General features: G+C 41.1%; 1 protein-coding gene and 2 long non-coding RNA genes across 3 annotated transcripts; 2 read left to right on the forward strand and 1 right to left on the reverse strand.

Annotated features, from left to right (window-relative positions):
- The first annotated feature begins 22,398 nt into the window (after nt 1–22,398).
- On the forward strand, nt 22,399–25,678 carry LOC307135352. The gene is made up of 7 exons (XR_013817666.1): nt 22,399–22,891; nt 23,482–23,555; nt 23,800–23,847; nt 23,931–24,014; nt 24,165–24,370; nt 24,538–24,697; nt 24,796–25,678. It is a non-coding gene; the product is annotated as an uncharacterized lncRNA (long non-coding RNA).
- Nucleotides 25,679–25,995: 317 nt separating this feature from the next.
- LOC307119604 (uncharacterized protein) lies at nt 25,996–28,237 on the reverse strand (the record flags this gene model as incomplete). Its single annotated transcript, XM_079805964.1, has 2 exons — nt 25,996–26,070; nt 27,317–28,237. 2 exons carry the CDS (start codon nt 28,235–28,237, stop codon nt 25,996–25,998), a joined length of 996 nt encoding a protein of 331 aa, XP_079662090.1.
- Nucleotides 28,238–36,888: 8,651 nt separating this feature from the next.
- LOC307135359 lies at nt 36,889–39,903 on the forward strand. Its single transcript, XR_013817668.1, has 7 exons — nt 36,889–37,091; nt 37,689–37,762; nt 38,027–38,074; nt 38,158–38,241; nt 38,392–38,597; nt 38,765–38,924; nt 39,023–39,903. It is a non-coding gene; the product is annotated as an uncharacterized lncRNA (long non-coding RNA).
- Nucleotides 39,904–72,089: the final 32,186 nt, after the last annotated feature.

Consider the following 72,089-nt stretch of genomic DNA (forward strand, 5'->3'; position numbering starts at 1 on the left):
CTTTCTTTATGTGGGAATTATTTGTTAGTGAGAGCTATTGTTCCCAGGCGAGTGTTTGGGTTTATTAGTCATTTATTGTGTATATTACTCTGATTTATTCTGGAATTATTTCTTTATTGTGTTTGAGTGTGTGTGTGTGTGTGTGTTAGAGTGTGTTTCTTTTGCTAGATGCTGGGGGCTCCAGTCAGGAATCCTCCTTTTCCTTTCCTGTGGATTGGTGATGGTTTGAACACAGGGTGTGGTGTGCAGTGAGACGCACGGATTTTGTGTGCAGTGAGACGCACGGATTTTGTGTGCAGTGGTGTGAGTTGCCCAGAGTGTGTGTGTGAAGCCAGGTATTACCTATTCTGGAGTCCTCAGCCAAAGCTCCTGAATGTACTGTTATTGTAGGTCATTGTGAGTATTTGTTGTTAAAACGACCATGTTTCCTGCCCTGAGTATATAAATGAGTAAATGAATCAGTTGTTGTGGCATGTCCTGTCTGGCACGCCAGTTGATTTTAAATTCGATTTTTATTGTTAATAAAGAATTATTGTGCATGATATTCACGTCTCTGCTCCTTCCTAATGCAACCAACTTGCGTGCCTTTAAGATAAAGGTATTAATTATTCTCTGTGTATGTCAGAGTGGCGTAGTCGGTTCTCTTAAAGCTGCCTGTTATTCGATTCCATAAGAAGTGCAGGTTTCCTCATGCCACACTACCATTTATGGTGTATTTTCGGTGCACAGAGGTTCTTGTCATATTTTTCTGATTTGTTGTCTAAACGTATATATACAGTATATGTATATATTAGAAAGGTAATATTTTTTATATATATATATATATAGTCACAGGTGAGAAATCACACAACAAGGTCGCTCGGTGAAAGTGAGCCCCTGAGGGTGGGTTTATTGACAATACTTTGGGGAATAGGTGAAAACGGTGAAACAAAGGTGAGTGCTGTCTTCGTGGCTGGTGCTCCAGTGAAGTCCTCGTGAAGGTGGGGGTCCAGGCGTGCTCAGTCGGGCTGTCGGTCACTCACTGCCTTCTGTGAGGTAAGAGACAAAGGATTAGTGCCAGCACGTTCAGCATGAGACGGGTGTGTGTTGAAGTGTGAGCGGTAGCGGCTTTTACAGCCTCTTGATGACGGGCTGCAGCTGTGACGATCAGCCCGTGATGAGGACGTGCAGGTGCCGTGCGTTGGTTGCCAGGGCGACGCTGATATGCCCAGAGAGACTCGTCACATTATATATATATATATACACTTTTTTCAGGTGTTGCAGTATACACAAAGGAATGTCCTCCCAGATAGCACACGTACATCGCGGAGACGTCTGTGAAACGTTACCGGAGTTACCGGAGTCAGATAAATCCCAGCACATAGAGACTCTTTCACCTAGATATTATCATATAGAGACTGTGTCTGTTCCCCGAATTAGTAAATACAAAAAAACATCAAAACCATTCAACAGTAAAAATTTAATTGACGTCCAACAAATAAACAAAATATATAATACAGATGAACAATTGATAAAGCTTGGGTTGCAGAATATTAGATCCCTTTCCCCAAAAGCGCTTATTGTTAATGATATTATTACAGATAATAATCTAGATGTGCTCTGTTTGACAGAAACCTGGCTAAAACCTGACGACTACATTACCTTAAATGAGTCCACCCCCCAAGATTATTGTTATAAACATGAGCCGCGTCTGAAAGGTAAAGGGGGAGGGGTTGCTGTAATTTATAATAATATCTTCAGTATTACTCAGAAGTCTAGTTTCAAATATAATTCCTTCGAAGTTTTGGTGCTTTATGTAACGCTATGTAGTGTACATGATAAAACCCGTTCAACATTTGTGTTAGCTACTGTATACAGGCCACCTGGGCATAATACAGACTTTATCAAAGAATTTGCTGATTTTCTATCAGAGTTAGTACTGGCCGTAGATAAAGTACTAATTGTTGGTGATTTTAATATCCATGTTGACAACGGAAAAGACGTATTGGGATTAGCATTTAAAGACACACTAAACTCTATTGGAGTTAGGCAACACGTGTCAGGAGCCACTCATCGCCATAATCATACTTTAGACCTAATATTGTCACATGGAATAAATGTTGATACCGTTGAAATTCTGCAGCAGAGCGATGACATCTCAGATCATTACTTAGTATCATGTATACTTAATTTAGCTAAGGTTGCAAAGCCGCCCCCTCGCTTTAAAAATGGCAGGACAATCACTGCCGCTACTAAAGATTGCTTTTTAAATAATCTCCCTCATCAGTATCATCTGCTCAGCATCCCAGATAGTATAGAAGAACTCGATGTTGCAACAGAAACTATTGACTCTCTCTTTTGCAGTACTTTAGACACAGTTGCTCCTCTGCGCTTAAAGAAGATTAAAGAAAATAGTCCAACGCCGTGGTACAACGAGCACACCCGGGCCCTTAAAACAGCAGCCAGAAAAATGGAGCGCAGCTGGAAGAAAACAAAATTAGAGGTATTTCGTAATTCGTGGAAAGAGCACATGATCACATACAGAAAGGCTGTAAAAACTGCTAGATCTGCTTATTTCTCAACTCTCTTGGAAGAAAACAAACACAACCCAAGGTATTTATTCGATACAGTGGCTAAATTAACCAAAAATAAAGCTTCAACTTCTGATGATTGTAAACAGCACAGCAGTAATGACTTTATGAACTTCTTCACATGTAAGATTGATAATATTAGGAAAAAAATTTTAACCATGCAGCCGTCTAATACAGCATCACATCAGACAGAGCATTGTAGTGTCACTGAGGAAAAATTACACTCATTCACTGCTATAGGAGAAGAAGAATTGGCTAAACTCGTTAAATCATCAAAATCGACAACATGTATGCTCGACCCTATACCAACTAGGCTATTAAAAGAGATGCTACCAGAGGTCATAGATCCTCTTCTTAATATCATTAATTCATCTTTGTCATTAGGATATGTACCGAAAACTTTTAAGTTGGCAATTATTAAACCACTTATTAAAAAACCGCAACTTGATCCTACAGATTTAGTCAATTATAGACCAATCTCAAATCTACCCTTTCTGTCAAAAATACTTGAAAAGGCAGTGTCTTCACAATTATGTTCCTTTTTAGAAAGAAATGGTATCTGTGAGGATTTCCAGTCAGGATTTAGACCGTATCATAGCACTGAGACTGCTCTCGTCAGAGTTACAAATGATTTGCTCTTATCATCCGATCGTGGCTGTATCTCTCTATTAGTGTTACTCGATCTTAGCGCTGCATTTGATACTATCGACCACAACATTCTTTTGAATAGACTCGAAAATTATGTAGGTATTAGTGGAATTGCATTATCATGGTTTAAATCATACCTATGCGACCGTTATCAGTTTGTAGTAGTAAATGAAGATATGTCACACCGATCGCAAGTTCAGTATGGAGTACCGCAAGGCTCCACCCTGTACATGCTACCACTGGGAGATATCATTAGGAAGCATGGCGTTAGTTTTCATTGTTATGCTGACGATACTCAGCTCTATATTTCTTCACGCCCTAAAGAAACTTACCAATTCACAAGATTAACGGAATGCATAGCTGATATAAAACATTGGATGACTGGTAATTTCCTGCAACTCAATTCAGAAAAAACTGAATTTTTAATTATTGGACAAAAAAGCTCCACAAGTAGTAACCTAGAATACTGTCTAACACTTGATGGCTGTTCTGTCAAGTCCTCGTCGTCAGTGAGGAACCTGGGTGTGCTCTTTGATACCAATCTTTCGTTTGAAAGCCACGTTTCTAGCATCTGTAAAACTGCTTTCTACCATCTTAAAAATATATCTAAATTACGGCACATGCTCTCAATGCAAAATGCTGAACAGTTAGTTCATGCGTTCATGACCTCAAGGCTAGATTATTGTAATGCTCTACTGGGTGGTTGCCCTGCTCGCTTAATAAATAAACTCCAGCTGGTCCAAAACGCAGCAGCTCGAGTTCTTACTAGAACCAGGAAGTATGACCATATTAGCCCAGTTCTGTCAACACTGCACTGGCTGCCTATTAAACATCGCATAAATTTTAAAATCTTACTTATTACTTACAAAGCACTAAATGGTTTAGCTCCCCAATACTTGAGCGAGCTCTTAACATATTATACTCCATCACGTCTACTGCGGTCTCAAAATTCTGGCCAGTTGATCATACCGAGAATATCCAAATCAACTGCAGGCGGTCGATCGTTTTCCTATTTAGCACCTAAACTCTGGAACAGTCTTCCTAACCTTGTTCGGGAAGCAGACACACTCTGTCAGTTTAAATCTAGACTAAAAACACATCTCTTTACTGTGGCATACACATAAAACACTTTTTCAATGAAATGATTGTTAGGCTGCATTAACTAGGTCAGCCGGAACCGGGAACACTTCCCATAACACCTGATGTACTCGTTACATCATCAGAAGAATGGCATCTACGCTAATGTTAGTCTCTCTGTTTTATCCCGAGGTTTACTGCAGTCAGCTGGATCCGGGCCGTATCCAGATCAGATGGTGGACCTGCGCCCAGAGAAGACCAACACAGGACCCCGAAGTGTCTGGGAGACCGTGATTAGACTCCCCCTGAAACTGCCTCATCGACACGGCATCTCAATAAACCCGTCTCCAGCGTGTTGCCTCCGATCATTCGAATATTGCACTTTAATAATTATTTAATCAACATCATCCTCAATAAACCCGTCTCCAGCATGTTGCCCCCGGTCCCTCGAATATTCTGATCTATTATGACCTCCGAGCTGTAAAACTGCCAGAATAATAATAATAATAATAATACGCTGTTTGTTAATTGGCCAGAGGAGAACTGGCACCCCGACTGAGCCTGGTTTCTCCCAAGGTTTATTTTTCTCCATTAGGTCACCTAATGGGGTTTTGGTTTCCTTGCCACTGTTGCCTCTGGCTTGGCGTGCTCAGTTGGGGACACTAAATTTTTCAACTAAACATCGAAATACATCTAAATAATAAACTAAATTAACCATTTAAACTAAATTACTGATCAAATTATTGATCTAAAGCCCACACTGTCACTGTATGATACTTGAAATTTTTCCAGAATGGCTATACAGCTGAATAAAATTATGCTGCATTATTTTCCTGTTTAACACTGTAAAGCTGCTTTGAAACAATCTACATTGTTAAAAGCGCTATATAAATAAAGTTGACTTGACTTGAAGTTGACTTGAAAGAGCGTAGCGTCTGATTAAGATCGCATTCCATTTTTATAGTTCGACTGTTTATCGTTTTTAAATGCGCCGTCTTCCTTACCTCTAAATGACGTCTATACGACTAACCTTAAACATTCGAAATCCAGTGCTGCTCACCGTGCGTCGATGGTGGAGAGCAAGCAAGCAGAGCTCCTAATACAAATTAAAAAATCATTTAGAAAGTGAAATAACCCAGATAGCACACGTACGTCGCGGAGACGTCTGTGAAAGATCGTAACATCTGGTAAACATCGCATTCGATCGACCGTTTTAAATGGTCAACGAGCCGTCGTCCTTACCTCTATATGACGTCTATACGATGAATTTTTAATATTTGAAATCCGCCTTCCATCTTCCGTTTTTAGTGGTTAATGAGCCGTCGTCCTTACCTCTATACGACGTCTATAGGATGAATCTTCAATATTTGAAATTACGTGCTGCCATGTAGCGCCGGATCGGCATGGACGTGACGAAGCGGTCGCGTCGCGCCGCACGCGTCCAGTGTAGACACGGAAATATAAACTAATTATATCTGCATACAATTTGACAAGCATCAAATTATGTTTGTGTTGCATTTTCCCCAACGAGTAGCCTGTGTGACGTGTAAAAACAATAACCACGAATGTGTGTATTATATATATATATATATATATATATATATATATATATATATATATATATATATATATATATATATGTGTGTATTATATATATATATATATATATATGTGTGTATTATATATATATATATATATGTGTGTATTATATATATATATATATATATATAAATAAATAATACACACACACACACACATATATATATATACATATATACATATATATATATATATATATAATACACACATATATACACATATATATATATATATATATATATATATATATAATACACACATATATATTAGGGATGCACCGAATATTCGGCCACCGAAAATTTTCGGCCGAAAATGCCCCAAAAGTGCATTTTCGGTTTTCGGCCGAAAGACTTTTATCACCGAAACAACATGGCCGAAATGTTGTGATGACGCAAACAGAAACCGCGACCTGCACGTGCTTGTCTGAAGCAACATGTCTGCGGTGTGGACGTGTTTCAGTATATCTGAGAAACACGTCTGCTCCATGCACAGGCACTGACAGCGAGAGCTCATGTTGAGAAGAGCTCATGATGAGAAAAGGACCAGACTTCACTGTGAAACCGAACGCAATCTTTAACAGTGGGCATGTTTTAAGCGCGGAACACACTTCAATCTGGCGGCGGCGCGCGCGTGTGAACGCGATCATCTGTGAGCGCGATCGATCATCTCTTCCTTAAGAATAAACATGAATGAACATCTAAGGTATGTTGAGGATACATTACAACTTACTGTCACGTATCATATGTGGTGTAATCGCTCAATCAGTGTTTCAACAGCGAAAAGACGTCAATAACTGCTGTAAACTAAACAGTCATGTAGCATCATTTACCTTAGGCACCTCAGTGTCCACAGCTGTTAGTTCACTTGAGAAATCAACTCTTTCACTAAATATATGACCTATATTAGCCGTTATATTCATTATATTCTACTTAACCTGTTAATGATGTCTTGATTATTTCATGTATGTTTAAATAAAATGACAGACACTGTGTATAAATGATTTTATTTCAACAACGAATAGGATAAAAAACTATTTTATAATTAGATTTAGAAGTTATTGCAAAAACCGCCTCATGTGAAGTTTACATGTTTGTGTACGATGTTATTTGAGTGTTGATTATTAGACCTAAAAATACATAGCAACTGAATTTAGGCAAATAGTTTGGGCTCTGTTTTTAACCTTTAATATTAATGTGCAAGTAAGGGCTCCCTATATAGTTTAGAGCAATATATTCAATAAACTTTTAGTTATAATTTAATTCATTTAAGGACAGACTTTTTTTTTTCAGTAAACCAATAAAAATAAATAAAAAGCCATTTTGTAAAACTGCTGTACCGAACCGTCAGTTTTGTGTACCGCTACACCCCTATTCTACAGTTAACATATGGGCTATGGCAGTCTTTGATTTGATACACTATTATGTTGAAGGCCTACAGAGAAAATAGTTGTATCTTTAAGCAGTTGCACTTGTTCTGAATGCACTTTCTTGTAGTAGTCCTACAGAGAAAATTTTTAAATGCACTAGACCTAAATGCACTTTGTTTTTATGAGAGAACATTTAATTTAAAAACCTTTCTGTAGGCCTGTACATTATTATTTAAAGGTCCTGTTCTTCGTGATCCCATTTTTCAAACTTTAGTTAGTGTGTAATGTTGCTGTTAGAGCATTTATAATACCTGTAAAATTATAAAGCTCAAAGTTCAATGCCAAGCGAGATATTTTATTTAACAGAAGTTCCCTTTCAAAGCCTACAGCGAACGGCTGGTTAGGACTACATCCTGGTATTTCCTGCTTTAATTACGTCAGTAGAGCAGTATGTCGACTAACCTCCGCCCACAAGAACGCGCGAAAAGGGGGCGTGGTCTTGTTGCTCCCGCGTGGAGAATAGGAAGTGTTGCGTTCGGTTGCGTTCGTATAGTTTGTTTGTTGCCATGTCGTCGAGACGCTGTTATTTTCATCCCGGAGTCAAGTCACCTTTGTTTGGCTTTCCCAGGGACGCTGTACTTAGAGATCATTGAGCGCATGCATCCCCGTTATGGTGAGAGGCGTGACCTTTCCGGTAACGTGCGCTCTGCGTGCCCTAAGCTGCTGTCGAATCACAACACGGGAACCGCTGGCACAATCAGAACTCGTTACGTATTTCTGAAGGAGGGACTTCATAGAACAGGGAAATCTTTCAAGCCGTTTTGAGGACAGTGAAAACAGCAGTATACAGATAAGTAAATTGTGTGAAAAATACTGTGTTTTTTTACACGCGAAACATGAACACGTTATATTGCACACTGTAAACACAATCAAAGCTTCAAAAAAACACGAAAAACGGGACCTTTAATGTACAAATGAGTGGGGTCAAGTTAAACATTTTAGTTTGAATTTTATTTTATACTGTGCATTGTTGCAATGTGCTAAATAAATATTGGCATAACTTGTAATTGATTTATTCTTTGAAACGTTAATATTAATGTATGCAATTGCAATGCCTTGATTTTAGTAAAGTTAGTACACAGTCATAGCCATAAATGCTATGGTACTAATATTTGGCATAATTTTTTTCGGTGTTTCGGTTTTCGGCCTTGGTTTCCTCTTTTTCGGTTTCGGCCAAGAATTTTCATTTCGGTGCATCCCTAATATATATGTATATGTATTATATATATATATATATATATATGTGTGTGTATTTTATATATATATATATATGTGTGTGTGTGTATTATATATATATATATATAATACACACACACACATATATATATATAATACACACATTATATATATATATATATATATATATATATATATATATATATATATATATATATATATATATATATATATATATATATATATATATTTATATATTAGGGATGCACCGAAATGAAAATTCTTGGCCGAAACCGAAAAAGAGGAAACCAAGGCCGATATGTGTGTGTGTGTGTGTATATATATATATATATAATACACACATATATATATATATATATTTATACATATACATACATATATATACATATATATACACATACACGCCACAAACTAACTCTACAAACATGGAAAAGAGTGATAGATGGACCTCTCAACCTTACACCGAGGAGAAAATCCAGTGCGACTCGAACAGATCTGTGGATAAAACACAATGATGTTTCAGCAAAAAATAAAAATACCTTATAGTGGAGTTTGTGGGAGAAAAGACATGGTGGCCTCCGTACACAGCCCAGTTGCCAGAGTGTCTGGACGACGGAAACCAAACAGGACAGAATTCTGTGCGAGGTGAGCAGAATAAAATGCACATTAATAACAATAATAAGTACATGACCCCCCCATGGCTTAATGCTTCCATAAAATAAATGTATCAACTTTATTTCTTTCATAATCATTTTAACAAAACAAAACAGCAATAACTAACATTACCTTGTGAAAGTGTGATAAGAGGGTCCTCACCAGGTCAGGACACAGAAGGTGTCAGAATCAAAGAGACTAGAAGGGGGAGGAAAAAAAAAATGTCCCAGACATCACTCATTTATGAAAGGAATAGATATAACACACATGCTAAAAGGGAAAGAAAAAAATATAAATGTAGAACCAAGTTCTTTTAGTGGAGAAGCAACAAACCATGGAGTCTGCAAGTACATTATTATAAATCAAACCAACCTGCCATTAGAGAGCCACTGTATTAACTGAGTTAGATAAGTAAAAGAATATAATTACAGCATTATTACTTTTGTTATGAAGCTATGGCAGTTTGTTTTGCATCTATATTTATATTAAATGTGTTTAGGTTATCACCTTTTTCCTACACCCCACACCGCATTGCGCAAACGACTTAAATTGTGTGGCATTTAAAATCGTGATATAAAAAAAGAAAAGAAAATAAGTGTACATTTTAAAATATATTTTCATAATTTTCTTCAGGATTAACATACACTACCAGTTAAAAGTTTCAAAACATTACTATTCCTAATGTTTTAGAATGTCTTATACTCATTAAGGCTGCATTCATTTCATAATATATACAAAAAAACTAAAATATTGTGAAATTCTACTACAAATTAAAATGATCGTTTTCTGTTTTAATATATTTTAAATGACAATTTATTCCTGTGATCAAAGCTGAATTTTCAGCATCATTACTCCAATCTTCAATGTCGCATGATCCTTCAGAAACCAATAATATGAAATCAATTGTAATATTTATCATCAATTGATTTATCAATGTTGGAAACAGTTGTGCTGATTAATTTAACTATCAGCTGTGATACTTTTTCAGGATTCTTTTTTTTTTTTTTTTTTATAAATATCAGCATTTATTTAAATAGAAATCTTTTGTAACAATAAACACTAGAGTTGTCAAAAGTACCGACTTTGGTACCAAGGTGGTACTTCAATTTAAAAAATGTGATGCTTTGAGCTCTGTTATAGCCAATTACAGACATAACCGATGAGTGCGTAAACACAACGTGCCAATCGGAGGCGTTTACGAATCTGCTCAACAGCACTCAAAGCAACTGTTTGTAACCTTTTATTCATCAATGAACACTGAAAAAAAAAAGTATCGCAGGTTCCAAACAAATATTAAGCAACAACTGTTTTCAACATTTATAATATCTGATCAAATCAGCATTAGATTTTTTTCTGTATTTATTGTTAAATAAATACAGCCTTATAGAGCTTAAGAGACTTTGTTCAAAAACAAAAAAAAAAAAAAAAATAGTAATGTCTCCAAACTTTTGACCGGTAGTGTATAAAATTTTGGTGGGAAAAATACAAATGTTTAATAAAATTATGCTTGTAAAAAGAATAAAGTCAATATATATATATATATATATATATATATAAAACACACACCATGTTATATTTACAGTTAAATATTTCAAGTATAACAAACAAATAGCCCTAGCCTAGAGACAGCCTTCAAATCACGTGTCTTTAAATCAATCACAAAAAAGAGACCCCTGCACTAAGCAATACATTAAAATGTAGCACAATTAATAAATGCTCTAATCATGAGCACAATTGGTTCCCAGCACCTAGCTCAGAAAAAAAATAGGTAAAAAAAGCAAAAAAAATATTACTTTAACAGAATTAATGAATGAATGTCACGTGACCGTTTACTATATATAGAAGATGCCGTTACAATTTGTATCAGATGACCGTTGCGATTTCCTCAGCCTACTGTACTCAACTTTTTTTGATAAAATGCCCCACATTAATAATCTGTAAATAGCTTCAACTGTATATATTAAGTTCTTGTTCAATCGCTACATGTTTTTTACTACTGTTTTACTAGTTCATTATTTGTTTTAAGTTTGTTTGTAGTTCGTCTTCAGTTCGGTGAGTTGTTGGTAAGTATATGTATACGTTACAGTATTAATCAGCCTTTTGATTTCTTGAAGTTTAATTATATTCGAAATAAGTATTATATGTACATAGACAATAAATAATCACAAACACAAACGTCGTAATTAAAGCAAAATGCCTTCAAGTTTATAGGCGCGTTTTTTCCTTTCCTCACAACAGCCGTGACTGACAACATCCGCGGGGGGCGGGAAAATCTAAAGCGTTGTTTTGCTCGATACTGATTGGTTAGACCATGCGTGTCCAAACCTCGGTCCTTGAAGGCTGCCGTCCTGCAGAGTTCAGCTCCAACTTGCCTTAACACAGCTACTTCAAGTGTTTAATTGTGGCTGGAGCTGCTGAGCTAGATCCATCAGCTTAGAGAAAAGTAACACGTAAAAAAATCGAAGTGCTGCTCTACTTAACGCTTGTGCCGAATGCAAAAAAAACACGCCATTTTATGCCATCAAACTGAGCACTAAGTATTTGGTGTCACAAACCACAGTGGGCGTTATCGAGTGTACTCATTTTTCACCGCAATAAATGAGATGCACACTGAACGGCTGTCCGAAATCGCACTCATTTTCATTCACTCCTTCTAATCAACTGTGGCCCAAATGTAGGGAACTGTGCACGAGGGTATGGAGAAGAGAGGCCCGGATAACAGACGTGCACGGATTAAACAATCATATTACGTATTACACAAGCACTAAACATATGATGGTCATGATGCAAGACCTACTATTTGTTAACATGCATCAGCGGAGTCACAGTATAGCGTTAAACTTGATGAACGTTACCTTCGGCTTCGTGAGTGACGATGACACCCTGGGACAGACGAAGCACAGGCCGTTTCCAGCTTCCAATTCAGACGCCCTTTGGTGAATCACAGATGTACGGGGATGCAACAAACTCAAGATCACGGGATTTAGTCAAGTTCACAAAACCAACCCAGGACAAGCATACTTTTCTGGTACCATGACGCCGATCATATTCCCTCCGTCCTTCGACTTGGGATTTGAACTGGAGTTCTTGGAGCACGCGCCCATGAAGTTGTGACAACATCAGCGAACAGCCAATCGCATGCCCTGAAACCCGCGAGAGATTTGCTATTCAATACTCTTATTTGAATAACATTGAATATGAAGTACAGAAATGCATGTAGACAGCAAAAAAAAAAAAAAAACTTGATACAGCAAGATATTTAGTTTATATTGTTGAGTATAAATATGACCAAGATTCCATTTATTTAAATGCAGTAAAACGACTAAATTTTATTACAAATTAAAATAACTTTTCTTTTTGAACATATTTTAAAATGTAACTTATTCATGTGATTAAAAAGCTGAATTTTAAGCGTCATTACGGTCTTCAGTGTCACATGATCCTTCAGAAATCATTCTGATGTTTCTAACATTTCTTATCAAAGGATTATCACCACTGGAATCCAGACCATTCTTAAATATTTAAAAATAATTTTATTACAATTGTTTTTTACTGTATTTGATCAGATAAACATAGCCTTTTTTAAACATAAACTTCATATCCTCCTTACTAGTCCCAAACTTCAAAATTTTGTGTGAGTGTTATGTATGTGTCTGTGTAGACTTCAAATGCAAAAGCCTCCAAGTACCATCTGAAATTCTCATAAAATGTGTATCTTTATCAGGAGCCTGATTACTTTATAAGAACATTTTAGATGACACTTAAAGGGTTAGTTCCCTTTCAGTCGGTCACGTTCGACGTACGTCGGAACTGACCGACGAATTGGGATCTGTTCTCAGAGACCAATCTACTTCGAGTGTATTAGAAACGAGCCAATGCAAATTGGCATGCGATCACGCATTCCACGCACCGCCCCGCGTCGCGGGTATAAATACGGAAGTGGAAGTGTCGCATACCGCTTTCAACTTCGGAGCCGAGCTTTAATGTTCCTACGAAGAGTGTGTTTACAACGAGTTGGTGAAACTACTGAGAAGATCTGCTTACCTGTTCCGGTGTCGGTGTGACGGTGCTTTACAGCGGTGGTCGTGTTCCAGAGAGAGATTGTCAGTTCGCTGGGCGTTTCCTCTGAGTGCTTACAGTGGGCTTGCACCTTTTAAACCACTGTAAGCCGCGGCTATCCCCTGTGTGCCTCGGCACGTTTCGGAGCGGTTTTCTCTTCTCTCCTATCACTAAAAGAGCAAACACGGTTTGACCCTGCGTCTTTTTCAAGATGTCATTCAAACCGTGTGTTTCTGGATGCCGTCGGTATTTATCTCCAGTTGACGGGCACGATCGCTGTCTCTCGTGTTTGGGCGTTCAGCACGCAGAGGCGGCTTTCGTGGATGACTCATGTTCGCACTGCGCGAACATGACCATCGCAGTGTTACGGTCTCGTCTCCAATACCTCAGAAGGGGTGGAGTCCCATCGGTCATCCCCCGATCTAGTGGTCCTCCCGCTGCAAAGCAGAGGGCTGCTACTTTGGCTGATGCCTTTGGGGGAGATCTGAGGGTTACTGTGAGGGCACCCCCGCCGGGTCACCAGACTCCTCGGGCCCCTCCCCCCTCAGCTGCGCCGGTAGAGCTTCCGGTAGAGCGTGCTGGTCCTTCCCATGGGGGGCCAGCCGTTTCTTTCGGGGCTCCATCTGAGGATATTTTATCGATAGCTGCATCGGGGGACGAGCTAATGGACTCCGGGGATGAAGATGCGGCTGCGTTACCCCCTTCGGGTGTGGTAGCGTTGCCCGTATCTGACCCAGAGCTCACGGCTATGCTTTCCCGGGCCGCCGCGAGTGTCGGGCTCGAGTGGAACCCTCCACCGTGTCCCGAACCCTCGCGGCTGGACGATTGGTTTCTCGGGGCGGATCGTGCTGGTTCTCAGCGCCCCGCCCCAGTTCCTTTCTTTCCGGAGGTGCATCAGGAGCTCACGAAGTCGTGGACAGCGCCTTACAACGCTCGTTCACGATCGACTGACTCCTCCGTCCTCACTACCCTCGATGGTGGCGCAGCTAAGGGTTATGTGGGGGTCCCTCCAGTCGAGCGGTCGGTTGCGATGCAACTGTGTCCTAAGACCGCTGCGGACTGGCGTGGGCACCCGCGTCTCCCCTCCCGGGCGTGTAGATTCTCGTCCAACCTGTCGGACAGAGCCTACACAGCCTGTGGAGAAGCTGCGTCATCTTTGCATGCCATGGCGCTCCTGCAGGTCTACCAGGCCAAAGCGCTCAAGGATCTGCACGAGGGTAGTTCCGACCCAGGGGTTATGCAGGAACTGCGTACCGCGACGGACCTCGCCCTTCGGGCGACGAAAGTCACCGCACGCACCCTGGGTCGGGCGATGTCCACTCTGGTGGTCCAGGAACGCCACCTTTGGCTGAACCTGGCGGATATGCGTGAGACCGACAAAGTGCGGTTCCTCAACGCCCCTGTCTGCCAGGCCGGCCTCTTCGGCGACGCCATCGAGAACTTCGCCCAGCAGTTCTCGGTGGCCCAGAAGCAGACGGAGGCCATTAAGAACATCCTGCCCCGACGACCCGCTGCTGCCTCCACCCAGTTGTCGGGCCGCAGCACCTCCGCCTGCTCGTCGCCGAGGGCGTCCTCCTGCGACTGCCTCCGCCCCTGCCAAGCCAAAGCAGCAGCCATCACAACTGGCGAAGCAGGGTGCCAGTCGTAAGGGGGCCGCCCAACCCACGTCAGGGCCTGCTAAGTCGGCAGGCAAGCGCAAGGGCAAGCGGCCCTGACGTGGGGAGTCCAGGGAGAAGAGGAGCTGCTCCAGGGGAGATGGTGTCCGCACCTCTCCTCCCCCCGGAGGAGGACCGGGGGGAGAATGTCAACTCGACTGGTTTTCAACATCTGCCGCTGGCCCTCCGGGGTCCAGCGGTACCCACATTCTCAATAAAAGAGCAGTTTCCTCCCTCCCTGAACTCCGAGAGGGACAGGTTGGCAGTGTGCGACGCCCCCGGGCCTTGCCACTCCTTTCCTTCCCTCTCACCCCTCGCCAGGGGGCAGCAGAGTGGGCACCGAGGACGCCCCCGGGCCTCCTCACCCACACTCTGCCCCACCTGGAGTACTCAGACAACACTCCGGGCCGCCTCCGGGCCTCCCGAGTCGGGTCTGAGTGCTCCACCCCGCTGCCTCACCCCTGGTACGTCTGTGGTGCCGATGGTCCCCCTTGTACGGTCTCTGGAGGCCTGGCTTGGCCTCCCCAGACCGTCTCGCTGGCTCATCCGTACCATCAGACTCGGCTATGCAATTCAGTTTGCGCGCCGGCCTCCCAAGTACAGGGGCATCCTCTTCACCTCAGTGCGGAGCAAGGATGCCCATGTCTTGCGGTCAGAGATCGATGTCCTGCTGGCGAAGGACGCGATCGAGCCGGTTCCTCCAGCCGATATGAGGTCGGGGTTTTACAGCCCCTACTTCATTGTACCCAAGAAAGGGGGTGGGTTAAGGCCAATCTTGGACCTGCGCATTTTGAATCGGGCCCTGCACAAGCTCCCGTTCAAGATGTTAACGCAGAAACGCATTTTCCAATGCATCCGTCCCCAAGATTGGTTCGCAGCGATCGACCTGAAGGACGCGTACTTTCATGTCTCTATCCTTCCTCGACACAGACCGTTCCTGCGTTTTGCGTTCGAGGGGAGGGCATATCAGTACAAAGTCTTGCCCTTCGGGCTGTCCCTGTCGCCTCGCGTCTTCACGAAAGTCGTAGAGGCAGCCATTGTTCCGCTCAGAGAACGCGGCGTTCGCTTACTCAACTATCTCGACGACTGGCTTATTCTCGCCCAGTCTCGGGAGCAGTTGTGCGAACACAGGGACATGGTGCTCAGTCACCTCAGCCTGTTGGGACTTCGGGTCAACCGAGAGAAGAGCAAACTCTGCCCCACGCAGAGGATCTCTTATCTCGGTATGGAGCTGGATTCGGTCAGCCGAACAGCGCGCCTCACTCCAGAGCGCGTTCGGTCAGTGTTGAACTGCTTGAATACGTTCAATGGCAGGACAGCGGCCCCACTGAAACTTTTTCAGAGGCTCCTGGGGCATATGGCATCCGCGGTAACGCCGCTCGGATTGCTTCATATGAGGCCGCTTCAACGCTGGTTACACGACCGAGTCCCGAGATGGGCGTGGCACAGCGGTCAGTACCGGGTCCCAGTGACTCCTTACTGTCGCCAAACCTTCAACCCGTGGTCAGACCCCTCGTTTCTCCGGGCCGGTGTGTCCTTAGAACAGGTGTCCAGGCATGCTGTGGTCTTCACAGATGCCTCATCCACGGGCTGGGGGGCCACGTACAACGGGCACGTGGTTTCGGGTCTGTGGACGGGACCCCAACTACGTTGGCATATCAATTGCCTAGAGCTTCTGGCGGTACGGCTTGCCCTGGCCCGGTTCAAGAAACCGCTCCAGGGCAGACACGTACTGGTCCGTTCGGACAGCACTGCGGCCGTTGCGTACATCAACCGACAGGGTGGTCTACGCTCCCGTTGCATGCTCCGGCTCGCCCGCCATCTCCTCCTGTGGAGTCAGAAGTTTGTGAGGTCACTTCGTGCTGTTCACATCCCAGGTGCGCTGAACCAGACAGCCGACGAGCTCTCTCGTCAGTCGACACCTCCGGGCGAATGGCGACTCCACCCCCGGAGCGTCCAGCTGATATGGGACCACTTCGGGGTTGCACAGGTAGACCTGTTCGCTTCCCCGGACTCGACCCATTGCCAGTGGTACTACTCCCTGACCGGAGGTACCTTAGGCATAGATGCACTGGCGCACAGCTGGCCCCGGGACCTACGCAAATATGCGTTTCCCCCAGTGAGCCTTCTTGCACAGACACTGTGCAAGGTCAGGGAGGACGAGGAGCAGGTCTTGTTAGTTGCGCCCTATTGGCCCAACCGGACCTGGTTCCCCGAACTTACTCTCCTCGCGACAGCCCCTCCCTGGCCGATTCCCCTGAGCAAGGACCTTCTTTCTCAGGGACGGGGCACTCTATGGCACCCGCGTCCAGACCTCTGGAAACTCCATGTCTGGTCCCTGGACGGGACGCGGAGGTTCTAGATGGCCTACCACAAGCAGTGGTAGATACCATCGCTTCAGCTAGAGCCCCCTCTACGAGGCGCCTCTATGCTCTGAAGTGGAACCTGTTCGTCGTTTGGTGCTCTTCCCGCCAGGAAGACCCCCGGAAGTGTTCGATTAATGTTGTGCTTTCCTTCCTGCAGGATGGGTTGGAGCGGCGGCTGTCACCCTCCACCCTGAAAGTGTACGTCGCTGCAATAGCGGCGTATCACGATGCAGTAGACGGTAAATCCGTGGGTAAGCACGACTTAATCGTCAGGTTCCTCAGAGGTGCGAGGAGACTAAATCCTCCTCGTTCTACCTCGTTACCCTCTTGGGACTTAGCCCTGGTGCTTAGAGCACTCCAGGGTCCTCCATTTGAACCTTTGCAGTCACTCGAGCTAAAAATCCTGTCCATGAAGACAGTCCTCCTGACCGCATTGGCTTCAATCAAGAGGGTGGGGGACCTGCATGCGCTTTCGGTCGACGAATCGTGCCTAGAATTCGGGCCGGCCAACTCTCACGTTGTCCTGAGACCCCGGCCTGGATATGTGCCCAAGGTTCCTACCACTCCCTTCCGGGACCAGGTAGTGAACCTGCAAGCGCTGCCTTCGGAGGAGGCAGACCCAGCCCTAGCTTTGTTATGTCCCGTCCGCGCTCTTCGCGCTTACGTCGACCGGACTCAAAGCTTCAGATCCTCACAGCAGCTCTTCGTCTGTTACGGAGGTCAGCAGAAGGGAAAGGCTGTCTCCAAGCAGAGGTTGGCCCACTGGATAGTGGATGCCATTGTCTTGGCTTACCAGTCCCAAGACGTACCTTGCCCGTTCGGGGTGCGAGCACACTCAACAAGGAGTGTTGCTTCATCCTGGGCGCTGGCTCAAGGTGCCTCGCTGACAGACATTTGTAGAGCTGCGGGCTGGGCGACACCTAACACGTTCGCTAGATTCTATAGCCTCCGTGTAGAGCCGGTATCTTCCCGCATCCTCGCCCCCAGTGGCCAGTAGCGCTAAGTGCCCGTTCTAGTGTCGGCTTGCAACGCCACTCCCGCCCTCTGGGCCGGATACGTGCGTCTATCTTCTCCAGTTGTGTTCCCCGGAAACGGCTAACCCTGTCGAGCTCCTCCGTCAGCCCGGCGGTGCCAGACGTTGCGGCCGTCTGGCGCCAGGCCTGCACCCGTATGCTTGTGGAACGTGTGTGTAGGCTGGGTTCCATATGTTGCGGTCCCCTCACGGCAACCCCATATGTGTATTCTCCACGGTATCTGCTACCCTGCTCGGTTAGCCCCGTGTCTTTCCCTCGACAGAGCCCGCTCTGTCATCTCTGGGTTGTGTTCTTCCCCCCCTGGGATCAGGTTGGGTCCACCCCAGAGATTTTCCATAGTTGCACTACCCTAGGTTAGGTTAGTCCTGATGCGTATTTCCACCTCTCCTTCCATTGAAGGATGTGGCTCCGCAGCGTACCATCTCCCGAGACGGGCACGCTTTCCCAGCGTTATCCAATAGTCACGCTGAGTGGGTCTTGCAGGAACAGCAGTGACTGTCCTTCCCTGCCGGGAGCCCTGACTCCCACTCCAACTTAGGAGTGGTCCAGCGAGCTCAGGCAGGGCGCTGGAAGGGCCAGCATCCCTGGCGTTTTGGTAGGGATCCCAATTCGTCGGTCAGTTCCGACGTACGTCGAACGTGACCGACTGAAAGGGAACGTCTCGGTTACGTATGTAACCCTCGTTCCCTGAAGGAGGGAACGGAGACGTACGTCCCGTCGCCAGGTGCTGTGCTTCAGCTGAAGGCCCGAGCCACACTTCTCGGCTCCTCAGTTGAAAACGGTATGCGACACTTCCACTTCCGTATTTATACCCGCGACGCGGGGCGGTGCGTGGAATGCGTGATCGCATGCCAATTTGCATTGGCTCGTTTCTAATACACTCGAAGTAGATTGGTCTCTGAGAACAGATCCCAATTCGTCGGTCAGTTCCGACGTACGTCTCCGTTCCCTCCTTCAGGGAACGAGGGTTACATACGTAACCGAGACGTTCACCCCCCCCCCCCCCAAAAAAAAAGGAAATTCTGTCATTTATTACTTACCCTCATGCAGTTCCACAGCCATAAGACCTTCATTAATCTTCAGAACACAAATTAAGATATTTTAGTTCAAATCCGATGGCTCGGTGAGGCCTTCATAGGGAGTAATGTCACTTCCTCAGTCAAGGTCCATTAATGTACTAAAAACACATCTAAATCAGTTCATGTGAGTACAGTGGTTCAATATTAATATTATAAAGTGACGAGAATATTTTTGGTGCGGCAAAAAAAAACACAATAACTACTTATTTAGTGATGACCGATTTAAAACACTGCTTCAGGAAGATTCGGAGCACAGTGAATCTGTGAGTCGAATCTGCAGTTCTGAGAGCCAAAGTCACGTGATTTCAGCCGTTTGGCGGGTTTGACCCGCGATCCGATTCATGATTCGATACACTGATTCATAATGATCCGATGCTTCCGGAAGCAGTTTTTTTTTAAATCGGTCATCACTTAATAAGTCGTTATTTTGTTTTTTTGGCACACCAAAAATATTCTCGTCCCTTTATAATATTAATATTGAACCACTGTACTCACATGAACTGATTTAGATGTGTTTTTAGTACATTAATGGATCTTGACAGAGGAAGTGACATTACTCCCTATGAAGGCCTCACGGAGCCATCGGATTTGAACTAAAATATCTTAATTTGTGTTCTGAAGATTAATGAAGGTCTTATGGGTTTGGACGTCGTGAGGGTGAGTAATTGAGGACATGATTTTCATTTTTGGGTGAACTAAGGTAAAGGTTAAAGTGAAACTCAAAAAATAAATAAATTATATGATTATCATTTCATGAAAATGTCACATTATTTAGAGTGAAATGTAACCCAGACATGTTCTTGGTAACATCCACCAAGTCAGAGGCACACGTGACAATCAAAACATTGTCACAAAACATTGAAAAATTAATTTTTACTTACAGGTACTTCTGACGTGAGACAGGAAAATCCAGTCTTGCATCTGGAACCAAATCAATGTACATGTAAGTTATTTATCAACTTAAAAAAAAAAAAAAACTATAAAATGCATTATTTTATTAATCAAAAATACATGCCAAATTAAATGTTCTTCTGTACTGCAGCTGTAGAGAGGGTCATTCTAGAAACACTAGAGAAAATGGACATGAAGATAAACCACCTTACTTCACTGGTCCAGTCTCTAGTGGGGAACCGGCGCTTTTTACCCCCAGTAGAAGTGCAAAATGATGAGGAGGATGGCATATTTCCTCTAGCATCCACTGAGGATCTAGACCGGCTGGAACAAAGACTGTCAGACAGAGGGTTTCAGCAGAGAATGGTAAGAAAGTGAATTGTCAACCTACAGATACTAATGAAATGTAGTGTGTGTGTTTACATGCTACTTGCCAAAAATTTCGAATCCATTTCATGATATTGCGCAGCGCCTGTGAGCCCCTGCTTGTACAGGGAGCGACCCTTGCAACCACAGAGACATTTGTGAGAGACGCTGCATATTATCATTGCTCCTGCTGCACCCATGGTACAGCAGCAAAGTTCCTTGACTATTACAACTGAATGAGAGTATAGTTATTAGCCATATCAGCCTAGAAAAATCACAACTTTTTGATTTTCAGCATCATTACTCCAGTCTTCAGTGTCACATGACATTCTAAAAAGCCGTTTTTATGCAATTACTATTGGTGCTCAATTATTGATGATGAGTTCTTATTATCTATGTTAAAATACTTTTTGCCGCTTAATGTTTGAGGAAACAGTGATCCTTTTTTAGGATTCTTTGATGAACAAAGTTGAAATGAACAGCATTTATTTGAAATGTAAATAAATGTTATAAATGTGTGTCATTTTTGATCTTGGCTTATTAATGGTGCTTGCCAAAGGCAAAGCATCATTAAAATTGTTACTCTTGCTTTTGAAAGGAAGTTTATCACGGTTTCCACAAAACTATGAAACAGCACAACTTTCAACATTAATCAGAAATGTTTCTTGCGCAGCAAATCATGTTAAAATGATTTCTGAAGGATCATGTGCTGCTGAAAATTCAGCTTTGCAGAACAGAAATTGCTTTTCAAAATAGAAAACAGTTCATATAAATATACCATAATATAAAATGTTTACTGTTGACTAAATTTTGTATCAAATCAATGCAGTCGGTGAACATGAACAGACTTTCAAAAACATTACAAAAGGTGAATTATTCCAAACTTTTGACCGTTTAGTACAGCACATTTCTTTGCTAAAACGTATTTTAATGTACCTGTTGAAGGTGAACAGATTGTCCATCAGCGGCGGGCCAACAACCCAGATAGCAAAAAATATCGGCACGGCTTCTTTTTGCCGCCGGCCCTAAGCTGTCGGCTATAGGTGCGTCCCGCTGGCGGTGATGAAACGTTTGCCGCCGAATACGTCACTCCCATTTCTTGCGAGATGCCGCGGCCGACTAGCCGGCGGGCCGCCGGCTTCATTTTCTCTGGCGGTTGCCTCCGCCTAATGGACCGCGGCCGGCTGGCGGCAAGCCGCTGTGAAATACAAGGATTTCTACTCTCAAATTCGACCAGCCACGTTGGCTATGTTTGGCTTGTTGGGAAATAGAGTGGAACTGACAGCATTTTAACTAGTTCTCACATTTGAAGCGATTATAAAATCATAATAGCCTATATGTGAATTATATCAAATATTAGTTTTTTTTGCTCCAAAGCCATTAGGGTTTATAACAGATTCTTGACTCTTGATTCCATGATAAGGTTAGGTTTAGGAAATTACATTTAAATTTTCACTTGATTATTTGCATGTCGAGTGTGTTTAAACAGTGTTGGTCAATTTGACCCATAATGGATGTAATACTTTTTTTTTTTTTTAGCATAATAGGAGGGTTAAGAAAGTTTGAAAGTTCATTTTAGGATAACACTTATTTTTGTATTGCCCTTTTTTCTATTTCTTTTTGGACTGACTTTAAAATAGACATGACAAAAAATTAGAACTAACTTCATGACATTTTACTTTGTTTTCAAAACCCATATTTTTCTGAAAAACAAAAATATATTATTAATTATTTAGGAAAAATTCTACATTCATAAGACAAGAATAACTCAAAAGAAGCCCTCTAATATTACCTCTTATAAAGCTGATTTTTACAATATTTGAAACCCTCTCAAACATGAGGTCGCAAAACAAAAAGCTTACAAAAACAGAAACCTGAAAGCTTTTCAATTTCATGTGACTGCCTTAATATTATAAAGTATTTTCTATCTCAGAATTCTTATTTTTATTATTTATTTTATATACAGTGTTACATTTGTTGTTATTCTTTGTTCTACATATTCGGAACTGTACCACAATGCTTTATTATTTTTATTTTTCTCTCATTGTACTTTTTGTATTGTACTTGTCTATACATGTACTAATTTAAATAAAAATAAAATAAAAAAAAAACAGAGAAGTACCTCCACCGGCCGAGAGGGGCAGTATACCTAAAAAAGACGGAAGACAAACCGGTAAAACATACAGATTTACCATCAGCGGCCGCTCATCACATGGTTTTAGTATTTGAAGAGAGGAGATCAGAAAATATCCTCGACTACGAGCGTTTAAGTAAGTACATGTTTCCTTTTTGTGTCACACAATATTATGTTCATTTTTGATGTATATACCGGTAGGTTGTTTTAATTAGTTTGTTCAGACACGCACGCTGATATAGTGCACAATACACAGTGTTAGCTAACACGTGCTGTTTCGCCTTTTTTACACACTGAGTTCAAGCATGTGCTACATGTTAAAATGTATCTAGCTACTGTAGGTAAGTTGTTAGCCAAAGCTTTACATCTAGAAAGACTTAAGTTTAACTTTTGGTGTTTTCTAACAAAACAGAATGATGTATATAGGTTATTTAAATTATTTTGTTAGTCCGAACAAGCATGCTGCTAGGTCAGTTTTAGCAAGTGTTAGCTAACATGTGCTGTGTTGCTACTGTTCTTCTAGCATTTAAGGTCATTTATGAGTTATTTCTCTGAACTGCTGTACTTATTATGTTTGAGGACAATGCAGTTTACTTGATTCACTACACTGAATGAATACATTTTACTGTTCCACATTTGGCTGACCAGTTTTTCCCCCCACAGCATAGCTACTGTATATTCTGTATTTAACGTTAACAATGCGGTTTTGTTCACATTTTCTTGCAGATACCTTGACCAGAGCACAATCGGTTATCTTCATCCAAGAGACCTATTGTTGGACAATCGTTTCGGCTTTCAAGGTAAATAAATTGTTAGTCACAATGTCTAGTTACTGGGCTATAAGGAGAAGAATATTGAAAGGAGTTGAGATGGACAAACAGGAAATTGCAGATGTTGGAAACTTTATCAGTATGGAAAATTGTGCCTGTAGTTGTTGTTTTATATATATATATATATATATATATATATATATATATATATATATATATATATATATATATATATATATATATATATAATTAAAATAAAATATTTTTTATGTAGATTTCCAGAATGAGAACCAAGCCCTGAGGGAAAGCAATGCACGAGCAGGTGAGAACATGCACTCTTTCTTAAATTTTACTTTTTTGACTGTGATGTAGGTCCAAAATTACCAAATGCCTTTCATTTTGTAGCTTCGGATGACAGCGGCTCACTTCATGAGCAGGTGAAGCAAGTTGGGACAATGTTGACGACGTTTGCTCGTACTGGGCAATCAGGTACAACTTGCAAACAACACCTGTGGTTGTTGGTTTAATTCCCACTGGGGCCACCTGTACATGTAGTAGACCTAGTTGTAAATGTCATAGTTTAGTAGTTGAGGGACCAGGACTGACTGCTTTATTCTTTTATTCTGTGAACCCCTGTAGGTGCAGATCAGACCCTAATGCTGCGACGTCTTGGAGAGTTTGGCGATGTTGTGCGTAGCATGGACAACAAAATGGACACTATGCTGCAACATTTCAGTGCCAATGTGTCTTTTGGAGAGTTATCCCTGCCAGGGGGTCTGTTACTCCTCCTAGACAACCCATTTGGCGTTGCTTGACAACAGTTTGAGGCAGGATAAAGAGCTCCAGTAAGTGTGCTGATTTTGTTTATAATGCTGTAGGGTAATCTAAAAAGTAAAATTTAAGATTGTACACTGCATATTCTACAGTCTGAATCACAGCCGGTCACATTTTTATATTTATGTATGAGAAGCTTCAGAGATATGTAATTTGTAACACTTTTTTGTATTTTCAGCTTCGGTTTTTGGCAATCAAATGTGGGAGGGACCTAAAGACAACCGTGTGGCGAATGCTTTAGAGTATCTTCTCTAATCACCTTTCCATTAATACAACCTGGACGGGTGTAGGGGATAAAGCATGTTTTAGAGACATGTTCCTGAAGACCATTGTTCAAAGTAATATATATATAAATATATAAATTTGTTATATATTTAAGTAGATGTGTGTGGCCTTATGACATTCACATGGAATGACAGATCTGTATTTTCTACAGGAGCCATCCGGAAGAACCCGGCAACCCAGGATGCCACTGATGAGGCGGTCCAGGTTAGCGCTATGCGTTACCTTGAAAGGAGCATCTGATCGTGAAGGTGGAAAAAGACGCCGCACAGCTGAGAGGGACCCACAGCCGACCTCTTACACCTAGGCTGACTACTGACACCTGGAACCCTTTCTTTATCCTGCAGTCAGTAACATCAAGACCCCTAAAGAAGCCAGAAGTTTCAGGCTACACTCACCCAATCCACACTGTTCACTGTGGAAATTACTTTTTTTTTATTCCCTGTGACCCTGCCTTGAAGGCAGCTCCTTGGATAGATATGGGATGGCGAGGTTGTTTGTCCTTTATATAGGCGCACAAGAAATCACTGAAGATAAGCCAATTTGCGCTGCCTCATTCTGGAGGTCGGGGAAAACCGGAGAACCCATAGTCAGGCTTGTTATAATGTTCTGTTCTACTACTGTTCTATTCTTCTCCAGAGCTTTACTCTAAATTATTACCATTTATGCTATTGTTAGAAATGGCTTGTTAAATGTGATGTTATACCTCGATTTATTTGGTATCCTGCACATTCTTTGGTACCAAATATCCTCATTATTTGATATAATATTTAATGGTAATTCTTTTCATCCCAGAGCTGACCGATTTGTTATTAACAAATATTGTAAGTGTTATAATTTGCTTGTAAGGCTGTTTTTTTTTTTTTTTTAAACCAAAATTTAATTGGAAACATGCAGGTTCTTTAGTAAAAATGTTTTTTGTTATTTATAGGCCTATTTAAGCTTATTTATTGTCTGTTATATTTAATTTATATTATCTTGTATCATTGACAGTTAATGTACTTTGAAATGTGGAATAAAAATGCCAAATGGGAATTTATCTGGTTTGTTCAATTATTATCCATCATAAACTGCATGTTACAAATATATGAATAATAAATAAATATATATATTATTTATTACACAATAAGCGGAGGCAGATCGTTCGAAAAAAGCGTTTGCCTCCGCCGGGCCGCCTTCTGGTATAAAGGCGGCGGAACGGCGGTTTGCCTGCGGGCCGGCGGCGGTAGGAAGCCGGCTGCCGCTTTTAAAAAGCGGCTGCCGCCGGCGGTGCGCCGTCAAACGTGTTTGCGATTACGCAATTCTGACGCTTCTACAGCCGCCGGATCACCGCCGGTGGTCCGCCGACTCATTGTTATCTGGGAATGAAGAAGACCGTCTGGAGAATCTGCTCCAAGGTCTTCAGCACCAACGTCGCCCGCCAGCTGAACTGGTGCGGGAGAGGAGACAAGCGGGGGATAAGGAGAACGAATATCGGCTCACTATTAACCGGTAAGTTCACATGTTGTACATGCATTAGATCCAATGGCGGGACGTTACACCGTTAAGTTAACTAAGTATTTGGCAAACATGTTCATGAGTCAAACATAATCAAACATGTGGTAATACCAACAGCAACGTGCCATTTACAAAAATAGTTAGCAAATAAACGAACCTTGGGTTAACCGATCAGTTGCCCAACCACAGAAACGTGCACAACTCGCTCGTTAGTAGCTAACAGGTGATTATCATGATCAACTCAATCAACATAACCTCATTTCAATGTTATAACCGATCACAGACACCATACAATTAGTAATATTAGAATATATTTGTTTTATACATACCTTAAGCGCATTTTCCCTCACAACTCGTCAGGACACGTGTCTTCTCCGCAGCATCACACTCGCGCACATAGCTCGCGCAGGAAGAGAACTCGCTGATAGGCTATCTGACAGATTTATTCGTTTTAAAAAATAAAGTGTTTTTGTGTGTTTGTTTGTTTTTTACATGCAGCTTCAGCCATGAGGAATCCCGTCCTGCCATCTCCAACGGAAGCAGAGGCGGAGAAGAATATAAAAGATTTCTTACGCTTGGCTCCAGGGAGGGTGTAATTATCTATTATTTAAGTTAAATGTATGTTAAGTGTATTGTTTTGTTTGAATATGTTATAGTTATATTAATATGTATTTTTATAATTAATTAAAAGTTAATAGATATAATGAATTAGAAACAATGTTTTTTGCCTAATAAATATTTTTTTTAATCATGCAATGCGTGTTTTATTGTAGGTTCAGAACAGCGTGGTTATTTAATCATGTAAAGTGTATATGGCTGGATTTTATGCGAGTTAATTTTATTAATGGGAGGAATGTCTGGGCTACATAAATCAGATGTCTTACAGACGTATAAACATCTGATAAACGTCTTTAAAAGAGCGGATTGCCGACGTTCTAAATTATTAACGTTGTATAGACATCGCCTAGACATCGTTCTAACAGCTGGCAGGGACGTCTCGGCGACATATTGCAGATGAGCAAACGCCCTAAAATATACGTCTTCCAGACGAAAATGACGACGTCACACAGATGTCTGCACGACGTGCGTGTGCTATCTGGGTAGCATTTACACAAGTGTGCCTTTGCTAAATGTATAACTGTTGAACTGTTCAAATACCGCATCAGACCCTCACGTACGTCCCTGCCCTCCTCTTCTGCCCCCTGTGCCAGTGGCACCACAGGCTCTGCAGTAACAGGTGTGTCCCATTCATGCTGGTAATCCTCTCCATGACTTTCACAAAGATTGTGCAGAGCACAACAAGTCAACACCATAGATTTCACCAGTTCAATGTCGCTGTCATTCCTCTTCATAAGGCACCGCCACCTCCCTTTGAGTCTCCCAAAAGCATTTTCTACCACCACCCGAGCCCTGCACACTTTCTTGTTATAGGTCAGTTGTTCTGCTGTCAGCCGGCCATTGTCAGGGAATGGTTTTAGGAGCCAATTCTGCAAAGGATAGGCAGAGTCTCCCAGCACATAATAGCCAGCATTAACCCCACAGATGTTCCTGGTGCCAGCTGGGTAAAGGCTTCCACGCTCAACTAGCTCCCACAATGAGGACAGTCTCAGAACCCGAGCATCATGCAAACTCCCAGCCATTCCTGCATATACACTCCAAAATAGTCCTTTTCCGTCGACTACTCCCTGCAGGATGATGGAATGCCAGCCTTTTCTGTTGAAGTAATCACAGTGGTACTCCTTTGGGGCTATTATGGGTATGTGTGACCCATCAATGGCACCAACACACTGCGGAAGTCCCCATCGGTGCTCAAAGTAGGCTGCCATCTCTTTAAGCTTCTGCCGGTCAGGAAAACAAATCTGTTCTGGAACTAACCATATGCAAGCGGCCTCGCAGAATTCCTGGACGCACCGACGCACTGTTGTTTTGCTGACTCCAAAAAGATGGCCAATACTTCTGTAGTCGCTGTTGGTTGCCAGCTTCCATAGTGCGATGGCAACTCTTTTCTTTAGGGGAACACACACTCTGAAGTTTGTGTCCTGCTTTTCCATTGCTGGATGCAGCTTGGCACAAAAGAACAGAAATGTTTCTTCAGACATCCTGAAGTTGTGCATCCACTGTGTGCGTGTGAATCCTGGAACGATCACATCCCACCACTCATTTGAGCGTCTGAAAGTCCAAATGGTTGGTCTGCAGCGCCGATTTTGCACTAGATTGATTATCTAAAAAACAATGTAGCAGTGATGGACGGTGTGTTAAGGTTCTTTAATTAAAAGTTAAACTATCATAGACCGGCTAAAACAATACATAGTCAACATGAAATTACAGCATTGAAAGTATTACTCCACCAGAGAGGGCACTTTCATTGAAGCACAAAGAAACACTAGCCAACAGATATAGACTAACTCAGTCAGCTGGTGTGACTTTACTGGACAGGTCCATTTTCTCCAAAAATAAATCTGCAATCAAAAAATAACAAGCATAACATGACAACTTAGACAGAGGAAAAAAATCTTAAGAACTTTTAAATTAACTCCTTATACCATAGCCTCAGCCTAAAATATAAGTGATAAGTGTGTGTTTGTGTGTGTGTGTGTGTGTGTGTGTGTGTGTGTGTGTGTGTGTGTGTGTGTGTGTGTGTGTGTGTGTGTGTGTGTGTGTGTGTGTGTGTGTGTGTGTGTGTGTGTGTGTGTGTGTAAGCTGTTCATGTGACAAGGAAACACTTAAAGGAATCTGCTTGAAGATAGTCCTGTCTAACAGAGGGGTGGCCAGCTTTGGTCCTGGAGAGCCAATCCTGCAGAGTTTTGCTCCAACCCTAATCAAACAAACCTGAACAAGCTAATCAAGGTCTTTAGGTTAGAAAGCTATAGGCAGGAGAGGTTTTTTAATCAGGTTTGGAGCTAACCTCTGCAGGTCTTTGACTCTCTAGGACTGACGTTGGCCACCCCTGGTCTAACATGCCCTTGTTGGCAAAACGTAACATTTATCTTGTGAAATTCCTTCAAGGTAAAAATGAAATCTGTTCTAAAAGAAGACCGTCTGCCTACTCTTTAGTTCTCCCATCTTACCTCCAACCATATGAGGCTGTATTTTTAGCCCCAGTGACGAGATCAGAATGCTCCTGTCTCAAACGTATAAATCTCTCTGTATTTTCCTTGCTCCCTATTCAAAACAAAATGTAACATGACTCATTTGTACATGTATCATCACCTTCAATTTACCCTCTGGTAGTGTTTGGTCATTGTTATATTAATTCTGATCTAAAACGTTACTTGATATAGAAAAAGATGCATAGTTTGTGAATATTGTCTATCTTAAGGAAAAATATAATTGAACAAAAAAAACTAAATTAACATTAATTTCTTAAAACTAAAATTAGAAATCCATTTATTATGAAATATAAGAAGATTGTCAATTTCTACAGTTAACAACAAATTAAATGTTTCTTGCCTTGCCAGCAAAGTACTGTTCTAAACGTTTAAAAATCACAAAACACTTGTAATCCTGTTTACCACAACTATCTATTGAAGTAACAACAGTACAAATTTAAAAAACAAACTTGAAACTACTTACATTTAAACACCACATCTTCGCTTGCATGTGTAACGTTGTCATCAGCCGGTGCCGCCATTTTTCAAATACAAAAAAAGAAACATATGACGGTAGTTAATGGCGATGCAAAGAATTGTGGGTTATCTGCAGCAACGAAGGATACATCTCATGCACACTCCGAATTCCTGAAAAGAAGGGCGCATTTGAAGGTGGCATTCGGAGTATCCTACTTACTTTTTTGAAATGAGACAGCCTTCAGACGCATGCAGCCTTCAAATGCGACCTCCGGAGGATGCAGCCTTTCGATATGAGACACAGCTATGGACAAACGTTATTAACGTGGCTATAATTATGGATGCTTGAACAAATTATGAATAATTTTTCATAAGTATGCAGTGTCATAACTACATCTCTGACCTTATAACAAACCAAACAGTTTGAAAATCGATTGAAAATTGAGCAAGTTATGGTTATTTAAAAAGTGCAAGCACCCATGAAAACAATGTTACGAGTGAGCGAGCTGCCTGTGACAAGATGGCCGCCAGGTGCGGACGTCGACCTCCATTGGCCAGCAGCGCGGGCGAGACATCTAGCCTTTATTATGGATATCTACGATCATGACAGCTCCACCTGTGTGCTCCTGATATTGTTCAATGTTGTGCGTTCATGCAACGAATGTGAGTAATCACATGAATATTGTTTAGTTAACACTTTGTAGCTGTTATTGTGAATGTCAGATGTTTGGTGAATTATTTAGATATCGCGGACAGCCGCTAATCCGGTTAGCCGTTAGTATGATCACGTTGAGTTAACATGTGCTGTTGTTATTATAGGCGGCGTCACGCAATATATTGGTGTTTATCTTATTATATAATGTGTATTTCACAGCAAACAGTTGAGTATTCATGTGTGATGACTGTTTAAGCATTTATTGATGCTTTGTGAGGTATTTTGTAGTGAACATGTACAGATCTGTTGTATTCATATTGTTTTTATTGACCACAACATAACTTTCCATAACTTCATACCATCCTAATATTGTAAATGGATGTCACTGACTGCCTGACAAATGCTATTAAAGAGAAGTTTGAAGAGGATTTCCTTCTCCTGCGCCTGATTCTCTTACCGGAATCACTGTCCATAATTGTCCGTCTGCAGAACTGCACATTAACTAAGGTTGCTGGAGGTGATACCCCGCAACAGTGTGTGTGTGTGTGTGTGTGTGTGTGTGTGTGCTTATGTGATTTATGAGGACACAAATGTGTATACTGACATGGGTATTACACTGGTATTACAACATACACATGGTTTATGAGGACATTTCATGTGTCCACATAATAAAAATAGCTTTAAAAACATACTAAACAATGTTTTATTAAAAATGTAAAAATGCAGAATGTTTTCTGTGATGGGTAGGTTGAGGGGTAGTGTGTGTGTGTGTGTGTGTGTGTGTGTGTGTGTGTGTGTGAGCACGTGCGCTGATCTGTTGGTGTGTGTGTGTGTGTGTGTGTGTGTGAGCACGTGCGCTGATCTGTTGGTGTGTGTGTGTGTGTGTGTGTGTGTGTGTGTGTGTGTGTGTGAGCACGTGCGCTGATCTGTTGGTGTGTGTGTGTGTGTGTGTGTGTGTGTGTGTGTGTGTGTGTGTGTGTGTGTGTGTGTGTGTGTGTGTGTGAGCACGTGCGCTGATCTCAAGGAATCAAGGAATCAAGGAGCTTTATTGCCAAGTACATTTTTACACATACACGGAATTTGTTTTGCTGTTGTGCGAGTCACACCGAGTCGATCTGTTGGTGTGTGTGTGTGTGTGTGTGTGTGTGTGTGAGCACGTGCGCTGATCTGTTGGTGTGTGTGTGTGTGTGTGTGTGAGAGAGAGGGTGTGTTTTAAATGTAATTACAAAGCAGTTATTTGGTTTTGTTTAACTCTGAAACATTTTTCGAGTTAGTAGTTGTGTTGTGGTAGAAATAGCTACGGGTAGCACCAGATGATTGCCGAGTGAAACCATTCTACGTCATCGACACAGAACGCAAACCAAATGGCGCCGCCCATTGTCCAAATATTTAATGGATTTTTTAAATAACGTGGATCTTTCATGGGTTTTCTATGTTTCAGTAAGAGACATCATTTATGTTATATTAAGCCATACAGGTCTTAACACCAGGGAATCCCTTTAAAGGAGAGAATTAGAGAAAACAAAGGCCTAGATGGGCCAGAAGTCTCTGCTTTAACTCTGAGTTACAGAATGTGGCTGCAGCTCAGCTCAGAATGTCCAGAATGCATCACTGTGACATCACAGCTCAGAACATTAGAATGTTCAGTATCTCTATAACACTCGCTCTGCTCGTCTCCGCATTACTCGCTACTGCTTTACCCAATACTACAGTCTGTTTGCTGTTCTGCTTTAAACAACTGTTGTCCAGGAAATTTAGCCGTCTCTTAAAGTGAAAGCCATGCTTTTCACGGTTAGTATGATGCTGTTGCGTTACTGCTTCAAACACCCTAAGGTAATGCAGTCGGAAGGCACCAATTCTGCTAAACATCAAGGTAAGCAAGCACATTGTCATTGTACCATCTGTCCATCTGAGCATGTATTCAAGTAAATTCTTATTTATGCAGGAAATTATCTCCATCAAATGTGCTTTGTGTGCACAATTAAAAAGTTTTGTTGTATTTGCTGCTCTGGGCCTTGAAGCCCTTCTTGATGAGGAGGAAGATTTGTTTTGGGCGAGCCCAGCTTTGAGAGGTGATACACTTCATCTGTAGACAGTGTGAACACATGAATACACATATATCAGTGTGAACACATGAATACACATATATCAGTGTGAACACATGAATACACATATATCAGTGTGAACACATGAATACACATATATCAGTGTGAACACATGAATACACATATATCAGTGTGAACACATGAATACACATATATCAGTGTGAACACATGAATACACATATATCAGTGTGAACACATGAATACACATATATCAGTGTGAACACATGAATACACATATATCAGTGTGAACACATGAATACACATATATCAGTGTGAACACATGAATACACATATATCAGTGTGAACACATGAATACACATATATCAGAGTGAACACATGAATACACATATATCAGTGTGAACACATGAATACACATATATCAGTGTGAACACATGAATACACATATATCAGTGTGCAATGGTCTGATCAGCTTGACATTACAGGAGATATACAGTGCACGTTCACTCTCTGACAGCAGAGGGCGCTGACGGAACAGCAGAAATGCAGCCGTTTCCACGGTAACCCTCATAAACAAAACGATACGGTGAAAAGACTTAAGGCTATTCATTTTCAAACTTAAACATTTTATATTTTAATCTTGACTAAAGTACATGCCCTAGATATTGTTTGAATATGTTCTGACTGTTGTTCAGTCACACACTTTACAATAAGGCTCCATTATTTAACATTAGTTCATTCATTAACAAACTGACAATGAGAAATACTTCTAAAGCATGTATTAATCTTAGATAAATATACATTTCAGCATTTAACAACGCGTTATTAAAATCAAAAGTTGTAACTGTATTATTTAATGGACCTGAGCTAACACTAACTAACAGTTGCTTTTTTAAACTAACATTATCAAAGAAGAATAACTTCTGTAAAAATGTAGCTATTCATTCTTTGTTAATGTTAATGCATTAACTGGTGAGACATTATTGTAAAGTGTTACCTATTGTTCTTTATAATACTTTTGCACTTCTGTTTTAAATATTTGTTTACTTTATACATTTTTGTGTATTGCTTTATTGTATTTAAATGTTTGGTTCTTTTTGTTATAAGAAAGTAATTAAACCTGTTTATAGTATGACAACACTTTTTTTGCAACTTATTTCAATATCGTGATAATACCGTATACCGTGATAAAAGCTTCAGCAATTAATCGCAACATGAAAATTTGATACCGGCACATGCCTACCTCACATTCACCCATTCACACACCGACTAATATATATATATATATATATATATATATATATATATATATATATATATATATATATATATATATAGCCTTTCAATTATTACATAAGTGCATAATTTCCATATAGGAAACTAATGCTTATATTTTTCAATATACTGCAATGTATGCATTGACATTGTATGGCTATATATTAACACATAAAAAAAATATTGAGAAATTAAAGGGTTAGTTCACCCAAAAATGAAAATAATGTAATTTATTACTCACCCTCATGCCGTTCCACACCCGTAAGACCTCCGTTCATCTTCAGAACACAAATGAAGATATTTTTTGTTGAAATCTGAAGGCTCAGTGAGGCCTGCATAGGGAGCAAAGCAATTTATGCTCATGATCCATCAATGTAAAACATATTTAAATCAGTCCATGTGAGTACAGTGTGTATATAAACACACATACAGTGTTTGGGTGTGTAATTAACTAAACGTAACAGCGTTATGTAATTGAATTACAAAATAAACAACTGTAAACTGTTACAGTTACAAAGAAAAAAATTTGTCATTAAATTACAGTTACTTGTGAAAATGTTAATGGTTACAAAAGGGGGTTACATCTGAATTATATATTTCTATATGTATGTGTATATACTGCATGAGTAAATATATGTTCAATATATTTTGCAGTGTCTTATTACATGCACATCTATGAAGTATTTATGAAGTGAATTACTGAATATAAAATTACATACATTGATATATTAGTAAATATATTGTCACATATTTTTCAATGTATGAAAAGCAGTAATTCCTCATGTATTATTAAATATTTTAATATATTTATCCTGTATATTTTCAATATAACTTACAGTTAAATAATTTTATATATTTATCATTCATATATATATATTCATACATTCTTATAAGGGTGCGTAAGGGTGTACGCATTTTTATTTATTTTACTTGCTAATTAATATACTAAAGCAAAATCTAACTGATTTGCAGGGGTTGTATTTAACACAACCCAGCATAAAACATTTTTTTTCCCACAGTGTAGGACATATATGATTGAAAATATGTTAATATTGAACAATTTGTATATGTTTTTTTGCAGCATATATGATCCTTACAATTTTCTGTTGAAACATATAAGAATCTGGTGTTGCGTCCCAATTCGCCTACTTATACTACGTCCTAAAAGTATGTACTCTTTTTGTGAAGAAAAAGTACATACTTTTGAGTGTGTAGCAGAAGAGTATGCAAGCTTTGGGACATACTTTAATGCAGAGACTTTCATCATGTGTTTGCAAAGTTAATGGCCAAATGTATCATTACAAAAGTTCACAATGCTGCTGCAGGTGAAATATAATGTTGCTAACATTGAATAAATATCTTTTTGTCAGGTTAAATACTGATAATTGCTCACTCAAACCCCTTTATCTTATCCTCTCTACTTAACCGTCAGACTCGCGTAACCGTCATGTTTGTAACACTTTTTATCCGCGTTTTTAGTTCTAATCGAATCCTCGTCCATCTTGCAATGGGTTGTGGGCAATATAAGCCGTTAGAGTGCGCATCGATCTGCACTTCGGACTCTGACCGGAAATAGTAGACCATCCGGGAATCTTTGGAATACTCTTTTCAACATACTACGATTTGGGACATACTAATTCTTTTTTCGAATACTATTTAGTATGGATAATATGCGAATTGGGACGCAGCGACAGATGTTTTTAGCAAAATCATTTTTTTCCTTCACACTCATCTTGCGGTCAATGACTGTTGCGCTGGTATCAGCACCACCTGCTGGACTGGAGTTACAGCCTTTACAGCAAATTTACAAAGAGGATTTAAAGATAGCTGAATTACTTTTCCCAACAGTGCAATAAAAAAATATGAACATCTTTAATCATCACAGTTAGCCTGGTTAAAACCAGACCATTCTCAGTAATAACTGAGTTATGGTCTGGCAAAGCTTCATAGACAAATCATTTCCAAAGGGGCGTCACCAACGGGCGTCGCTCAAATGCCTCTCGGCGCAATTGGATAGACCTAAAACCAATCAGAGCGATGAGGGAGATGACGTATGCAGAGCGACGGAGAAACATCTGAGACTCTGGCCGTTTCTCAATACCCAGATAGCAAAAAATATCGGCACGGCTTCTTTTTGCCGCCGGCCCTAAGCTGTCGGCTATAGGTGCGTCCCGCTGGCGGTGATGAAACGTTTGCCGCCGAATACGTCACTCCCATTTCTTGCGAGATGCCGCGGCCGACTAGCCGGCGGGCCGCCGGCTTCATTTTCTCTGGCGGTTGCCTCCGCCTAATGGACCGCGGCCGGCTGGCGGCAAGCCGCTGTGAAATACAAGGATTTCTACTCTCAAATTCGACCAGCCACGTTGGCTATGTTTGGCTTGTTGGGAAATAGAGTGGAACTGACAGCATTTTAACTAGTTCTCACATTTGAAGCGATTATAAAATCATAATAGCCTATATGTGAATTATATCAAATATTAGTTTTTTTTGCTCCAAAGCCATTAGGGTTTATAACAGATTCTTGACTCTTGATTCCATGATAAGGTTAGGTTTAGGAAATTACATTTAAATTTTCACTTGATTATTTGCATGTCGAGTGTGTTTAAACAGTGTTGGTCAATTTGACCCATAATGGATGTAGGCTAATACTTTTTTTTTTTTTAGCATAATAGGAGGGTTAAGAAAGTTTGAAAGTTCATTTTAGGATAACACTTATTTTTGTATTGGCCTTTTTTCTATTTCTTTTTGGACTGACTTTAAAATAGACATGACAAAAAATTAGAACTAACTTCATGACATTTTACTTTGTTTTCAAAACCCATATTTTTCTGAAAAACAAAAATATATTATTAATTATTTAGGAAAAATTCTACATTCATAAGACAAGAATAACTCAAAAGAAGCCCTCTAATATTACCTCTTATAAAGCTGATTTTTACAATATTTGAAACCCTCTCAAACATGAGGTCGCAAAACAAAAAGCTTACAAAAACAGAAACCTGAAAGCTTTTCAATTTCATGTGACTGCCTTAATATTATAAAGTATTTTCTATCTCAGAATTCTTATTTTTATTATTTATTTTATATACAGTGTTACATTTGTTGTTATTCTTTGTTCTACATATTCGGAACTGTACCACAATGCTTTATTATTTTTATTTTTCTCTCATTGTACTTTTTGTATTGTACTTGTCTATACATGTACTAATTTAAATAAAAATAAAATAAAAAAAAACAGAGAAGTACCTCCACCGGCCGAGAGGGGCAGTATACTTAAAAAAGACGGAAGACAAACCGGTAAAACATACAGATTTACCAACAGCGGCCGCTCATCACATGGTTTTAGTATTTGAAGAGAGGAGATCAGAAAATATCCTCGACTACGAGCGTTTAAGTAAGTACATGTTTCCTTTTTGTGTCACACAATATTATGTTCATTTTTGATGTATAGCTATACCGGTAGGTTGTTTTAATTAGTTTGTTCAGACACGCACGCTGATATAGTGCACAATACACAGTGTTAGCTAACACGTGCTGTTTCGCCTTTTTTACACACTGAGTTCAAGCATGTTCTACATGTTAAAATGTATCTAGCTACTGTAGGTAAGTTAGCCAAAGCTTTACATCTAGAAAGACTTAAGTTTAACTTTTGGTGTTTTCTAACAAAACAGAATGATGTATATAGGTTATTTAAATTATTTTGTTAGTCCGAACAAGCATGCTGCTAACGTTAGGTCAGTTTTAGCAAGTGTTAGCTAACATGTGCTGTGTTGCTACTGTTCTTCTAGCATTTAAGGTCATTTATGAGTTATTTCTCTGAACTGCTGTACTTATTATGTTTGAGGACAATGCAGTTTACTTGAATCACTACACTGAATGAATACATTTTACTGTTCCACATTTGGCTGACCAGTTTTTCCCCCCACAGCATAGCTACTGTATATTCTGTATTTAACGTTAACAATGCGGTTTTGTTCACATTTTCTTGCAGATACCTTGACCAGAGCACAATCGGTTATCTTCATCCAAGAGACCTATTGTTGGACAATCGTTTCGGCTTTCAAGGTAAATAAATTGTTAGTCACAATGTCTAGTTACTGGGCTATAAGGAGAAGAATATTGAAAGGAGTTGAGATGGACAAACAGGAAATTGCAGATGTTGGAAACTTTAACAGTATGGAAAATTGTGCCTGTAGTTGTTGTTATATATATATATATATATATATATATATATATATATATATATATATATATATATATATATATATATATATATATATATATATATATATATATATATATAATTAAAATAAAATATTTTTTATGTAGATTTCCAGAATGAGAACCAAGCCCTGAGGGAAAGCAATGCACGAGCAGGTGAGAACATGCACTCTTTCTTAAATTTTACTTTTTTGACTGTGATGTAGGTCCAAAATTACCAAATGCCTTTCATTTTGTAGCTTCGGATGACAGCGGCTCACTTCATGAGCAGGTGAAGCAAGTTGGGACAATGTTGACGACGTTTGCTCGTACTGGGCAATCAGGTACAACTTGCAAACAACACCTGTGGTTGTTGGTTTAATTCCCACTGGGGCCACCTGTACATGTAGTAGACCTAGTTGTAAATGTCATAGTTTAGTAGTTGAGGGACCAGGACTGACTGCTTTATTCTTTTATTCTGTGAACCCCTGTAGGTGCAGATCAGACCCTAATGCTGCGACGTCTTGGAGAGTTTGGCGATGTTGTGCATAGCATGGACAACAAAATGGACACTATGCTGCAACATTTCAGTGCCAATGTGTCTTTTGGAGAGTTATCCCTGCCAGGGGGTCTGTTACTCCCCCTAGACAACCCATTTGGCGTTGCTTGACAACAGTTTGAGGCAGGATAAAGAGCTCCAGTAAGTGTGCTGATTTTGTTTATAATGCTGTAGGGTAATCTAAAAAGTAAAATTTAAGATTGTACACTGCATATTCTACAGTCTGAATCACAGCCTGTCACATTTTTATATTTATGTATGAGAAGCTTCAGAGATATGTAATTTGTAACACTTTTTTGTATTTTCAGCTTCGGTTTTTGGCAATCAAATGTGGGAGGGACCTAAAGACAACCGTGTGGCGAATGCTTTAGAGTATCTTCTCTAATCACCTTTCCATTAATACAACCTGGACGGGTGTAGGGGATAAAGCATGTTTTAGAGACATGTTCCTGAAGACCATTGTTCAAAGTAATATATATATAAATATATAAATTTGTTATATATTTAAGTAGATGTGTGTGGCCTTATGACATTCACATGGAATGACAGATCTGTATTTTCTACAGGAGCCATCCGGAAGAACCCGGCAACCCAGGATGCCACTGATGAGGCGGTCCAGGTTAGCGCTATGCGTTACCTGAAAGGAGCATCTGATCGTGAAGGTGGAAAAAGACGCCGCACAGCTGAGAGGGACCCACAGCCGACCTCTTACACCTAGGCTGACTACTGACACCTGGAACCCTTTCTTTATCCTGCAGTCAGTAACATCAAGACCCCTAAAGAAGCCAGAAGTTTCAGGCTACACTCACCCAATCCACACTGTTCACTGTGGAAATTACTTTTTTTTTATTCCCTGTGACCCTGCCTTGAAGGCAGCTCCTTGGATAGATATGGGATGGCGAGGTTGTTTGTCCTTTATATAGGCGCACAAGAAATCACTGAAGATAAGCCAATTTGCGCTGCCTCATTCTGGAGGTCGGGGAAAACCGGAGAACCCATAGTCAGGCTTGTTATAATGTTCTGTTCTACTACTGTTCTATTCTTCTCCAGAGCTTTACTCTAAATTATTACCATTTATGCTATTGTTAGAAATGGCTTGTTAAATGTGATGTTATACCTCGATTTATTTGGTATCCTGCACATTCTTTGGTACCAAATATCCTCATTATTTGATATAATATTTAATGGTAATTCTTTTCATCCCAGAGCTGACCTATTTGTTATTAACAAATATTGTAAGTGTTATAATTTGCTTGTAAGGCTGTTTTTTTTTTTTTTAAACCAAAATTTAATTGGAAACATGCAGGTTCTTTAGTAAAAATGTTTTTTGTTATTTATAGGCCTATTTAAGCTTATTTATTGTCTGTTATATTTAATTTATATTATCTTGTATCATTGATAGTTAATGTACTTTGAAATGTGGAATAAAAATGCCAAATGGGAATTTATCTGGTTTGTTCAATTATTATCCATCATAAACTGCATGTTACAAATATATGAATAATAAATAAATATATATATTATTTATTACACAATAAGCGGAGGCAGATCGTTCGAAAAAAGCGTTTGCCTCCGCCGGGCCGCCTTCTGGTATAAAGGCGGCGGAACGGCGGTTTGCCTGCGGGCCGGCGGCGGTACGAAGGCGGTAGGAAGCCGGCTGCCGCTTTTAAAAAGCGGCTGCCGCCGGCGGTGCGCCGTCAAACGTGTTTGCGATTACGCAATTCTGACGCTTCTACAGCCGCCGGATCACCGCCGGTGGTCCGCCGACTCATTGCTATCTGGGTATGTGTTCTTGTCTGTACCACTGTCTATGGTCTGTGCTTGTGTTCTCAAATAGGAAATGTCCCCAGTTTCCATTTCAGAAATCTGGTCACCTTACCTAAACCACATATTAATGTTTAATTATTTTTAAAATGTAAACGAAAAGAGGCAGGGTGTTTTATACTTTGTTTTATTATAAATATATAAGATAATGAATGTAGGCCTAACTACGCGTTGCCTGAACCACATGTGTGTGGCTAATATGTTTAAGTTTTTTTTTTTAATGAAATGAGGCAGTGGTGTTTTATGACATATTTTGTACGCGAACTTCTAACTTGCGTCCGTGACTTACCAAGTTTGACTCCGGAGAATGAACTCCCGATGATGGTAATAGTTATTATTTTAAACATATTATAGCCACACAAATGTAGTGAAGGCAATGCATATTATCTTCAATGCATGTATATAACAAAACGAAATATTTAAAAAACCCGGCCTCTTTTCGTTTACATTAAAGCTACACTGTGTAACTTTTTTAGTCTATTCTTAGCTAAAAACACTTGGTTCTTTCAAAAATATATGTGCTCATTAATGTATATTTACTTCTTTCAAGTAATAAAGTATTCTCGTAAGTTTATAATATGCCATTGAAAATACATAAGGTAATGGGATCTAACGGTGGTCGCCATGTTGCCCCTCCATCTTGAAAGTACATTAGCCAAAGAGGGACATACCCGTAAATTCAAGCTTCGCCTTTCGCGTTTTAACCGGTTTTAACACTGTGCGCGTCAACTTGTTCAGACTTGTCTGGTGCATGTGCAGAGAGTTTTCATCTCAGCAGCTCCAGTAACAGAGTTATACGGAGTTTTCCTGGCTTGTTTATTCCTCAAAAGTCTGTTTTTCCTTGTGTGGTATTTCTGTGCGTTAATAACTCCGTAAGTAATAATAGTTATTGTCATTGTGGATGTGTTTCAGAGTGTGTCATCATGTAATTCAGTTGATGTTACCTCAGAAGTATTTTTGTGTCAACATACAATAGCGTAATGCTCACCTATTTGAATAGTCATTCAGTTATTAACAATGTTTATTCGTTTATAGAAAATATTTGCTTGTAATGTATGTTGATGGAAATATGTATCAGGTCTGATCGGCATATTAACACTTGTTATACAGAGCTAAACCTGCGCACACACTTTTGTAACCGGACACCGCTTGTTAGCAGCAGCAGCGGCAGCTCAGCTCCTTTTAATGCAGCTGCCTTTAGCGCCTATATGTGGTACAATAAGCTCTGGTTTACGGTTACATTATACAAATGTAACTTATAAGTATAGTTATACAGTTCTTAACTGTGTATATTCTGTCATGTCATTATCATGTATATTTACCATCCTAATTTGTTCTCTCACAGAAACCACATCTATGTACATATCCATGCAAACCTGTTTATGCCTTGCAATTGGATGACTGAATAAACATTACTATCATCAAAGTTCACTCTGGATTAGCTGCAGTTCTTTCTAGCCGAATAATTAGGCCAGTTGAGTTCCAACCATCCCACTGCGAACAGAATATCCCACAGGCACCGTGTCGAATGTGGACGAGGTCGAACTGGAAGCCATATTAATCTTGGACTAAATCGGCCACCGTAGGAGTTAAAACGAAATCGGAATTGAACAGAACAGAAACTAAAATTCACTGGATGGTCATATACAAGTTCACCACTAGATGGGGGAAAATATCACACAGTGTAGCTTTAAAAAATAAAAACATGTAATATCATGTGTTCATAATATAGCCTATGATTATCACTGTAATACAATGAGATATGATATAAAACAAAACCCAGTCTCTTTTTGTTAAATGTTAGTTTAATGCGTGATCAATATCCATTTTAAAAGTATAAGTAAAAGGTATAAGAAACTATACAATACATAAAGCAATTCAGTCAAAGAAAGTCAGCGCTAGGAGACTACAACAGTAAAGTTTAATAGCTTACAAATATAAAGTTATGAAACTTCACTTTACCCTCAGACAAAACGATCTGTCAGGGAACAAATTATAGAATAATGAGAGCAAAGATCAGCCGTTAGATCTACACAAGACGAATCATATCTTCACATCAGAGCCAGCGGCAGACGGCAGAAGGACTGGCCGAGGAAAGGCGCCTCTCGGTGGGGTTGAGCAATTGAGCACCGCTGGACAAATTTTCAAAAAGGCGCTCTCTTCATAAATAAACCACAGATTTTGGCTTTAAAAACAACTACATTCTCGCCTGAAAGGACTTAAAACTATACTTTGTGAAGCATTAACACTACCAGGGCTCTCGCTAAGACAAGCAAGCTGGTATATCAGACTTTTGCCGAATCCAGTCGGTAAGACAGCGATAACATCTTTTTTAGATATGAAGGCTTCTTGTGTTGTTCTTTGCTCTGGTTTTAACGGAATGGAAAAGTTTAAATCGCTTAAAACAGCCGCGATAGCTGATAGTGATGTTCCACTGCTGCATCCATCTTTGTAATCAGTGTACAGAATCTGCTTCACTGTCGCTGCGCTGTCGTCATCGTGTAAAGCCCGCCTCAACGTTTCTGATTGGTGCCTCGATTTCTGGGGCTTAGAAATGGGTTTGAATGGGCTCTTTGCCAGACTACTTGCAGAGCAAATCTAAATTTGCCGGAAGTTGTCTGGGTTTTCCCAGGCTACATCACAGTAACCATTATACTGATAAAAAATTAAGTAAATTTAAAAGTATAATAGTTTCTGCTTTCTTCTTTTGCTACAGATTCTGAGCCTGACTTTCGGATTGACGCTGGCCCTCAGGTTGACGACACTGCCTCCGAGATTGATGCTGCCTCTCAGGATGAAGCTGCTGCCTCTCAGGTTGACGACGCTGCCTCTCTGGTTGACGACGCTGCCTCTCTGGTTGACGACGCTGCCTCTCAGGTTGACGACGCTGCCTCTCAGGTTGACGACGCTGCCTCTCAGGTTGACGACGCTGCCTCTCTGGTTGACGACGCTGCCTCTCAGATTGAAGCTGCCTCTCTGGTTGAGGACGCTGCCTCTCTGGTTACCGACGCTGCCTCTCTGGTTGACGACGCTGCCTCTCTGGTTACCGACACTGCCTCTCAGGTTGATGCCACCTCTCCGGTTGACAAAGCCACCTCTCTGGCTGAAGCTGCTGCCTCTCTGGCTGAAGCTGCCTCTCAGGTTGACGCCGCCTCTCTGGTTGACAACTCCACCTCTCTGGCTGAAGCTGCTGCCTCTCTGGCTGAAGCTGCCAACTCTCTGGTTGAAGCTGCCGCTCAGGGTGACGCTATCTCTCTATTTAACACTGCCCACTCTCTGGCTGAAGCTGCTGCGTCTCTGGTTGAAGCTGCCCACTCTCTGGTTGAAGCTGCCGCTCAGGGTGATGATGCCTCTCTATTTAACGCTACTGGCTCGCTGGTTGACGCTGCCGGCTCTCTGGTTGACGCTCGCGGCTCTCTGGTTCACGCTGCCGGCTCTCTGGTTCATGCTGTCGGCTCTCTGGTTCACGCTGCCTCTCAGGTTGACGACGCTGCCTCTCAGATTGACGACGCTGCCTCTCAGATTGACGACGCTGCCTCTCAGGTTGACGACGCTGCCTCTCTGGTTGAAGTTGCCTCTCAGGTTGACGCCACCTCTCTGGCTGAAGCTGGCCACTCTCTGGTTGAAGCTGTCACTCAGGGTGACCCTGCCTCTCTATTTAACGCTGCCGGCTCTCTGGTTGACGACGCTGCCTCTCTGGTTGACGACGCTGCCTCTCAGGTTGATGCCACCTCTCCGGTTGACAAAGACGCGTCTCTGGCTGAAGCTGCTGCCTCTCTGGCTGAAGCTGCCCACTCTCTGGTTGAAGCTGTCTCTCAGGTTGACGCCACCTCTCTGGTTGACAACTCCACCTCTCTGGCTGAAGCTGCCCACTCTCTGGTTGAAGCTGCCGCTCAGGGTGACACTATCTCTCTATTTAACGCTGCCCACTCTCTGGCTGAAGCTGCTGCCTCTCTGGTTGAAGCTGTCCACTCTCTGGTTGAAGCTGCCGCTCAGGGTGATGATGCCTCTCTATTTAACGCTACTGGCTCTCTGGTTGACGCTGCCGGCTCTCTGGTTCACGCTGCTGGCACTCTGGTTAATGCTGTCGGCTCTCTGGTTGACGACGCTGCCTCTCAGGTTGACGACGCTGCCTCTCTGGTTGAAGTTGCCTCTCAGGTTGAAGACGCTGCCTCTCAGGTTGACGCCACCTCTCCGGTTGACAAAGCCGCCTATTTGGTTGACAACGCCACCTCTCTGGCTTAAGCTGCTGCCTCTGGTTGACGACGCTGCCTCTCTGGTTGGCCTACATTGATTATCTTATATATTTATAATAAAACAAAGTATAAAACACCCTGCCTCTTTTTGTTAACATTTTAAAAATAATATAATAAACATTGATATGTGGTTTAGGTAAGGTGACCAGATTTCTGAAATGGAAACCGAGGACATTTCCTATTTGAGAACACAAGTACAGAAAAGAACGCAGAGAAACGGCCAGAGTCTCAGATGTTTCTCCGTCGCTCTGCATACGTCATCTCCCTCATGAACAAGTATTTGACACACTGCCGATTTTGCAGGTTTGCCCACTTACAAAGCATGTAGAAGGCTATAATTTTTATCAAAGTTACTCTTCAACTGTGAGAGACGGAATCTAAAACAAAAATCCAGAAAATCACATTGTATGATTTTTAAGTAATTAATTTGCATTTTATTGCGTGACACAAGTATTTGATCAGAAAAGCAGAACTTAATATTTGGTACAGAAACCTTTGTTTGCAATTACAGAGATCATACGTTTCCTGTAGTTCTTGACCAGGTTTGCACACACTGCAGGAGGGATGTTGGTCCACTCATCCATATAGACCATCTCCAGATCCTTCAGGTTTCGGGGCTGTCTCTGGGCAATACGGACTTTCAGCTGCCTCCAAAGATTTTCTATTGGGTTCAGATCTGGAGACTGGCTAGGCCACTCCAGGACCTTGAGATGCTTCTTACAGAAACACTCCTTAGTTGCCCTGGCTGTGTGTTTCGGGTCATTGTTATGCTGGAAGACCCAGCCACGACCCATCTTCAATGCTCTTACTGAGGAAAGGAGGTTGTTGGCCAAGATCTTGCGATACATGGCCCCATCCATCCTCCCCTCAATACGGTGCAGTCGTCCTGTCCCCTTGGCAGAAATGCATTCCCAAAGAATGATGTTTCCACCTCCATGCTTCACGGTTGGGATGGTGTTCTTGGGGTTGTACTCATCCTTCTTCTTCAATCAAATCAAATCATTGGGAGGACAGACAGGTTTACTAGGACACTGTAGTGTATTAGTTATAGAGGAAACACTGGGGCATGAGTGTGTGAACCTGAAAACACACTGCATTGTGAGGACAGACGGGTTTACTAGGACACTGTAGTGTATTAGTTATAGAGGAAACACTGGGGCATGAGTGTGTGAACCTGAAAACACACTGTATTGTGAGGACAGACGGGTTTACTAGGACACTGTAGTGTATTAGTTATAGAGGAAACACTGGGGCATGAGTGTGTGAACCTGAAAACACACTGCATTGGGAGGACAGACGGGTTTACTAGGACACTGTAGTGTATTAGTTATAGAGGAAACAGAATGCCTTCAGAGTAACCCATGTTTATTCAGTTTGTTTCCAAAAACTACATGTCTAGGTTTAGTCTTATTTTGCAGCTTCTTCAGCTCCAGCGAGTGTCTTACAGCCGTGTTTCTTTTCATCCTCTCCTTTACAGATGAACACAGATGCTGCCTCCACTGAGATATTTACACCCTGTTTGCCAGAAGCAAGTTCAGAACAGGTATTGTGTCGTTTTGTAAGATACATTAGTGTTTAAGCCAGTTTGTTTTTTTATATTTTATTTAGTACAGTATCTGAGCACTGGACTTTTGGTTAAATTTTGCAATTAATCCGCAAATCACATGTTCTGAACTGTGGGTCATTTATCAACAGTGCGTAGAAAAGGTTCTATATTTTGTCCTACGAATGAAATTTAGAATGGGCCTAAGTACAATAAAATCTGTATTTATCAAACATGCGCACCACAGTTCTTACGCACATGAGTACGCACTCAATGTTGATAAATCCCACATGTGCAATGCTTGTTCACGGTCATAAGCATTCGGAAACGCCTCCAATCAACCATATATGGGGACAACACTTCCCTTTCAAAATCACGTGATTGTGTTTTTTCCTCACTGCAATTGTGGCGAAGAAGAGGAACTTCACAAACACAAAAGGAGTTGCGCAACGACGTTTAACAACAACAAATTTGCATCACAAATGATTTGCGTGTTAACAGAATGAAACCCTTTTCTATTTACATCATCAAATTCATTGGTGATGGGGCTTTTATGGCGATAGCATGAAAGCCCCATTTTATTCCAGCTTGTTGAGGATTTCGGTAAGGGAACTGGATGTAGGTTGGGTCCAAGGAAATAAATTACATTTGTCACAGCTGTCTTTTATAGGGTTTGACAAAAATTACACATCTTGTTTAAAACTACAAAAATGAGACATTGAGTGTTTTATAATTAAAGGAAACAGGACATATGTGATCTGCTTAATTCAAACTGTCTTAAATGCTTTTTATGTGTAGTGTCGCTGTTCTAGCACTAGATTCTCAGCGTAAGCGTGCTCAGAGGTGTGCTTATATTTACACACATTTCTACGTCCAAGTTCAAGTTGTTAGATCCCACACTTTTCGTGAAACTGTTCTTTTACGCACTCACTACGCACAGATCTGTGTGTACGCACCGTTGATAAATGAGGGCCCTGGTCTGTGCGATCACAGATCTCTGCAGTGTGACTATGACAGATGATTGTCAAACCCAGTTTGAATGCAGTGATTGGATAACATTATACTGTAGAAAAAAATTGTCTATTCTTATGATTCCTGAAATAATGAAATTAAGCTGCAAATATTACTAATAAAATGTAATCATTTATTTAAATGTTACACATCAATCTTTTTATTTTTATCTGACTGTCAGCTAATAAATGTGTGCTGATGGTTCGAGTACTGTTGTTTGACATCGGGCAGCTCATGATCCTGTGTTTTCAGCTGCGTTCACAGTAAATGAGCTGTTCTGAGACGCTGTATCATGAGCTGCACGTGTGTAAATAAACTCAGCGCTGCGTAGGGCTGGCCGATAAAACGATAACGATATGTATCACGATAGACACGTAACCAATATCAATAAAAATGCGTTCGATAAAACGTTCGATAATTTTTTTTTCTTTGTCGGAAGAAACCAGAGGTTGAGAAGCAAGTTTGGTTGCATGAACAAAGGCACTCGCTCTCTGGTAACCTAGCAACGTAGGGCGTGCCCCGCTAACAGCCAATCATGTAACAGTATCCTGTCTGGTTGCGGCATATCGTTGTCTCGTGTTGGACTCTTCAGTAACAGAACCGGCGGGGAGTGATAAGTGGAAAATGAGTGCTGTGGCGAGCGAGGAAATTGTTGACAAAACAGGAGAACAAGTCAGCTCGCTAGTATGGCAGTTTTTTAGATTTTATAAGTCTGAACATTTTTTAAATATTAAACATTTCACACTGCAATGCTTTCTTGTTTTTAGTGATGGAAGTGCTGAACATCGTGGGAGCATCGACTGATATGAAGAAAAAGCAGAAGTGGCTGCTGTGATTGGGCATTTTGTTTCATCTGACATGCATTAACTGTAGTTGATGTTTCAGATATCTTCATCTGTGGCAAGATAACCAAAATGTATTGTTGTTCACATTGACTGTTTTAAAGCTCTTCAAAATATTAAACTCAAAACATTAACATGGTTAAAACTTGTGACTTTATTTTAATAACTTGCTGAACTGCTTATTTGCCACCTCTCAGAAGCCTCTTTAATGAAGGGGAGGTATTGTTTCTTTAGAACCCGCGAGGATGTTTCAGTAAAACTTGCAAAGACGATCCGGAGGCAGTCATGCTTCTAATCCAACCACTGTAGCACTACTACAGTATCACTCTAATGGTTTGAATATTTCAAAGGGTTAATTCACCCAAAAATATAATTTACTCTCCCTCATGTCGTTCCAAACCCATAAGACTTTCATTCATCTTTAGCACACAAATGAAGATATGTTTTATGAAATCTGAGAGATTTCTGTCCTTCCATTGAAAGTCTGTTCAACCAAAACTCTGAGGCTTCAAAACGTTCATAAAGAGATGGTCAAATAAATCCATATGAATGGAGGGGGTTAATCCAGTCTTCTGATGAGACACCAGGGGTGTCTAAAGTCGGTCCTGAAGGGCCACTGTCCTGTCCTGCAGAGTACAGCTCCAACCCCTATCAAACACAGCTAAATCAGCTCATCAAGGCATACAGAAGCTTCCGGGCAGGAGTGTTGAGGCAAGATGGAGCTGAACTCTGCAGGACAGTGGCCCTCCAGGACCGAGTTTGGACACCCCTGCTCTGTGCTAAAGCAGCTGTAGCTTGTGTCATCTCCTCATTCTGACATTAAAGGCTTCACTTTCAGGCGAGCATGGTATGATCACTATACATGACTCCCAGTGTAATCAACAAAGATTCCCAGACTGCACCTGTGGCAGCGGCAGAAGGCATGCGTCATGACACTACACTCTGTGATGTTGGTATGGGTGCAGTCTTCTCTTTTCTCTCTGTAAAGATTTGATAGTGCGCTGGTTATGTGACCCATTAGCTGGACATGTTTGTGATGGGGAGCACGATTACTACTGTCAGTGAGAGTAACCCAGCTGCTAACTCAGCAGTGAGTGACCCAAAACCTAGTCGTCATAGTGAAAACCACCCAACAAAAAGGACTGAACCCAGCATACAGGTGCTGGTCATATATAATTAGAATATCATCAAAAAGTTTATTTATTTCACTAATTCCATTCAAAAAGTGAAACTTGTCTATTATATTCATTAACTACACACAGACTGATATATTTCAAATAAATCCCAAATTCAGTATCTCAGAAAATTAGAATATTACTTAAGACCAATACAAATCTCGGCCAACTGAAAAGTATGAACATGAAAAGTATGAGCATGTACAGCACTCAATCCTTAGCTGAGGCTGGTTTTGGCTGAATTACTGCAGCGATGCGGTGTGGCATGAGGAGATCAGTCTGTGGCTCTGCTCAGGTGTTATGAGAGCCCAGGTTGCTCTGATAGTGGCCTTCAGCTCTTCTGCAGTGTTGGGTCTGGCATATCGCATCTTCCTCTTCACAATGCCCCATAGATGTTCTATGAGGTTGAGGTCAGGCGAGTTTGCTGGCCAATTAAGAACAGGGATACCATGGTTCTTAAACCAGGCACTGGTTGCTTTGGCACTGTGTGCTGGTCCCAGTCCTGCTGGAAAATGAAATCCGCATCTCCATAAAAGTTGGTCAGCAGCAGGAAGCATGAAGTGCTCTAAAACGTCCTGGTATACGGCTGCGTTGACCTTTGACCTCAGAAAACACAGTGGACCAACACCAGCAGATGACATGGCACACCAAAACATCACTGACTGTAGAAACTTTACACTGGAGCTCCAGCAGTGTGGATTGTGTGCCTCTCCTCTCTTCCTCAAGACTCTGGGACCCTGATTGACTTCATCAGAGAACATAACTCTGACCACTCAGCAGCTCCAGTCCTGTCTGTCTTTAGCCCAGGCGAGACGCTTCTGACGCTGTCTGTTGCTCAAGAGTGCGACAGCTGAAACCCATGTCTTGCATACGTCTGGTTCTTGAAGCACTGACTCCAGCTGCAGTCCACTCTTTGTGAATCTCCCCCACATTTTTGAATGGGTTTTGTTCCACAATCCTCTTCAGGGTGCGGTTATCCCTATTGCTTGTACACTTTTTTCTACCACATCTTTTCCTTCCCTTCGCCTCTATTAATGTGCTTGGACACAGAGCTCTGTGAACAGCCAGCCTCTTTTGCAATGACCTTTTGTGTCTTGCCCTCCTTGTGCAAGGGGTCAAAGGTCGTCTTTTGGACAGCTGTCAGGTCAGCTTCTTCCCCATGATTGTGTCGCCTACAGAACTAGACTGAGAGACCATTTAAAGGCCTTTGCAGGTGTTGTGAGTTCATCAGCTGATTAGAGTGTGGCACCAGGTGTCTTCAATATTCAACCTTTTCACAATATTCTAATTTTCTGAGATACTGAATTTGGGATTTCCCTTAGTTGTCAGTTATAATCATCAACATTAAAATAAATAAAAATTTGAAATATATCAGTCTGTGTGTAATGAATGAATAAAATATACACGTTTCACTTTTTGAATGGAATTAGTGAAATAAATAAACTTTTTGATGATATTCTAATTATATGACCAGCACTTTATAATATAATCCAAACAATAAACCTTAAAGCTAAAGGCCTGTTTTGGTTTCATGGGTGATATCAGAGTACAAACCTTTCTGGCTTCGTTTTTGTGTAGTGATAATTAACGTTCATGTCAAAGACATCTCACAGTCCCAGTAAACCCATCTGTCTTTGCAGTGCAGTGTGTAGTCATGTTTCGTTGTATATGCTAATGAAGTGTGATGTCATTGTGACATCACATAGTCCTTGTAAACCCTTTGTCCTCATAATCCTGGTTTTTGTCTTCTAGGACACACGTCCTTGTAAGTCACCAAAAAATCAGGGTGCCATGTATCATGTTTAATAAAGTTTAAATAAATAATAAAGTTTGTGTTTTGAACCCAGGATTTTTTTAAAGCATTTCCATTTTTATTTGAAAGCTCTAGCATTAAAGGAAGTCATAGTCCCCCTAAACCACGTGTGTGTGTGTGTGTGTGTGTGTGTGTGTGTGTGTGTGTGTGTGTGTGTGTGTGTGTGTGTGTGTGTGTGTGTGTGTGTGTGTGTCCCATCGTCTAATAAGGTGAGTAGTTTGTTTCTTCCTTGTAAATCGTGTATGTTTTAAGTTGAAAGTGTAATAAATGTTTACGTTTAGGGTCCTCGTTAAGGCATTGCGCCTTCTCTCCCCTCCTCTCTCTCTCCAATCTGCGCTCTGGGCCGCGCTGCTGCTTTGGGTCATCAGACACTTCTAGTCCAGTGGCTAAGTGGGCTGGATATTTGTTTCTTTTTGTTGTGGTCGTTATTTTGGTTGGTTTAATTTGTTTTTGTTATTTGTATTGAGTTATTTTGTATTACTGTCACCAACTCTCAGTTCCTTTTGTGATTTTGACTTTGTTAACAGTCACTAATTGAAGTGATTACCGCTATGCGGTATCAATGATCTCGGTGATATTGAAATCTTGAGCCGTGATCAGTTCTGAGTTTGATCTTTGCTGCTGTGACAGTATACGCTGCCTTCTTTAATTAATACTTTTACGTTTTTGCTAATTTGAGTATTGTACGTTTTGTTTATATTTGTTCAGTATTTTGATTCTGGTTTGTTTGTTTTCTGTAATTCTTTGCTCTGTGTGTTTTGCAGGAGCTGAGTGTTCCTTGGGAGCGGGCTGGTGTTGAGTTACACAGGCTCCACTTTAGTACGGGTTGTCATTTATTGCTGTGTCACTATTTCTGGTCATTATTTGCAGTGATTCTTTGTGGATGTGATTTTGATTGGTGAGATTTCTTTTGTGCACTGGGTGTACCATACTAGCCCGCTTCTCATTAAGGAAGCCTCAGTCTCTCCCTTTGCATTGATTGATTTTGTTTTCTTTTTCATTTGACTACAACAATTAAATGCTGTGAGGATTTTAAATTTTGTAAAATCTTTTTTAACTTTAATAAAGATATCTGTTTAAACGGAAACTCACGCCTCTTGCCCTTTCCAAGTGGAGCTTATTTGCATGTTCTTTTTGATAATTTCCCCGTTTTCGGGGTGGCGTAGTCATTACAAATCAGCCACTTGCTACACATGTATTTTGTCAGGAAATGGTGCCGCTGTCTGCTGCAGAAAAGCAGCGACGCTACAGGGAACGTCGTGATGCAGACCCAGAAAGAAGGCAGATATACCATAATAAAGAGAGAGAGAGGTGGAGAAAGAACAGAGAGGAAGGAATAAAAAAGGGGGTGGCAGGGTAAATTAGTTGATTTGTGATGTCCTGGGCCCGGTTTTTCAAAAGGTTTAATCCGGATAAAATTGATCCGGATTTAGTAATCCTTTTTTTGCGATCCGTGATCACGTAATCCAGCTAACTTTTGGAGCCAGTTTTTTAAAGCAACATCGGATTAGATCAATCTGATCCGGATAGGAACTTTTTAAGATCACCAAATCTGGATAACCAGTGCTGGATAACCAGTGCTCAAACAGGATAGGAAATCACAATGTAGAACTATAGATATGTAAAGAGCAACAAGTAGAATAGCCAGTGTGGGGTCAATATAAGTTTATTTTTATTTGAAATGAAAACACACACATTTAAAAAAAACTAAAAACAAGAAAAACCCTTGCCTGTATTGTCCTGCACAACATCGCTATTAAGCGCAATGTCCCTCTCTGTGCTGACAATGATGCACCTGAGCCCCTTGGAGACCCTAACCAACCTCCTGCATTCTGCCAGAACGAGCAAACAGGACGTGCAACAAGGGACGCAATAGTTAGACACTATTTCTGATTTGGATTTGTTTTGGATTTCAAAAATCAGTGATTGCCATTCTTTGCATTTTTTGGGTTATTCTGTAATCATTGCATGCATCACTAATCAATATTCTAAAAACAAAAATATTTTCGATTGTAGTGAATATATATATCAATTAGTGACAGAATAAAATGTATTGTTTTTGCTCAATTTTAACAGCTGTTTGGGGGATTATTTTATAAGGCCAAACTCTTTCTACTTTGCTGTAGGCCTATACTGAAAGGCTGAATACGTTAAAGCCTACATAATCACTGTAGCCTGACGGATGAACAGATAAAATTAAAACCTTTTGAATAAAAGGATATCTTGTAAGATACTGCATGATCCAAATATAGTATTATTTGATACATTTTTTAAGTTTTCATTACATTTTGGGCATGAAATCCACGCTGAATCCACCCTTCTGATGGGATCAGTTTAATCCAGATTTTTTGGATCAAAGTGATCCAAATCCTACAAGAAAGTTTTGAAAAACCCAAACTAAAGGTTTGATCCGGATCAAAACCAAGATTGGATTACGTGATCTAATCCGATTATGTAATCCGTTTTTTCTTTTGAAAAACACATTTTCAAGATTTGATCCAATCCGTTATCCAAAATCCTAGTGGATTACTTTTGAAAAACCGGGCCCTGTTGTTCAGTGCTGTGATGTCCACTCTGTTATGTCCTGTCCACCCTGTTACCTCTGTTTTTTTTATGTTAATAAAATAAGATCAACAAATGTCATGCATATCTTTGTGGTTACTTGTAGAAAATGAAATAGCAAAATTAAATTATTTAAGTTGGGGACAAAATTCCAATTAAATGTATTTTTATTCTAAAATAAATATGTTGAAATTACCATTGTGCCTTAAAAAAAAAACTTTTCTCAAGATAATGCTTGTTTATGAACACTTTGTTAAAACATTTGCAGGGTAGAGTGAGGGACATTTTAGCTCTTAGAATATGTAAATATTGCAATAATTATGCATTTAACAGGGTGGACATTTGGCCTTTGCATGTGTGAAGAATTTGGTCAAAATTATTAAACAATAATATCCTGAGCTGGACCAATATATTTTTACTGTAGTGTAACAAGCCATTCTTCAGATAAAAGTATAAAATCATAGAAATTTTTACATTTTTGAATAGAAAGTTACCAAGCTGAAATGGCACCGAATAGTAAGAATGACCCACGTGTGTCTAATGTTACCTTTGAGTGCAGGTGAGTACACGTTCGAGCTGCATTTGGTGCAGTTGGAGTTGGAGTCGTTGGACAAGCAGATTCGCGGCCTACTAGACAGATGAGCCATGCTGAGAGAGCGACGATCAGCACTTGAAACATCACGTGCCGATGCTCTCAAGTCAGTGGATAGTAACCTTTTGACTCCGACCTCGTCTACTCTGTGTGTTTCTCTGCACAGGACCCAAGCACCCAGGACGCGATCATCCCTGGCTTCGTTCACTCCGGCACCGACACAGCGCCATGGACCCTGAGTGTTTCCACAGCGGAAGACGCAAGCCAGGACCAGAGCTAGGACCTCTCCGCCCCTCCCGGTCTTCGAGATCTCCACCCGGAACCGCTTCTCCCCTCTTCGCGAGACGGAACGCGACGCTGTGGTCATCGGTACTTCCATCGTCCGGCATGTCCACGCTACCTCAGGTAAAGGCAAGGTTATCACTCACTGCTTTCCTGGTGCTCGTGTTCTCGATGTCGCTGCGCAGGTTCCCGAGATCCTGAACGGTGACGAGCGCATCGGAGCTGTCGTGCTGCACGCGGGAACGAACGACACCAGGCTGGTGGAGGATGGTTCACACCAGACGGAGGTTCTGAAGAAGGACTACAGGAGTCTGGTCGAGACGGTGTGCAGAACATCGCCTGAAGCAACGATCATCGTGTCTGGACCCCTTCCCACGTACCGACTTGGACATGAAAAGTTCAGTAGATTATTTGCTCTAAATGAATGGTTAATGTCATGGTGTAATGAACAGAAGCTGCTCTTTGTAAATAATTGGAATCTGTTCTGGGAGCGACCTAGGCTCTTCCGTCCTGATGGCCTTCACCCCAGCAGAATCGGAGCGGCTCTTCTGTCGGACAACATCTCCAGGGCGTTGAACACAATATGACTAGTAAGTCAAAGTCCAAACCACAGTCTTTGCTGTCCTAACTTAATTGACATAAGTACCAATGTATAACATTATATAGAAACTGTGTCTATTCCTCGTTTAGTGAGGTCAAACATTAAATCTACTGTAGGATCTAGGAAAAATCTAATTGTGATTAAACCAGAAAATCTCAATATTAGTGAACAAAATCAATTTCTAAAACTAGGTCTTCTAAACATTAGATCGCTCACACCTAAGGCGGTTATTGTAAATGAAATGGTCACAGATAATAGTTTCGATGTACTTTGCCTTACTGAAACCTGGCTTAAGCCAAATTATTATTTCGGTCTGAATGAGTCTACTCCACCAGGATACTGTTATAAGCATGAGCCCCGTCTGATTGGTCGTGGCGGTGGTGTTGCAACAATCTATAGAGATATTCTTAATGTTACTCAGAAAACAGGTCACAGGTTTAATTCGTTTGAAGTACTAGTGCTAAATGTTACACTCTTAGATGTAAGAAAGAAATCCGTATTATCTCTAGCCTTGGCTACTGTATATAGACCTCCAGGGCCCTATGCTGATTTCCTAAAAGAGTTTGCAGACTTTCTCTCAGATCTATTGGTCAACGTCGATAAAGCATTAATTGTTGGAGATTTTAACATACACGTAGATAACACAAATGATGCGTTAGGGGCTGCGTTTACAGATCTATTAAATTCCTTTGGGGTCAAGCAAAACGTCACTGGTCCCACTCATCGTCTTAATCACACACTAGATTTAATTATATATTTAATTTATATACTGCGTACTGCTGAAATCTGTCATGTTGCGCCACGTTATCGACCAGGCAGAACAATCCTTCCAACCACTATAGATAGATTCTCAAATAGCTTACCGGATCTGTCTCAGCTGCTAAGTGAACCCAAACAAACAGATGAACTAGAGGAAATGACTAGCAGTATGAGCACCATTTTCTCTAGTACATTAGAAATTGTAGCACCAATTAGATTAAAAAAGGTTAGAGAGAAAACTAAAGCACCATGGTACAACAGTGCTACACATGTTATCAAGAGAGAAACTCGTAACTTAGAGCGTAAATGGAAACAAACAAATTTAGAGGTCTTTAGAATCGCGTGGAAAGATAGTATGTCACGTTATAAAAAGGCCCTAAAAGCAGCCAGGGCTGAGCATCTCCGCAAACTAATAGAAAATATCCCAAAATAATCCAAGGTTTTTATTTAACACTGTGGCTAGACTAACAAATAAACAAGCATCGCCTGAGCAAAATATTCCGTTACAGTTAAGTAGTAATGATTTTATGAATTTCTTCACTGAGAAAATAGAAAGCATCAGAAACAAAATTGTAAATGAACAATCTTTAATGATGTCTTATGATTCAACCGCAATTATCGCCCCTCAAGAACTACTACACCGCTTTACAACTATAGGACAGGAAGAGCTAAATAAACTTATCATTGCATCTAAACCAACAACATGTTTATTAGATCCAATACCCACTAAACTACTGAAAGAGTTGTTACCTGTAGTGGAAGAGCCTCTTCTCAATATTATTAACTCGTCTTTATCTTTAGGTCATGTTCCAAGAATATTCAAGTTGGCAGTCATAAAACCTCTCATTAAGAAGCCACAATTAGATCATAATAACCTAGCAAATTACAGACCAATTTCAAATCTTCCATTCATGTCTAAATTACTAGAAAAAGTTGTGTCCGCTCAATTGTGCTCTTTCTTGCAAGAAAATGATATCTATGAAAAATTTCAATCAGGATTCAGGCCGCATCACAGCACAGAAACTGCGCTCGTTAAAATCACAAATGATTTACTTCTAGCTTCTGACCAAGGCTGTATCTCAATACTAGTTCTACTCGATCTTAGTGCTGCGTTCGATACTATAGATCATAAAATACTATTAGATCGACTTCAAAATTACACTGGTGTTCAGGGACAGGCATTAAACTGGTTTAGATCGTATTTATCAGACAGCTACCATTTTGTCTTTCTAAATGGGGAAAAATCAAAGATAACGTCAGTAGACTATGGGGTGCCGCAAGGATCCGTGCTAGGCCCTCTGCTATTCTCAATATATATGCTGCCACTTGGTAATATTATAAGAAAACATGGAATTCATTTCCACTGTTATGCTGATGACACTCAATTATATATTTCATCACGACCAGATGAAAACGCTAAATTATCTAAACTGACAGCGTGTGTTGATGATATTAAATACTGGATGACGTGTAATTTTCTACTATTAAATTCAGATAAAACGGAGGTGTTACTTATTGGTCCAAAAAACTGCCCACAAAACCTCTCACAATACAACTTTAACTTGGAAGGATGTCCTGTCACTTTATCCACTACAGTAAAAGACCTGGGTGTTATATTAGACCGCAACCTGACATTCGAAAATCATATTTCATATGTTACAAGAACGGCATTTTTCCACCTTAGAAACATTGCTAAGCTACGTAACATGCTATCTATTCCTGATGCAGAAAAGTTAGTTCATGCATTCATGACCTCGAGACTAGATTACTGTAATGCTTTATTAGCTGGTTGTCCTGCATCCTCGATAAACAAACTACAGTTAGTCCAAAACGCAGCTGTTAGAGTTATTACTAGGTCAAGAAAATATGATCATATAACACCAATTTTATCATCACTACACTGGTTACCTATTAAGTTCCGAATCAATTACAAAGTATTGCTACTGACCTATAAAGCCCTAAATGGTTTAGCTCCAGTGTATCTAACGGATCTTCTATCGCCCTACAATCCATCGCGCTCTTTAAGATCACTAAACTCGAGGCTTCTGGTCATTCCTAGGATATCTAAGTCCACTAAAGGAGGGAGGGCATTTTCACATTTAGCTCCTAAACTCTGGAATAGTCTTCCTGATATTGTTCGAGGTTCAGACTCGCTGTCCCAGTTTAAAACTAGATTAAAGACGCATCTCTTTAGCCAAGCATTCACATTATAATTACCTTTTATACTACAGTTAAATCGGATCAAAAGCATTAATATTCTGAACAGCAGCTATGGTAATTATTTCCCATCTGCTTTTCTGTTGTTATCTCGGGACACTAGTCCCGAGGTAACTAGTTCGTCAGCTCCAGTTTGTATCCAGCCTCTCATGGAGATTTCAGATGCCCCGACACCTGTGATGAGACGACTCCACGCCTGTGAAGAGACGACTCAACGCCAGCGTTGTTATGGCCTTAAATAATACTTGATTGATTAACTTATTCTAACATTTATCTTTAACATTCTCTGTTCGGTTCTTTGGGTCACGAGGAAAATATATTGTTAAAATGTATGGTTATAAAAAAGTCTGCTTAAAATATTGAGAACAGTAGGATTTATTTAACCAAATTTATATTTACGTCATGATGATTATTTTGTTGCGTGAGGTCATTTGGGTATCAGCATGCGCAGTTGCGTTGGAAGCTTCATAAAAAACACAGCGTTATTATTATTCACAATCCATCGTCAGGAGCACACAGCCCGTTGGTATGTAGCGAATTTAGAACCTTTGAAAAGTTTATCATAAGCTACGGTCTGCTGTACTTTAATTTAGGAATGTTTAAAGTTTCATACTTGTGTATTTGTCGTCATCGGCTGCGTTTAGTCCGTGCTGAGAGACTTAATTTGTAGTTAGGTTAGCGCGTGTACTGTTCAGTTCTCTCGGTTTGCGATATGTTTGAACACTGGATAATTAACAAATTACCAAGTAAACTAATGTAGCAGACGGTTGTGTGGTAGGCGATGGAGTTGCATTCATTTAGTAAAACATTGAACTATAGTGTTATAATGATTAATGCACCTTACCTGCCGACTCGTGTGATAGTTATACTCTGCGCATGAGCGCTGCTATGAATGATGGGAAATGTAGTTTCTGTGGTGTTCTAACGCAGCTTTGTAAGACTGTATTGGAGATTATATGATAGTGTATTCTTATTTATAGCAGAAATAGATCTAGTTATTTTATTGTAACTACTTCATGTTTGTTTATTTTGCATTATATATTCAATGGATATATTTGTAACACTGTTTATTTCTTATTTCAGGTTTATGACCTGTGGTCAATTGTATAAATAAAACAAAAATACAAGACTAATGACAAACACGAGTCGTGCCACGTGTGCTTCCTGTCACTAGCCCATTCGGATGGCTGAGAATTTAAAAAGATCCGAAAAGTCATAAACCATTTAGGCCTGCCATTCAAACATTGTGGCCCTGTTCTGAAGCCTGAAGACCAGAAAATAAATCAGTGACTGGTAACCTTATCTAGTTAAGTTAAAAGCCCATCTATACTGCCTATTCACTTGCTAGTCTGCAAACCTAAGAAGAAAGAAAAAAGCGAATTAACAAGATGGCAGAAAAGGAGAAAATAGAGAGGTTACGGCAAAAGCGTTCAGCAGCCCAGACTGCGTTCACTAAAAGAGCCAACCATCTCACCTCCAGGGCCAATGCGCTAGAAGAAAGGGATCTAAAGGCTGAGTGGAGAGAGTTCAAAGGAGATCATACCAGAGTGGAAGATGCAGGATTTGAGTATGCTATGGCCTTACGAGAATTAGAAGACGAAGAGGCCACAAAAAAGGCAGATCAGGTTGACGAGAAAACACTGGAATGCCATCGCAAGTTTGATGCAGTTAAACACCTCATCCAAAACAGCTTCTGGACCAGATTTGCTGAGGAGCAGATCTCCACCCTTGTAAAGGAGGCTAACTCATCCCTGGATCACGCCGAAGCAACCGACCATCTGCAGCTGTCTAGGAAAGAGTGTGAACTGATGAATAGAAACTTAGAACGAGAGGTATGTGAAGTCAACAGTCTAGTAATTGAGTGGACAGAAATTATTCCTCATGCCGCACTAAAGGAATCTAGAGACCGTAGCAGGATGATGAGAAAGCGACAAGAGAGACTGTGGGATAAGTGGGCATGGCAACGCAGCACTTGGTCTGAAGACGAAGAGGAGCAGAAAGAACTGGTGAAACTGGAAGTTACCGGGAAGAAAGATGAAGACGAGGAAAGCCAGACCGGTGAGCAAGCCGGCGCGTCTATTGGTTCTTCTCCTAACCGTAAACTGTCCTGTCCCATAGACAGTCACTTCCCTATAAGCGAAGTTCAGCATGACCCACCCATCGCTCCCACCTATCTCAGTTATGGTGGACTTCCAAATGCTACAAGCACGCAATTGCAAGTCCAAGGTGCTCCCAACATGTACCCAGGGCCTTTCCATTTCAAGCCCCAAATCATGTTGGAACGTGCACGCCTGCCTACATTCTTTGGTAACATGAGAGATTACTACCGTTGGAAAGCTGAATGGGAGGACCTTCAGCAGCTGGGGAACCCTCATGGTTTGGAAAATATAAAAAAGTTCCATCTCATAGGAAGTTTAGATGACAAAGTCAAAAAGGACCTTGTCTTGTCCAGCTGTGGATCTGCTACTGATGTGTTCAGGCTCCTGGACAACAAATATGGAAATAAGCCGAAAATAGTGCTACTTATTTCAAAAGAAGTACATGACCTACCACCTGTAAAGGGAAACAGCCCTAGAAAGACGATCGAACTAATTCAAGCTGTGGAAAGAGCTCTTCGTGACCTCCAAGTCCTGGGGGAAGAAGATGCTGTGAAAAATCGGTTAGTAGCACAGTCGATTGAGAGTAAGTTACCAGACTCTCTGAAAGAAAAGTGGCTAACTCATAAGAACGACCCTGCAAGCGGCTTTTCACCCAGAAATCACTTCGATTGTCTAATGGAGTACCTGAAAAAACAGGAGGACATTCTTGAGGAGTTAGATCAACTGCAGCCTAGTTCGAAAGACTATACTGAGAGGTCACAGGAAAAGAGTAGAGAAAAGAAGGCATTTACCAAGGCTACATCAATCCAAAAGGGCTCTCAACCTAGTTCATGTATAACTTGTGGGGACGAAAAGCATGCAGGTAGATTGTTTGCGTGCAAAGCCTTCAAGAAGCTCAACCTGTCAAGCAAGAAAGCTCAGTTAAAGAAGTCAGGAGTATGCCTCAAATGTTTGCGCATCCATAATGAGGACGGCTGCTGCACTGAAAGGTTTCTATGCTCCAAAGAAGACTGTCATAAAGGAGGGTCCTCAGACCACAACTACTTACTCTGCCCGTTGCCACAGACGAAAAAGAACGATAAAAAGAATGAAGAGCAATGCAAAGTGAGAGTAGAGAAAAAGAGACTTGGTTTGACAGAGAGACAGGAGGAGGTTCTTGCCAAGCTCTCTCCAGAGCTAAAAGCAGAGGTCAAAGAAGCTTTCTCAAATAAGATTTCAACAACAGTGTGCACTAGTTCAGACAGTGAGCCAATAGAGTACCCCGTAGTAATGATGCTACTCTCCGTGACGACTAACTCGGGCCAGCTAATCGGTACACTGATCGATCTTGCTTCAGATACCAATTATATCTCAAATGAAGCCGCTGAGCGTCTTAAGCTGAAAGGCGAAAACATCAAGCTGATTGTGCAAGGAGTTGGAGGAATGGAGAAGATAGTTGCTACCAAAAGGTATACTCTGAGACTAAGAGTAAAAACACAGAAGGGTACAGTGGCGGAGCACAAGCTCCTATGTTACGGCCTGGAGAACATAGCAAAAGTGAACCAAGCAGTCACGCCACAGCAACTACTGAAATTCTTTCCTAACATCGCCGCACATGACTTGGTCCGTCCAGAGAAGATCGACCTACTAATAAGTCATAGGGAAGGTCGCCTGGTCCCACAGCCAATCAAAGTGGAAGGAGACCTCGTCCTCTGGGACGGCCCTCTGGGAATAACGGTCGGAGGAGCTCATCCTGACCTCTTCGAGAAAGTAGATTTAGCGGTGCACAGGTCCGAAACTCATTTTGCACGTTCTATGAGATCAGCTTCGAAGGCTTATAAAGAAGTCCTTGTTGACCCAACCGAACTTGCCAAAGCTAAAGTGGTTAATGGAGAAACAATCCTCAGGAGTACTTTGGTCACCAACAAAGACATTTTCGATTGGTTCAAGTGGGACAGCGTCGGCGCTGCCTGCGACCCTCAATGTGGTGGCTGCAAATGCGGTAGATGTCCCCCTGGTGGTAAAGAAATGACACTAGGAGAGGAAAGAGAAATAGAAAAAATCAAAGAATGCCTCACCTATGTGCAAGCAGACAAGCACAGCAAGTCTCCTCACTGGGACGCAACTTATCCATGGAAAGGAGATCCTGCGACACTGCCAGACAACCGACGTGCAGTGGAGGCGACTTTCCTCAACACTGAGAAACGCCTCGAGAGGGAGCCGGAATGGAAGGCTGCGTACAGGGAGCAAATCCACGAGATGATCTCAAGGGGAGCTGCAACCAAACTCACTCAAGAAGAACTTGAGAGCTGGAAGGGACCGAAGTGGTACATCAGCCATTTAGTCGCACCAAATCCACACTCATCCTCTACCCCTGTAAGAATTGTATGGAACAGCAGCCAAGAGTTCCGCGGAGTGAGTTTGAATGACCTTTTGTACAAGGGCCCAGACGTCCTCAATCAGATCAGAGGAGTCCTTCTAAGATTCAGGACTGGATTGTACGCCGCCTTAGGCGACGTGAAGAAAATGTATAACTCTGTTTGGCTTAAAGACACAGAAGTTCATCTCCATCGATTCCTCTGGAGAGACAACCCAGAGGATGAGATTCAAACCTTCGCTGTCGTCAGGGTTAACATTGGGGACAAACCTGCTGGCTGCATTGCCCAGGTTGCTATGAGGGAGACTGCTAATCTTCCACAGTTTGCAGCCATGGTTGAAGAACGCCGTGTTCTGGTAGAAGACAGCTATGTCGATGACATATTAACATCCCACAATGACATCAAAACACTGGAAAAGATCACCAACGGAGTTGAAAAGATCTTGGAGGCTGGAAGCTTCTCCTTAAAACCGTGGATTTTGACAGGCCAAAGTGGGAGGTTAGAAACTGCAGCTAACTCCAGTAACAGTGAGACAACTTTGTCAGCGCCTAAGACTCTTGTGTTGCCAAATCAGATGCGAGACGAAGAAAGTAAAGCGCTGGGTGTCGGCTACGAACCAGAGACCGACAAACTTCGGGTGTTGACGTCCATCAATTTCTCAAAGAAGCGAGGCAAGATGAGGACGGGAATTGATTTGAAGGAAAATGAAGTAAGAAGTGGAACTCCAAACCCCTTAACTCGTCGAGTACTTCTAAGTCAGGTCGCTGGGTTCTACGACCCTATCGGGTTTGGCACTCCAGCAAAGCAGAAAGGAGTAATGCTCGTAAGGGAATCCTACCAAGAAGCAAGTATTGGTAATCCAACTAAAGATACTTGGGATGACCCACTGTCGCCAAGAATTCGGGAGGCTGCTATTAGACTCTTTGAAGAGTACGTGAGACTTGGCAAGATAAAGTTCGAAAGAAGTCTCACACCTTTTGGAGCCATGGGCCGCCCTATGGGTGTCACGTTTTCGGATGGGAGTGAGGCTTCCTATGGCGCCGTGCTTTATCTCCGCTGGGAAACGCAAAGAGGAGTTGTTGTGAGGTTTGTTGAATCGAAAGCCAAACTTACTCCTCTCAACCAGAAAGGGGACGTGATCAAGGCAGAGTTATGTGGCGCTGTCTTCGCAACCCGGTTGAAAAGGTACTTTGAGAAGCACTGCCGCCTTGAGGTCAAACGCTGGGTCCACTTTGTGGATAGCTTAACTATCTTAGGGGCAATCCAGAAGGATAGTTATGGCTACCAAACATTCTTCTCCAACCGAATTGGTGAAATACAGATGGCTGGGCCAGTGGATGACTGGAGGTGGGTTGACGGCAATCTCAACATTTCTGACATCGTCACTAGGGGAGCAACTCCTGAAGAGCTCGATGAAGAGTCAGAATGGCAACAAGGCCCCGAATTTCTAAAAAGACCTGAGGCTGAATGGCCTGTGAAGATGGCCAGCGAAATTGTGACCAAAGTTGCTGATAAGGTAAAAAGGTTACAAAGAAAAGCATTCTCAGCTGTAACAACCAGAGCTCAATCGCAAAAGGTTGCAAAACCCTGCAGCACTGATAATGCCGCTAACGTGGGAGTTCATATACTACAACCACTCCCAAAAGACCAAGGTCCAACTCAAGCAGTAGAAAGGCAGAGAAGGAAACTTTGGGGCGTGTTTCTTGTGCGCCTGGTGGAGCCCAAACGGTTCAGTAGTTTATCAAAACTATGTGGAACTGTCGCTTGGGTTCGACGAGCTGCAGAATCTTGGTTAAGAGTAAAGAACCAAGCCTTGAATTCAGCAAAGTGGGAGGCAAATAGTTCTAAGCTATCTGTAGAAGAGAGAACAGTTGCTTTTCAAGACTTAGCCCTTGCTGCCCAGGACGGCTTGAACTTTAAGACTACAGCCTTGAACCGCCTAGTTGTAACTAAAGATGAAAACACAGGACTCTTGCTGTGTGGCGGTAGAGTACAATCTTGGAGTGAAGACGGTAGAGCAATACCGTTGATTCCTTTCCAGTCATGGTTGGGGACTTTGCTGGCTAGAGAAGCTCACAAGGCCAATCATGAGGGTGTTGCTGCTACACTGCTACGTACGAGAAGAAAAGCTTGGGTCATAGAAGGCCGAAGGATAGTCAAGAAGATTATGAACGAGTGCGTTACTTGCAAGAAGCAAAGAGCAAAGCTATGCCAACAAGTAATGAGCGACCTTCCTCATGAGCGTACGAGCAGAGCAAACCCTTTTGAGTATACCACATTGGACCTTTTCGGTCCCTATGAGGTCAGAGATGCAGTAAAGAAACGGACCAAGAAAAAGGTTTGGGGAGTTGTATATTGTTGTATGGCTTCCAGAGCCATCCACGCGGACCTTGTTGACGACTTGTCTGCCGAGAGCTTTCTTCAAGCCTACTCCAGATTCACTGCCCTGAGGGGGCACCCTCGGAAGTTATGGTCTGACAGAGGCACAAATTTCATGGGTGCCAAGTCTGCTCTGAGAGATCTACATAAGCACTTAGCATGCTTACAGAAGGTGGCTGTCGAGGACATAGCAGCAAAAAATGGAACTGAATGGCAGTGGGATTTCCATCCTGCGGACTCGCCCCACAGAAATGGAGCGGCCGAGGCAGCTGTCAAACTTGTCAAAAGAGCTCTCAATAGTCTCGGTGGAACAACCGGTAGCTACACCTGGGGGGAGTTCCAAACTCTTCTCTACCAAGCAGCCAACCTAACTAACGAGCGACCCATCGACGCCAAGGCGCAAGAGCAAGAAGATGCAGTAGAGTACTTGACTCCTAATTCCCTCATCCTGGGACGCACCGGACAAAGAGGAGATATGCAAAGTGTTGACTTGGAAACTCACTCTTGGCGTAGGCTGAGGGCTGTTCAAGCGGGAGTTGACAAATTCTGGTCAAAGTGGAGTGAACTAGCGGGACCGAACTTGTTTATCCGGCATAAATGGCACAGAGTGGAAAGAAGTGTCCGGGTTGGAGATCTGGTTTGGATCGCAGACCAGAATGCCCTGAGAGGACAGTTCCGGCTCGGTCGAATCGTTGTCACCTATCCGGACAAGTCTGGAGTGGTCCGAGATGCTGACGTGGCGACCTGTATAGGCCTTCCTGCCTCCCTTGTTGCCAGGACCCAGGCAAAAGATTCTACTTTACTTTCTACTATCGTTCTTCGCAGGGATGTGCGGAGATTGGTCGTATTGATTCCTGTTGAAGACCAGCACAAAGAATAAAGTCCTTACCATTGGGTACCCAAGAGACGTTTATTTTTTTTAGTTAGTGGGTAACCCTGGGAGGCGGCTGAGTGGTTCAAGGGCAAACCTACACTCAGTAGGAGGAAAGGTGGTGGTGCCTACCTCCTTAGAGAGTCTTTTGAGCAAATGTAAACATTGAAAAGGATTTTCTTAATTCTGTGTATGCTGCAAAACTTGACTTTAAGTTGTTGTGTCTACTGAAAGACTCAAGATACTTTGTAGTGGCCTCCTTGAATTTGCATCAGTCGGCCAAGTGGGAGGTGTTCGGTTCTTTGGGTCACGAGGAAAATATATTGTTAAAATGTATGGTTATAAAAAAGTCTGCTTAAAATATTGAGAACAGTAGGATTTATTTAACCAAATTTATATTTACGTCATGATGATTATTTTGTTGCGTGAGGTCATTTGGGTATCAGCATGCGCAGTTGCGTTGGAAGCTTCATAAAAAACACAGCGTTATTATTATTCACAATCCATCGTCAGGAGCACACAGCCCGTTGGTATGTAGCGAATTTAGAACCTTTGAAAAGTTTATCATAAGCTACGGTCTGCTGTACTTTAATTTAGGAATGTTTAAAGTTTCATACTTGTGTATTTGTCGTCATCGGCTGCGTTTAGTCCGTGCTGAGAGACTTAATTTGTAGTTAGGTTAGCGCGTGTACTGTTCAGTTCTCTCGGTTTGCGATATGTTTGAACACTGGATAATTAACAAATTACCAAGTAAACTAATGTAGCAGACGGTTGTGTGGTAGGCGATGGAGTTGCATTCATTTAGTAAAACATTGAACTATAGTGTTATAATGATTAATGCACCTTACCTGCCGACTCGTGTGATAGTTATACTCTGCGCATGAGCGCTGCTATGAATGATGGGAAATGTAGTTTCTGTGGTGTTCTAACGCAGCTTTGTAAGACTGTATTGGAGATTATATGATAGTGTATTCTTATTTATAGCAGAAATAGATCTAGTTATTTTATTGTAACTACTTCATGTTTGTTTATTTTGCATTATATATTCAATGGATATATTTGTAACACTGTTTATTTCTTATTTCAGGTTTATGACCTGTGGTCAATTGTATAAATAAAACAAAAATACAAGACTAATGACAAACACGAGTCGTGCCACGTGTGCTTCCTGTCACTAGCCCATTCGGATGGCTGAGAATTTAAAAAGATCCGAACATTCTCTTTCTAACATTTTTCAAATGTACATTTATGAAATACACTTTCTGTAAAGCTGCTTTGAAACAATGTGTATTGTGAAAAGCGCTATACAAATAAATTTGAATTGAATTGAGCTAAATATTAAATGTTAATAAAGCACAAACTCAAAAGGGACCCAGTTGCTTTATTTAAACATTACAATTGGACGGTCGGATGAATTTCTGGCATGTCAGTTCTTCTGGTCGCCCCTCGTGCAGGTATCGCACAGCTGAAGCAGAGCTAGAACTGATTGCCCTGTTGGCGGTGAGGGGAAATAGGACAATCAGTTCGCAGCTCTGCTTCAGCTGTGTGATTAGCTCACGAGGGCCGACCACAATTACAGAATTCCAATTTAATCTTTATTGCAGCAAGAAAGAAAACAAAAGAAGAGTGATATCTTTAAGTTCTGTAGGCAGCTATATAAAACTGCAGAAATTTAGAAAACTGCTGCGCCTCCAGTTCGTGTTGTAAAATGGATAATCTCTTCCAAACCACAGTGTATCCAGCTCCTCTTTTATTAATTTAGCTATTTGATTATTATCACTTTCACACTTTATTTGTTTATTTACTATTAAATACAGTATAAATATTAGATAAAATAAGATAGATATTTGAAGATATTTTCACCTTGCTTTTCCATTCATTCCTCCTGTGTGTCTGCAGGTGCTTTAAAGGGAAAAGTTTATACTAAAATTCATTAAATAGTCTTGAATTTGAATTCAGTGTGTTTTAACTGGAATGTAAAGATTTTGATCACATTTCAAGTTTAACTTCAATAATTAGTCACATTTCCAAATATTTACTAACATCTTGTTGTTTTAGGTACATTACAAGTGAATGCTGATAAAAAGGAGGCATCAGAGTTCATCTTTGCTGGGACGGTGCAAAAATGGCTCCGTTACGCCCCTGAAAGGCTTGGGGGCACTGGTCGCGGTGGAAACCCCTGAGTTTAGAGTATTTCATTCTTTCTTCTACCTTTTTTCTTTCAGTAGTACTGTCCCATTTCTGTCTTTATTGACGAGTTTCCATTTGTATTTACTTCCATTTTGCAGATGCAGGTTGTCATGTTTTTCATTTGTGTTATAAATTCTGATGTAATTGTTTTAAGTCAATGTGAGATTTCCTGTTGAAATTGTGGTGGTATAAATAAATAAATTTGCATGTGAACTGAAGGATGTTGTTTACTTTGAGTGACTTTTTGATACAAAATCATATCAATTGCAGCCATACATGAAAATGAACTGGCATAGAATCCTGCTGTACATAAAGCAAGTGCAAGATTGATTTTATAGTGTTTCTATGTTGATTCAGTGTTAAATAAGTGGTTTAATTAAAGTTGAAAAAATATAGATTTTATGGCCATCTTGATCTATTTTTCATCGTTGAAGTAACATTATTTGAAGGTGCAAACCTGATGAAAAATCAATGTTAAATATCAACATTGTTTCAATGATAATTTGATTAATGCATTAACATTGATTCAATGTTGATTCAGTGTTAAATAAGTGATTTAATTGTAGTTGAAAAAAATATTGATTTTAAGCCCGTCTTCATCTATTTTTCATAATTGAAATAACATTATTTCAGGGTGCAAACCTGACGAAACATCAATGTTAAATTTCAACATTGATTCAAAGATATTTTAGTTGATGCATTAACATTGATTCAACGATGATTCAGTGTTGGTCTGCTATCTGGGAATGCAGTTGAATACTTTTGACAGTAAAAACCATTAAATAAACAAATATATAATAAATACATAATACAGCAACAATGTTGTAAAATACATTCTTAAAAAAAGTTTTTGTATTAACAGGAACAAAGTCCCATTCAAAAGTACACTCGGATCAATGACCAGGTACCTATCCTGGTCAAGTTTTTTTCTGGAGCGGATTTGAAACCAGCCTTCAGGCTCTCCAGGAACAGCATCAGCATGCTGGTCCAGGTGCTGCCCCGTAAAAAAGCCCATGGAGGGAGCCATGAAATTGAAGTGCTGGTTACGGTTTACTGGCTTGCCTGTGGAGCATCCTACAGGGTCACTTCAGACACCTTCAGCATGCCACTTGCAACAGTTTGCAGGACCGTCCACAACGTTGTGGAGGAAATGATGACCATCCTCCATAAAGTTATTAATTTCCCAAAACCAGAGGAGATGGAGGAGGTGGTGGTTGGCTTTGCTCGCCTTGCTGGTCATGAGGCATTCTGCCGTGCAGCTGGTGCCATCGATGGGTGCCACATCAGGATTTTTCCTCCTGCTGAGCCACAAAAAATATGCTACATTAACAGGAAACTCTTTCTTTCCATCATACTGCAGGGTACCTGTGATGCCAAGGGCACATTTATAGATGTGTACATTGGCAATCCAGGCTCTGTACATGATGCCCTTGTCCTGCGCAGATCACCAATGTACCAACAGGCTCTGTATGCACTAGCTGGATACTTTCTGTTGGGAGATGGTGGAATCATGACACCATACCGCCAGCCTGTCACAGGTAAGAAGAACACGCAGAGAAGACACAGTAAATTATTACTTTCATGACTTTGAAATTCACCAAGCCCCGGTACAACAGGCATCATGCTAGGGCGAGGAACATTATCGAGCGCACCTTTGGCATGTTAAAGACGCGCTGGCGTGCCATTTTCCTGAGGGCTCTGAAGGTAAGGGCTCTATTCGCCCCGAAGGTGATTGGTGCCCGCTGCATCCTCCACAACATCTGTGTGGCAGCAGATGATCTCATGGAGGAGGAGGAGGAGGAGGAGGAAAGCCAGGGACAGGATGACAGCGAGGATGACACGGTTAATGCAGCAGCAGATGAGAGGGACCTGTCTGGGAACCGTCTCCGTGGACGTCTTGCTGCTGAGCTTTCTGCTCCTGAAGAACTTCCTGCGTGTCTGGGTGAACATGACTACATCTAGACTGAAAACCTCCAGATGTAGTCAAGTGCACTTACAGTGTGAACATAAACATAATTGTAACATTGTTAAAACATTACATCATATAGAAAGATTTGACTAAATGTGACCATTATTAATTTATGATACTTTCATTATTAATTTATGATAATTTATTGATGTAGGTATGTTCTTCTGGATAATGTAATAAATAATTGTTTATAACTGCAAGACACTGGATTTAATATATTGTTATATTTTTTGTTGTAAATGGGGGTGCTCCTCTATTGCTCCCCGCCGCAGCAAAAATGTCTGCCCACAGCTCCAGATGTGTGTTCATGGTGTGTGTGTGTGTTCAATACTGACTTCTCTGTGTGCACACTTGGATGGGTGAAATGCAGAATCAGAATCAGAAAGAGCTTTATTGCCAAGTGTGCTTGCACACACAAGGAATTTTTCTTGGTGCTGAAGCTTCCAGTGCACATATACAATACAAACACAACAAGAACATAGTAATACAAATTCTAAGAATAAAAATATGAAAAATAATATAAAAAAATATATGGTCACAGTTACGTTTAGTCAGACTAAACATTTACAGATTATGAACATATTTACAGTAATATTTACAGGGGGGGGGGGGGGGGGTTAACTGTTCAAGAGGGAAATGGCCTGTGCCTAGAAACTGTTCCTGTGCCAGGTCCTGGAGGGTTGGCAGGGGAGCACCAATAATCCTCTCCGCAGTCCGGATTGTGCGTTGTAGTCTCTTGATGTCAGATTTGGTAGCTGAACCAAACCAGACAGTGATGGAAGTGCATAACACAGACTCAATGACAGCCGAGTAGAACTGAATCAGCAGCTTCTGTGGGAGGTTGAACTTCCTCAGCTGACGAAGGAAGTACAGTCTCTGCTGGGCCTTTTTCACAATGGGGTCAATGTGATTGTCCCACTTCAGGTCCTGAGAGATGGCAGTGCCCAGGAACCGGAATGACTCCACTGCTGCCACAGTGCTGTTCATGATGTGGAGGGAGAGCTGGGATTTGGGATTTGTTCGTATGTAAATTGGTTTGTATGAAATTAAATGTCAGTGTAAAGCAAATATTCAATCCTGGTGTATTATTCACTGTAAGTAGATTATGAAGAAATACCAATATTTTTTCAGTGCTCTCACGGTACTATTAAACAGAACTCCTAGCCTGCATGAAGTGTATTTAAATGACACTAAGTTTTTTAAGTTTTTTTTGGCACTTTTAGCACATTTTAGTGTTACCTAAAATACAATAGAAGCCCGAGTTGAAGGTACTTCAAATGTCTTTGCAAGCAATTTGGAGCATGTCTTCAGCATTATTAAAGCAAGAGGGCCAAAAACAGTGAATTTTAACACGTATTTAACACGTATTTTACGTGTATTTAACACGTATTTCACCGGTAAAATACGCGTGAAATACCTGTTAAATACGTGTGACGAATCAGCGCATATTTCACATTTCGCGTTAAAATTCAGTTTGAATGGGTCAGTGTCATTGGCTGCTGAAGACTTGGGTCTAACCATTTCTGTGAGCTTAGAGGGGTGTCCCATTCATAGACTAGGCTACCACCATTTAACATGCTATAGATCAGATTATTTATTTTGTCCTTTTTTTTGTTTCTTTGTTGGTATGGAAAATGTAGCCTAGATAAAAATAAAAATCATGTGAATAAACACATTAGTGACATTCTAGCTTTAACATCAAAGCATTAACATTTGTGTGGGGAAATCAGTTAGAGATTGGACACTCATCAGACAAACAGTAATTAGGTACACAGGAGGTACACATATTATCCATTTAAATGATTTTTTTAAAGACTTATAGGGTGGGTTACCAACAATTACTCTTAAATCTAGATTAAATCAAGGTTTATCTAATAATCGTATTGCACCAAACTTTAAACCTTGTTTAAAAATAAGCAGGTTTACATTTAAACCATCATTTTGAACATGGATTTAATTTATATTTAAGATGGATTAACTTTAATCATGTTGCTCCATACTTTAAACTCAGATTTAAATCTCAATTATGGATTCATTTAAAAGATTAAAAATATGAGGAGGTTTAAATAAAATAAAAAAATTGATTGGGGAAAAGTGTACAGTGTACTTTTTCGTTCATTTGATTTTCCTTTGAAACAGTATTAAAAAACAAAAAAAGACTCCTTTTTCGTTTTTTTGTTTTTTTAAAACAAAACGAAAAACAAGAATTCAGCTTTATTTTTCGTTTTTCGTTCAGATTTTTTTTTTTTTTTAGTTCAATTACAAAGTACAAAACAGAAATAAGACATTGT

The sequence above is a fragment of the Gobio gobio genome (genome assembly GCF_949357685.1).
Source record: "Gobio gobio genome assembly, chromosome: 1".
NCBI lineage: Eukaryota > Metazoa > Chordata > Actinopteri > Cypriniformes > Gobionidae > Gobio > Gobio gobio.